Source organism: Aotus nancymaae, unplaced genomic scaffold (assembly GCF_030222135.1).
Source record: "Aotus nancymaae isolate 86718 unplaced genomic scaffold, 86718_ANA_hifiasm-v0.15.2.pri h1tg000011l, whole genome shotgun sequence".
Classification (NCBI taxonomy): domain Eukaryota; kingdom Metazoa; phylum Chordata; class Mammalia; order Primates; family Aotidae; genus Aotus; species Aotus nancymaae.
Window position 1 is genome coordinate 19,171,661 of NW_026988422.1, and position 72,089 is coordinate 19,243,749.

Consider the following 72,089-nt stretch of genomic DNA (forward strand, 5'->3'; position numbering starts at 1 on the left):
TGAGCTATGTCGAACACAAACCGACTCACCAGGGAAGCAGAAGAATAAGCTTATCTAGAGTTTCCTCAGCAATGCAATGCTGACTCTATAATAGAACAGGTGAGGCAACTGTGTATCAGCAACTTGGGAATGAGTCTCTATGATTATTCATCCTGATCATGCATCCAGAGAAAGCAGAAGAACCAGAGCTCTGAAGCTTTAAGGAAGATCTCAAACTTGGATTTAGATATTTAAACCAAACTTTTTCTTTCACTAGACCCTCTCTTCCCACGCCTGCACCAAAAAATATATCAAATTTCCTTCCTAGAGTCCCTCTTGGGGCTGTCTTATTCTGGAACCATGCTATCGGGTACCTCTGATTCCTTTTTATTAGCTTCACATTATAAGATGAAAAGTTACTTGGCATCCAAGGCTACTTTGTTTGGTTCCTACACAGTCCTTTCTTGTTGATGACTCTAATGCAGTTTGTCTTTCTTTCAAGTGTGTTTAGTTAGTAAAATGCTTCTGTAATCAAAGCCGTATTAGATCTAGCAGATTTTTCCCATTACACTTCATTGATGCCAGCCGGTGTTAAATTGTTTTCCATGGTCTCTGTATTTTGGTTCTGCTTTTTAACATCGTGTTTTATTTGGCTTATATTAACCTGTATCTAAAATACTATTAGGATTACTTTTTATATTTTGGTATATTCCCCAAACAAACCCTTTCCACCTACATTGCTAAGACTACTGGAGCATTACCTAGAAAAACAGGCAGCATATAATAGGATATTAAACATAGATTCCACATGATGATAACACTATAGCTATTTCTGATAGAACAGAGGGTTTGGCAGCATTTTTGCAGAATGAATTTTTAATCAATTGAAGCTGATTCCTAGTTTCCCCTTCTTTGTAAACATACTAGACTACCATCTCTCTTGTCCTAAGACATTTCAATAAGCAGCTATTAATACAAGCTAATCCTTCTCTATATTTTTCTTCTCCAGTCTAAATACTTAGTCCTATACTTACCACTAAGTCTGCAAATAAACATTGAGAATCAGTCTCAAGAGTTCTCCAAACCTGCTGCTTCCAATTCAGACTACTGAGGGCAAAAAACAGCCTCAACCTTAGCGACCAGAACTATTCTCCAATTATTTGCAAATATTCTATGTATTTCCAGTCTTCTTACCTCATAGTCATTGCACTCCTTCCCCAAATTCGACTTTCCATATCCTCAATATGAGGCTACTTGTCCACATGCCCATTCAGTCTTTGCCCACTCCTACAACTTATCTGTACCCCCATGTATTCTGCCCCCTCACCTCTATCCAATTTTCTCTTCATCTCTTTCCAACATGGCATTATCCACTCTGTTTGGAATTAGGCCTTTGGCAATTATAGAAGGTATGTTATTAACTCTGCCAGCTGCTTCATCACCTGCACTCACTGAAAGCCAATTTTAAAAATCTTTGTTCTTGGATACTTTGCTTATTCTAATTAGAGAGCTTATCATAGAGCTGCAGCAAAATTCTGCTTTGACAATGATCTTTCCTCCTTACTTCCATAATATAAAGAGAAAAATGTGTTTTAGACACCAATCTCCAGGCTTCACATTATTAATTTTTCTTAGCCTATGTTAATTTGTGGCATCATTTAGTACACCCAAGACCTTTCTTCTGGACCTTCCTAAATATATTTAAAAACTGTTTGAGAGCTCTGGACATTGAAGAAAGTAGAATAACACACAATACTTGCTATTTTTAAATAGGGAAATCAGAGAAACAAGTTTTGCTAGCTACTTCCCCCCCACACACTTTTTTTGTTTTATTGAAGAGATCTATTTTCTCTCATATCTTTTCAACTCACATATACTTGGACAGGAAACTGAAGGAGGTAACAACAGTTGCTGTTGAGGAGGAGCTAATTTACAGTGTGACACAGGAGACAAGCAAGGAGGGGCACTACCGAGAAACAGAATAATCGCTTCCAGGCACTGCCGAACCCAGAAGTTGGTTTATTTATTGGCTTCTTTCTAAAATAAAAAAGATTTGTATGTCTCCTGTCATACTAATACTATTGATTAATATACTAACTATATTTAATATATGGTCAGCCATATATTTAGTTATTTGTGGGTTGCACATTCGTGGACTCAACCAACTGCAGATGGAAAATATTTGGAAATATATATATGTGCATATATATATGAATTAAACATATACAAATTATTTTCTTGTTATTCCCTAAAAATACAGTGTAACAAGTATTTATGTAGCATTTACATTGTATTTCACATTATGAGTAATCTAGAGATAATTTAAATTATAGGTGAGCATATGTATAGGTTATGTACAAATACTATACCATTTTATATCTGGGACTTCAGTATCTTCAGATTTTTATTTCTAGATAAAAGGAAGTTCTGAAATAAATCACCTGCAGATACTGAAGAATGACTACTAATTCTTTCTATTCATTTCTCCATGTATACATACAGTCATTGCTTCATACATTCATTAACTCATTCAACAAATATTGGAGATCCTATGCATGAAGTTGTACTAAATTCTAAAATCATACAAAAAGACCAGGGTGTTACTCACAATAAGCCTTAAGTTATTAGGAGAACCAGATAAGCAAAGACACAATAAAATATGTAATAAGTACCATAAGTACTATAAACAGAGCTGGAAGTAGGTAACTTTTCAGAAGCCTTAAAAGAGGCTGAATTGCTAAATATATGACAAAGCACTCACTTGCATACATTTTTACTGGGGATTCTACATGAAAAGTGACTTACCATTGTACAAATCCATATAGTAACCAAGTTTTTTAAAAGGGGCAAGTGATACTTGGAAGTATTGTCACTGTGAATTATTGCATGACATTATATGCCAGGAATACATGTCAGGCACAGTTACTAAAATAGCCATTTTGAGGCAATCACTGTAATTACCTTTCCATGGGCAGACATATTTATAAGGTTCAAAGAAAAATCAAGTTGGTCTAAGAAGGTTGAAAAACTGAAAAAAATACTGGAAAATAGTTTTTCTTAATTGGGCACTGATAAAGGAGAAAGGGAGTTGAATTACCAATTTGGTCACGAAGATAAGGGCCTTTTTTGTCTTTATTCTGTTTGTATTTTTCCTGGTGGAAAGTCATAGGTTTAGAAAAAACTAAGAAACTGATGAAAGAGACAGCAGATCACCTTTATTTCACCTGAAAGAGACAAGATCAAATATGGAGACATTATTTCAGTCCTTCCTTGAGAATAACTTTTTCCGGAGAGGGATTGCCTATCTAGTGAAACTGAACTGAAAGACATAAAGAAGCCGTGCCATCAGTAATTTTTAATTATGACAGCACGAAAAAGTGCGGTAAGGGCTTTAAAGGCAGGTGTCTTGCCAAAAGCTAAAGTCAGCTGAGAGCTGAGATGCTAGGACTTCCCAGTGCCTGAAAACACTATGTAAAGACAATAGAGAATATCATCTGAATAGACAAAAAGCAAAGCCTAAGAAATAAGTGAAAATTAAACAATTGTTGGCATGTATTTTTATTTATATTGTTTTTTATGTTTTTGTCAATCTTGCTCAATACTGAATCTTGCTTTAAATATATGTACAATTTAATTATTTTGTAATTAATTAATGGAGCTCTGCAGCTTCTACTCCAGGTAAGCAAGCTTAGATGCTAATAATATACCTCTCTGGACGTGCCTGTCTCTCCAGATTTCAGGATGTCAGTTTGCTTTGTGACCTCATTTCTTTGATGGGGCCAAGAAAAGGCATTGATTTTCAATTTGTCTAGGTTTTTTTCTTATTGAAGGACAGGAGTGATGGAGTTCCAAGCTCTTTTCATGTTGAACCAGAAACCTAAATTCTGTCAAAGGTTTTAAACAAAAAATGCTATAATTCTATTTGTCTTTTTAAAAGATTAGTTTGCAGAGGAGATTGAAGGAGAGCCACTGTGGCAGCAAGGAGTTGGGTTAAAAGGCCATTATATTCAATGACTTAAAAAATGCTGACGGTCTCTAATGACAACATAATCTGATGTTGCTGACGGGATGTAAGGGATAAGAACCTAATACAGGTGGAGATCAAAGAACTGAGGTACTCTGGATAGATGGGTTCTCTATCATGATCTTGAAGTTTTTCGGTATGAGAATAGAACTTGGTTTGAAGAGAGACATAGAAGCATAAGAGAAATGCTTCAATAAATAAAGTAGGGCAACAGAAAATTGACGGATGACAAAATGAAGAAAGTAGCATTTTCAAATAGCATGAAACTGACTATAACATAATTACATTTATGTGTTTATTTTTCATATCAAGCTGGATGTATAGTGGTCTTACAGTAAATTGGAGAAAGACAGATACACTTATTCCTGTTGTTACCAATAAGCACATGGGATAAGGGAAAATATGCAACTTCTGCTTGATAAAAATGAAGAAAATGTGGAGAACCCTACGTTTCAGAAGAAAATACAGGAGAACCCTACCTTTCTGTTAACGACCTGCAGGTGCAGGGAAAGTATAGCAAGATTAAGATGATAGTGGAGCTGATTGACCTTAGAATAGGTTCTGAAATTCAGAAGTCTTTTGAGAAAAGTGGAGAATAAAACATTTGATTGGACATAGGAAACAGAATACCAAAAGGATGAATACAATAGGGAATTAGATCTTTTTAGAGTACATGATAAGCAAGAAGAACAGGAATATGGGCAAGGTGATTATAACCCAGCAATGCTTATGGTTTATGTGCCCTCTGACTTCAAATTCCACTGAGTTTTAGCAGATCATGGATGACTTCAAGGGGTCATAGGGCAGGCTGGTGGCAGCTGTGCTAGGCAACTGTAATTAGCATGCATCATGTAATTTGATAGCAAGCTACAATAGGCAGAGACAAGAGGCTACACACATACTCACAAAGGTGTGGGCATTAAGAGTGGGCAGAGGTACTGGAGCATTCTACCACCAGACTTCCTAAGGGGTAGTTCAGGGCCTTAAAGCGTACTAACTTCTCTCAACAATAACAGTTCTCATTTCTATAAAAAAGGACCTGAGTGTATCAATTGCGTTAAAAGAGAGGGTGTAAGGTAGCTTGAGAACATGCCTTAAGACTGCATTTTACTGCAAGCACATTAATTTTAGCAGTGTTATATTTATTATTATGGGAAAGTTGGTAAGGCTTCCTAAATCTCTCTTGGTACCCTGACATTGAAAATTAGTAAGACCATTCACCTTGTGGAACCACCAAAATTATACAAATAGAAGCATTTGCTCTTTTTCTCTTGCTCTTTTTGGCTTGCTATGTCCTTTACCAAATCCTCAGGTATTTGTGGGCTTTTCTCAGACTTCCATCACTTAAGCTGGTCTCCCTACCATCCAACTTCTTAACTGGAGCATCACTCTTTGGGCCTCTCCCTTCGTTCAGCTTTTAAGAATTGTGTCTTTTGCATACATTAAATGCAGAGTTCTCAAAAACAGAATTTTAGGTCTTGCTAATAAGAAATATTTTGCCTTATTTTAACTTTGTTTTCCCGGGCAAAAACAACAACAAAAACCAGCATTATTATCTGCAAAGAGAAGTGCCTGATGGTAGCATAGCACTAATTATAATTCAGTGCATTTATTATATTAGAACAGAAATATTTCCTAGAAAAGAAACAGCTTTTTGTTTGTTTGTTTGTTTTTGAGATGGACTCTTGCTGTGTAGCCCAGGCTTAAGGGCAGTGGTATGATCTTGGCTCACTGCAACCTCTGCTTCCCAGGTTCAAGCAATCCTCCCACCTCAGCCTCCTGAGTAGCTGGAATTAAAGTTGTGTGGCCACCATGCCCAGCTAATTTTTGTAATTTTAGTAGAGACGGGGTTTCACCAGGTTGGCCAGGCTGGTATCCAATTCCTGACCTCAAGTGATCCACCTGCCTCAGCCTCCCAAAGTGCTAGGATTACAGGCATGAGCCACCTCACCCACCCTGTTTTTTAAAATTATTTTCTGTGAGATTTGTTTTCTAGGGGTTCCAGAGCTACTGTTTAACAGTGGGATTGTGGATGAATTATATCTAAATTAAGATTTCTTAGAGAATCCAGATAGTAAATTATTTCCTGACAAGTCTATAAGCAAAAAGTTGCAATCAAATGTTGCAAAAAAATAAATTTTTATTTTTACAGATATTTTCATTAGTTAACCAATATGTAAAACAGTCATTCATTTTCAGTCATTTCATAGGAAAATTCATATGGCTCCCCGGAAACAAAGATATAAGAAGAATATTTTCCTTATAATTTTTTTCTGCTAGAACCCTTCTAAATGACAGTCAAGTAGAAATGTGAATTGAGTAAAAGAGTTATCTAGAGTCCCTTTTAGCATATAATTTAGAAGTCAACTGATTAATTGGTTTCATGTTATATTTATTTTAAGCACAATAATGTCACTACTGCAAAATTGTACAGTTCATCAGAAAGATCCTTTAAAAGCAACTTTATACAAATTTGTATAACAGTGTACAAACCTTTAACAGCAATGCCTGGTGGACTGCCTTGAGGGTATAATGTGAATAACTCTGGACTAAATGGCAATAGTGCAACGTTTGTTTTTTATTTCATTCATTAAGTTCATATATGAAAATTTCAAAGAATACATTTCCAAAGACCTAGTCTAAATGCCCCTGCACAGGAAACCCATCTCATTTGCATGCTCCAGATGGATTAAAGACTTAAACATAAGACCTAACACCATAAAAACCCTAGAAGAAAACCTAGGCAAAACCATTCAGGACATAGGCATAGGTAAAGACTTCATGACTAAAACACCAAAAGCATTGGCAACAAAAGCCAAAATAGACAAATAGGATCTAATTAAACCTAAGAGTTTCTGTACAGCAAAAGAAACAATCAGTAGAGTGAATCGGTAACCAACAGAATGGGAAAAAATGTTTGCCATCTACCCATCTGACAGAGGGCTAATATCCAGAATCTACAAAGAACTAAAACAGATTTACAAGAAAAAACAAACAAACCCATTCAAAAGTGGGCGAAGGATATAAACAGACACTTTTCAAAAGAAGACATATATGAGGCCAACAAACATATGAAAAATGCTCATCATCACTGGTCATTAGAGAAATGCATATCAAAACCACATTGAGATACCATCTCACACCAGTTAGAATGGCAATCATCAAAAAATCTGGAGACAACAGATGCTGGAGAGGATGTGGAGAAATAGGAACACTTTTACACTGTTGGTGAGAATGTAAATTAATTCATCCATTGTGGAATACAATGTGGTGATTCCTCAAGGACCTAGAAGTAGAAATTCCATTTGACCCAGCAACCCCATTACTGGATATATATACCCAAAGGATTATAAATCGTTCTATTATAAGGACACACACACACGTATGTTCATTGCAGCACTGTTTACAATAGCAAAGACCTGGAACCAACCCAAATGCCCATCAATGATAGACTGGACAAGGAAAATGTGGCACATATACACCATAGAATATTATGCAGCCATAAAAAATGTGTCCTTTTTAGGGACATGGATGAATCTGGAAACCATCATTCTCAGCAAACTGACACAAGAACAGAAAACCAAACACGGCATGTTCTCACTCATAAGTGGTTGTTGAACAATGAGAACACATGGACACAGGGAGGGGAGCATCACACAGTGGGGTCTGTTGGGGGGCTAGGGAAGGACAGCAGGGTGTGGGGAGGTTGGGGAGGAATAACATGGGGTAAAACGCCAGATATAGGTGATGGGGGGCTGGAGGCAGCAAACCACTTTGCCATATACATACCGTTGCAACAACCCTGCATGATCTGCACATGTACCCCAGAACTTAAAGTACAATTAAAAATAAAAATAAAAGAAAAGCCCCCAAAGTAAAAATAAATAATTTGTTGATAAAAGAATATATTCTAGGCTGCTGTATTAGTTTTCTATCACTGCTATAATAAGTTACTACAAACTAAACAGCCTAAAACAACATAAATTTATTACCTCATAGTTCTGTAGGTCAGAAGTATGGATTGGCTCAGCCAATTTTTCTCCTCCGGTTACAGAGGCCCAAATCACATTGCTGGCTGGCTGGTTTCTCAACAGTGGACTCAGAAGAATATCTGTAGTTGCTTGCAGCTGAAGTTCTGAGGTCCTCCTTTCCTTGCTGGCTGCTCCTAGCTGGGGTTCCTCCTAGTAAGGCCTCTCTCCAGCCCTTGCTCATGGGCCCCTATTGCCTAGAGCCAGCAACATCACGGGAAATCCTTCTCATGATTGTAATATCTCTCACTTCTCCTTCTGCTAAGTCTCGCTTTTGCTTCTAGCCAGAGAAAGCTCTCAGCTTTTAAGGGTTCATGTGATTATATTGTGCCCACCTGAATCATTCAAGATAATCACCCTATCATTAGATGTGTAACATTAATTACACTTGCAGACTCCCTTTTGTCATTTAGTATAAGATATTCACAGATTCTAGAAATTACAGTGTGGATATCTTTGGGGATCATTATTTAGCTTACCACACCCACTGAAAATAAAAGAAAAATGCAAAATTACAAAATAAAATATCTATGAAAGGGTGCTACACATGGTACTTTTTTTAAATAAAAAGTATTCTATGAAAGAATAGCAAAATAATTTATGAAATGTCAAACTACAGAATATTATGTGACAGTTAAAAAAAGTCTTGTCTTTTTAAAGTGTATTTAACCATATCAGAGATTTACATAATATAATTTAAGCAAAATTAAAATATGTATATTTTAGAAACCATATTTTACCTATATGTATATGCATATATTTGCAGATATATTTGTCTTTATATGCATATTCACATATTTATAATATGAATAATCAGATTTCATATGTATTCACATATATGTAAAAGTATCTATATATGTGCATAATTTATATAGTACATAAAGTTACCAAAAGTTACCAAAATATTAGCATGGCAATATCTAGGTAAAAATACTACACTTCTTTCTTTGTATTTTCTATGAGTATCATCACATTCTCCAAAACATTATAATCAGAAAATAAAACTCAAAGTTTAAAAAAGGGAATAGTATCATGCCTGCTTTCTCATATAAAATTGAATTTTCTGACAAGAGAATTCAATGAGTCTTACAGTCTTCACTGTTCTCAGTTTTTTATGAATGAACTACAAAAGGAGATGTGGTACTCTGAGACAGAAACAGGAAAAGAGGAGGACAATTCATATCTTATTGAGAGACAAATTACAGCAAGTGATTGAGAGTTCACAGAAGCTTCTCTACTTGGCAAAATATTTTCTGACTCCCATTTAAAGTCTTTTCTAACTGTAGTATAATAGGGTAGCAGCCTTTTCTTTAAATCTTGATTTTACACATCTGTATGTAAAGAATTCTGAGACATGTTGCACATCAGGGTCTTTAGAGTTGTTTCATGTCCCACGTAGTGTTCCAAGACCCTTACACCACCAGATTTCCTGATGCAACATCATTGGCTCTCTCTTTTGATGAGGGATAAGGCAAACGAAGCAAAGAAAAAGACAATCCCTCACCCTGGACGTCAAGTAATTCTAGATTATGAGTTCAGAGAAGAAGCTAGAACACTTTTACAATAAAAGAAAAATTGCCCGTGCTTTTCATGCATTCCCAATGTCAAAAACATTTCAAAAGGATTTCTGCTATCACCTTTTTCTTTGAACAGTAAATCATTACCAAGGCAGTTGAGCTCAATTCTAAGCCCTGTGTCATGCCTTCATATTTTATTAATATCAACGAGTCTACTTAAGTGGGAACACTGACATAGGTCATTACAATGGGTTATTACTGTCATTGCTCCATTTTTCTGAAATTCACTAAGAAGGCAGTCAGAACCCTTTGGTCTGAACAGTACTCTTCTTCACAGAAGGAAAAAGTTCACAAAGGTTGAGAACTTTTAGGTATGATAGACAGACCACATGCATTAAGTCTCAAAGATAGCAGGAAAAAGGATTAGAGAATTTGATAATTCTCTGTCTTTCCTAAGCCAAACCCTACCCACAGAATTGTGGTATAACTGTAACTTTATGTGTTTATTTTCGCTTGATTTCAATTTTTAAGAGAGGTGAGCATTTCATAGAAGTTAATCCTTCATTAGAATGCATTGCCACAAATTGAGAATGGCTTCTTAGTCACATGCTACAAGTTGAAGACTTCTTATGAGGGTCAAGGAACTAAAGCCCACCATAAGGATCAAGAGAATACTTTGCTGGCATATGTAGCCTAGATTCATTGGATAATTTTCTAATTTCTTCACTTCACATTATACCTCTCTCTGGCTGTAGCTTGATGGTTCTAAAACAAGTCATAGAAAAAGGAATATTTTTATTATCTCTTCTTGTGGATTGATGGCTCTCATAGTTCAGTATGTATAAGAATGATACGGAAAAGTTATTTAAAAAATGCTTCCAGGGCTCATTCCTTAGATATTCTGAGTTAGTAGGTCTGGGCCAGTCTTCCAAATCTGTATTTTGATGTGTGTTCACAAACTATGTAACAGTATGAGAAAGGAAGAAAATAGAGGTCCTTTAAGTATTTGGATTAAAATAAAAACATTCTCTGGAATATAAATATGAAGGCAACACCTGATGCCCCAGAGTACTGATAGTCAAAATCTTCAAACTTCTCACTCTTTCTTAGTGTCCCCTGTGTCTCTGTTCAGCAAAAGGATACCCTGACCAGCAAGCAGGAGTGTTTGTTCCCCTTGACAATTGTGTGTCTCATTGGCATTCTTGGTTGTAGTCTATCCCTGTGAGGCCACACAATGTGAACCTGTTTCTTAGAGATGGATCTGTTTATGGTGGTTTGATCAGCTGATGTCTGGCCTTGAGAATGCAGAAAATGAGCAGAGCCTAGATCACAATGAATAAATCAAGGTATTGAATATCCACCCTGGGGACTCTGGGTTGGCAGCAGGCCTGACCCATGGAGTTACCCACTATATTGCAACTTTGGGGTCACTTTTCTTGATCTTCCACAATTGCTTTTTTTTTTTTTTTTCAGATTAATGGAATTAATGGTCTATTTGTCATCTGAGAGCTTTTGAGGGCAGAGAATCATGCTTCATTAATTTCTGTGTCCTCAAAGCCTAGCACAGTGTTCAATAAATAAGTGTTGAATAAATGACTGGAAGCAGAGAAAACAAGTACAGAGAGAGATACATGAGGGAGGGAGAGAGTGAAAAAAAATACTAATGGTTAAGGAAGAAATGACTTCATCCTTTACTCCATCGTGATTAACCCCAGACTAAATCCTGAAATATATTACTCTTCACTTGTTTCTAGTGACATAATCCCCTCGAAACCTTTTTTCAAAAATGTGACAGGACATTTGGTTTATGCCATGAAGAAACTCTTTTATATATTTTAGATCTGTTGTTTAAAAATGTCTTTTATTTCCTCTTTAGAAATCCACTGATGAAGTAGTGTTAAAGAGCTCAGAATAGAACTGCTTTTGGAAGTCTAATATATGTTCCATTTGAAAGAACTGCTCTGGTGTCTAAGAATAATTAACAACATACTTTAATTTATGAAAGTCTTCGCCCAAAGGTCCTCATCTGTGGGAGGGATAGAGAGAAAACCAAAGACTGGAAGGCTAATGGAAAACTTTCATGTCCTTGTGCTTAGCTCTGGCGTAGCAACTGGGAGTGGTATCGAAGAGGTCAGAGGAATCACTGCTGAGCTCTCTTTTATATATGTGCATTATAAATTGTAACCTTCATATTTTAGATCTTAGACAACCCTCTCTCCCCTCCAGTGGGTATGATTTAAGAATAACAGTGTGACATGAACATTGAGATGAGAGGATACGTGAATAAAGAAAAAGGATGGTGTTGAATAATTAAAAGGAGGGGGAGAGGAGAGGAGGAGACAGAAGCTGACTCACGGGGGAGCAAAATATATTCATCTTTTCTTTGTCTATTCCATACACTGTACCTCTCAACCAGGAAAGCAGATGTCTTGATTCTTAAAGAAAATAAAGGTGGCAATTAAATACTGACAAGGAAAATAAAAATAAGAAGAAAGAAAAGAACAGAGAAGGAAAAACTGCCTCCTCCCTCAACTATATACAGTGATCCTGACATCTCCTCTCTATTTATCAACATAATAAAAGTTGGAGAATTCTACCTTAAGGGCCTGGGCAGTGGGGATTTTTGAACCACCTGATAGATAGGTTTGGATGTTCACAACCTTCTCACCTGTCCCATCTTCCAGTCCCCATCCATCCCTATGTGTCCGCTGCTGGTCTTCAGTCAACACGCAAGCCCCACTGCACCAGTTCCATTAGGCCACTCCTGCACACCTAACTGCACACCTAACCCTGTCTCATGACCACAGCCTTGCTATCTGCTGCCAGCCGCCTCTGTCAATCTCCCACGGCCCCTGACTGCCTTTGAATACTGTGCCACCCAACCTTCGATCACACCCACTATGTATTATCTCCACTCCTCCCTACATCATGAGTGCTCAGGAAAAGTTCCAAACCAAAAGATCTGGTCTTGAAGAACATTTTCTGTGCTTATTTCAACTTCTACTTCCCAGCAAGACCTTCTTTCTAAGTTACCTACAATTATGCTTCAAACAGCTCTTCTCAACCTCCCTTGACATAAGAAGATGTTCTGGAGCCTTGGTTAACATTAATTCCATTTCTTCCTACTGCGACCAGGCCTTGCTGTGGCCCTAACTGCTAACTTCATTACCTCTGAACAGTCTGCCTTGTATCCTCACTAGGGTATTGAGTTTGTCAGTAAGCCCCAGTCTACAGGCATAGACCTAAAATTGAAGCAATACATTTCATTGCTGCCCCATTTCTGTGTACTTCCAATGCACTATCTTCTTCTGGGAAATCTAGTTTTCTCTTGAGTCACATACATGCAAAGTGCATCCTTACCTCAGGTCTTTGAAGTTGCAAAGCCTTAACTTTACGCCTTTGCTTTTCCCCACACTAGCTTTATGTTGGTAAGTAATTTAGCTCTTTTGAGTCCTGCATTGCTCATTTGTAAAGTGAAGACCACTATGATCTCATAGTCTTGTCGCTATCAAATAGTGAGAGCCTTATATTCCTTCTCTAGCACTTCAGTCCCTAGTACAGAACTAAGTGCATTGCAGGTTCTCAGTAAACTAGGGCAGTGGGTAATAGTGCATGGCTCACCAATGAGAAATGACCTCAACAATAAAAAGAAATAAGATCAAATATAGAAAGAAGGGAGACATAGCTAGAAGTTTGAAGCAGCTTTTTATGGAGATTTTAAAAAATAATAAAAGATCTGAAAAGTAAAAGGCTGTCTAGTAATCCTGTTGTGAAGGCTCCGAGTAAAAAGGTTTACATTAAAGTAGCAGAAAATGAGTCAAAGGAAAGTTTCTGTTTCGTGAGAAATTCACAGAGAAGTTAGGGAGGCCATGCTGCATCTATTGTCTGCCTTTCAATTTTATTCTTCTTACCTTTTAATGGGGAGTAGGACCATTTTCTACAATTTCTCTTTAGTTTCAAATGAGGCAAGAACAACACTATGACAAAGGAGATGCTACCCCTCTGCTTTCCGTTTCCCACAGCTTTTAAGCCTATAATTCTGCCTTTGATCACTGCATAATTATCTTCATTATATTAGATCATCATATTATCCTCATTTCATAATGAGGAAACTGAGGTTCAGAAAGATTAAGTGACTCACCTCGTTAAGAAGTCCTCTTAAGACACTAATGTGATTAAATCCCTGTTCCTACAATAGGCCAATTGCAAATAGCTCCTGCTCAGGCTTGAATGACAGGGATGTGCAATGGAAAATCACTATGAGAAAAATACATCTAGTTGACAGTCCTAGACAGTATCTATTTTTGTACCAGAAACATTAAGTTCTTTCTGTTGGAGTGGCTGAAATCAGTTAAGTTAAGACCAATCTTTGGGTGGTATGTACCATACTCTTACATTTTTTGCATCTAAATTAAATAATTAGCTATGCCTCAGCTATGACAAGTTGAGGGATCTTTAATGTGGCATTTTCAGGGAGAGGAGCTGACTAGAATCTAGAAAGACCAAGGTTGGGAACTAAGCTTTTCAGGTTTGACCTTATAGGGATTAACCAGTTGAGCAGTGCTCAAGGTTCTAGGTGGTGTGAAGCTAATCAGCAGACTGTGATCTGAGTGGTAAGACTTGACAGTAGGTAAACAATATGCAGAAAATGGTAATATTTGGCATCAAAAGTATAGATAATCCAGTTGCCAGGGAGTATCAGTCACTTTCATGCAGAATCCACAGAAGGAAAGGCAGGACCCAGATCTTGGAAAACGGGGGGTTGGAAGGAACCAGAGAGATCAGAGGTTATCAGGACCCCAGGGAGAGATTTGATGCTCAGAAGATTTCAAGTAAAAAAAGGAAATGGCATTGTCAATTACAAAATTGATGCACTTTATTAGTAATAATATGATTTAGTAAAGATGATGTCAGAGGCACTGGTTAGGCATTTTGCATATAAAGTTCAAATAAATTCTTCTATTTGATTGTTATGAAAATAATTTGTAAGAGGTGGTTGAGTGAAGTTTTATAAGCCACAAAGTGAATTTTAGTAAAATAAGGATAAAAAATTACCTATGATGAAGGTCTTCCTAGAATACCTGGCAAATATGAAGCTATGAATGAATACTAATTCCTAGTTGCTAAAAATAAATAATGAAATATTAATAAAAAAAGAAAATGAGATGCAAATTTCTTAAGAAACTTGCCCAAGGTTACACAACTACTCATTGGTTTGAGGCTAGATGTGAACCCCTCTTTGATTCCAAATATTGAGTTCTTAAATCCTGGACTATAGCGCAGAAACCCAGTCATATCCATGAGGCATACGTAGCATCAGGGGTGAGGATAGGAACGGAGGGTAGTAGTGAGCAGTGGTTGCGAGGCTTGGTGGACATAGAGCCAAAACATCATCCAGGCATGCAGTAAATCAGGCTTTGAATATAAGAAAAAGTTTCAATCATGTTTCAAGAGTGGAATTCCTATTACCAGTAAGGTTTTGATTAAGCTAGGCTCTGGATCTGAATTGACCTGCAGGGTGAAGTTTAGCAGTATCGGTAGCTAAAAGGACAAGAACCTTTCATTTAAAAATGTCTGAAAGATATAAAGAAAAAGCGTAATGGTTCCAAATTTTACCTGGTAGATAGTGAGGGTGGGAGACTTGGAAAATATTAGGGAATAATTTTATGTATTTAAAAGCAAACTCTTTAAGCCATATTTTTAAAAATTATTTCCAGGTACAGATTATGAACACACTCCTGGTCTACTGCCCAGTCTTTAGTCTTAGGTTGACTGGTAGGCACAAAAATGGCCAATAACAATGATCACTGTTAGGGTTGCCCACTAATTCCTACTGATTTAATAGTTTAGAACATTTTATGACCAATTTTTTTGCCTCCAAAATTTTGCATCAAATATTGCAAACACTTACTTTGAGCTGTGTTTATGGATATCTTTATTGCAGCATTGTACCTAATCTGCCAGATACTTTTCATTCATTAACTGTGAGAGTTAAGGTGGCATACAGAAAAAGGTACCCCCATCACTGTCTCTTAAATGGCCAGAAATATAAGTGATTATGAAAGCTAGTACATTAAATCAGACATTAAAATAACACAAACAAATATTTAAAATACTCCCAAAGGTAAAAGGATTGCTTTTCATGCTTTACTAAACCACTTTATATGGTGGTAGACACAATATCAACATGTAACAAAAGAAGACAAAACATACAAACAATTCTATGATTACTCTGATACATATTTTTTTTCTTTCTGCAAGTGAAGCTTGCTCAAATTCTCTTGAGATGGAAGTTTAACAAGTGACACATTCATTAAAACACACACACACACACACACACACACACACCCCTTCCACTACCTCCCATGGAACTTACCCTTAGTCTTTGAATAATTAAATAAATATTAAAAGCATGTAAAACTGTATTCTTATATCAAATTAGATAAAAGTTGAATTATTTCTGATAAAGAGTTTCTCTTTTTTTCTTTTTTAAAAAATTCTTGACAGACTACCATTAAATCAGGTGAGCATTGCAGCAAGTAATGACATTTAAAATTAAAGAAACTTTTCCATTTCACTGACGCCAGTTTTAACATTTTACAATAGGTCTTTTTGGCAGTCTAATTATTATTCTAATTCTAATAATTTACGTATAGAATTACCTTCTAATGATTACTAAAACTTTTCATTTGGAATTGTATCAGTTCACTAATCTTGATTACTTATAATTAATCAAAAAAGTATTTTTCTCACATTTACATTTCAGAAATGTTTACCTATATGTATCTAATAAATGCTTGACTAAATATATGTTGAAATTTTTCAGAAAATCTGGAAGCTAAACAGGCTTCCTCAGCTGAGAAATGATTCAGCTTAATGGTTAAACTCTGACTCTGGAGTCAGGCTATTTAGATTCAAGACCAGTTCATTGTAGCTGAGTTTGATGGAGCAAGTTATTTAGCTTCTGTGTACCTATTTATTTTAATCTATAAAACTATAATCATAGTAATAAAACCTAACTCATAGAATAATTTTATAGATTTAATAAAATAATCTGGGTAACACAGAACAGGGTCTGGTACACAGTAAATTTTCAACAAAGTTAGATTTTATATTATTTGTAATATAGAAACAATTAGTAAATTGTGGTGTGTCTTGGCCTCTGAAATCAGACAAGTAAAAGTTTTAATTCCTGCTCTTTGTTCTTCTAGCTGCATGGTATTATGTGTTATTTAATATTATTGGATTCAGTTTTCTTCTAGATATACACATGGATATATAGATGTAGATACAGATATTAAGACTACTCAACTTTGTTAGGAGATTAATCAAAAACACAATTAATATGTTTATCATTGGTTATCTATTGGCTGTAATTTATACAAACTTTTAAAAATTTTACATAAAGCTAAAAAGTATATAAAATGCCATCTGGAATCATTTATAATGTTAAACTTACATATTTTTCTTGTAATATAGAGAAAATTGCCTATAAGATGTCCAGTATTCATTCATTATATTTGAATGGCTACTGTATGCCAGGTACTGTGCTAACAACTCAAGATAAAGTATTATAAAGCAGAGACCCCCATCTTCCAGGGAGCCATAGGAATATTAAGCTAGGGAAAGAAATAATAGGCAATAATGAAACAGCCTACATGCTATGATAGAGGCATTGGTAGAAGGTAATGGAAGACTAGAGGAGGAGCAAAAAAGCTTCTTACACACGTGGAGTCTAAGCTGATTCTTGAAGAAGTAGGTGATATCTAAATAACAGAGAAAGAAGAGTCCAGTTAGAGAGAACAGCTTATGTAAAATAACTTAGAAATCATATTGTCAAGCCTGCAGGTGTGGTGCAAAGCAGAGTCTGAGTAAAAGAATCAACAACAGGTCATTAGAAGCACACAAGAAATGGGGAGCCTGAGAAAAGTTCATCCAGGGACTTGTATGAGTTAATTTGTATTTAGAAAGCATTACTCAAAAAGGAAATGGGAAGTGGCCAGAAAGACTTTTAAAAATGAGACAGAAAACTTGGTCAGAAAGTTGTATGTAGATAAGAAGATAGCAAATTTTTAACTCACATTAGGAATATTTATATATATTTACATTTATAAATTAACTATAACTTAAACTTGGGAAAAATCTAAAATGATTCACATGATGCTTATCATAAGCTTTCTTCACTGTTAGCATATATTCTTTAAAACAATGTTTTTTGTGATGGATTACATTTATAGACTTGCATATGTTGAACCAGCTTTGCATTCCCGGGAGGAAGCCTACTTGATCATGATGGATAAGATTTTTGAGGTACTGTTGCATTTGGTTTGCCAGGATTTTACTGAAAGTTTTTGCATCAATGTTCATCATGGATATCGGCCTGAAATTTTCTTTTGTAGTTGTGTCTCTGCCAGGTTTTTGTATCAGGATGATGTTGGTCTCATAAAATGAGTTAGGGAGGATTCCCTCTTTTTGTATCATTTGGAATAGTTTCAGAAGGAATGCTATCACTCATCTTTGTACATCTGGTAGAATTCGGCTGTGAACCCATCTGGACCTGGACTTTTTTTGGTAAGTAGGCTATTAATTGCTGCCTCAACTTCAGACCTTGCTATTGGTCTATTCAGGGATTCAACTTCTTCCTGCTTTAGTCTTGGGAGGGTGTAAGTTTCCAGGAATTTATCCATTTCTTCTAGATTTACTGGTTTATGTGCATAGAGTTGTTTGTAGTAATCTCTGATGGTAGTTTGTATTTCTGTGGACTTGGTGGTGATATCCATCACATAAACAGAACCAAAGACAAAAACTACATGTTTATCTCAATGGATGCAGAGAAGACCTTCAACAAAATTCAACAGCCCTTTATGCTAAAAACTCTCAATAAACTAGGTATCAATGGAATGTATCTCAAAATAATAAAAGCTACCTACAACAAACCCATAGACAATATCATACTGAATGGGAAAAAATTTTAAGCGTTCCCTTTGAAATCTGGCACTAGACATGGGTGCCCTTTCTCACTGTACCTATTCAACATACTATTGGAAGTTCTAGTCAGAACAATCAGGCAAGAAAAAGAAATAAGGGGGATACATTTAGGAAAAGAGGAAGTCAAATTGTCTCTTTGCAGATGACATGATTGTATATTTAGAATACTCCATTGTCTTAGCCCAAAATCTCCTTAAGATGATAAGCAACTTCAACAGTCTCAAAATACAGTATCACTGTGCAAAAATCACAAGCACTCCTATACACCAATAACAGACAGAGAGCCAAATCATGAGCAAACTCCCATTCACAATTGCTACAAAGAGAACAAAATACCTAGGAATACAACTAACAAAGGATGCGAAGGACCTCTTCAAGGAGAACTACAAACCACTGCTCAAGGAAATAAGAGAGGACACAAAGTAATGGAAAAACATTCCATCTCATGGTTAGGAAGAATCAATAGCGTGACAATGGTCATACTGCCCAAAGCAATTTATAGATTCAGTGCTATCCCCATCAAGCTACCACTGACCTTCTTCACAGAACTGGAAAAAACAACCTTAAACTTCATATGGAACCAAAAAATAGCCCTCATAGCCAAGACAATCCTAAGCAAAAGAACAAAGTGGGAGACATCACACTACCTGACTTCAAACTATACTGTAAGGCTACAGTAATTAAAACAGCATAGTACCAGTACCAAAACAGAGCTATAGACCAATGGAACAGAACAGAGGCCTCGGAAGTAATGCCACACACCTACAACCATCTGATCTTTGACAAACCTGACAAAAACAAGCAATGGGGAAAGGATTCCCTGTTTAATAAATGATGCTGGGAAAACTGGCTAACCATGTGCAGAAAGCTGAAACTGGACACATTCCTTAAACCCTATACAAAAATTAACTCCAGATGGATTAAAGATTTAAACATAAGGCCTAACACCATAAAAACCCTAGAAGAAAACATAGGCAATACCATTCAGGACATAAGCATAGGCAAGGACTTCATGACTAAAACACCAAAAGCAATGGCAACAAAAGCCAAAATAGACAAATGGGATGTAATTAAACTTAAGAGCTTCTGCACAGCAAAAGAAATAATCATCAGAGTGAACTGGCAACCAACATAATGAGAAAAGTAATTTTGCAGGCTACCCATCTGACAAAGGGCTAATATCCAGAATCTACAAAGAACTAAAACAAATTTTCAAGAAGAAAACAAACAATACTGTGAAAAAGAGGATTAAGAATATGAACAGACACTTATCAAAAGAAGACATTTATGCAGCCAACAAACATGAAAAAATGCTCATCATCACTGGTCATTAGAGAAATGCAAATCAAAGCACATTGAGATACCATCTCAGAATGGTGATCATTAAAACTCTGGAGACAACAGATGCTGGAGAGGATGTGGATAAATAGGAATGCTTTTACACCGTTGGTGGGAGTGTAATTAGTGCAACCATTGCAGAAGACAGTGTGGCAATTCCTGAAGGATATAGAAATAGAAATACCATCTGACCCAGAAATCCAATTACTGGGTATTTATCCAAAGGATTATAAATTGTTCTATTATAAAGACATGTGTACACATATGTTAACTGCCACACTGTTTACAATAGCAAAGACTTGGAACCAACCCAAATGCTCATTGATGATAGACAGGACAAGGAAAATGTGGCACATATACACCATGGAATACTATGCAGCCATAAAAAACGATGAGTTCATGTCCTTTGCAGGGACATGGATGAATCTGGAAACCATCATTCTCAGCAAACTGACACAAGAAAAGAAAATCAAACACCACATGTTCTCACTCATAAGTGGGTGTTGAACAATGAGAACACATGGACATAGGGAGGGGAACATCACACACTGGAGTCTGTTGTGGGGTGGGGGGCTAGGGGAGCAGTAGCAGTGGGTGGGAGGTTGGAGAGGGATAACATTAGGAGAAATACCTAATGTAGGTGATGGGAAGATGGAGGCAGCAATCCATTATGGCATGTGTATACCTATGTAACAGTCCTGCAAGATCTGCACATGTACCCCAGAACTTAAAGTATAATAAAAAACAAACAGACAAACAATGTTTTACATTCATTTCATGTGACCAGAATCCAAGGAGTACTGATGTGGATGCTATGACCCATACAGTGTAGGTAGGCAACAGAAGCCCCACTGTGAACAAGCTGCACATGGTCTCCGCCCTCAAGGCATTCACATACTGGAGGGAGGTACAGACCAGTAAATCATGCATCCTATTTCAGTGTTCAAAGTGCTCTAGGGTGGCCAAATGAATTGCCACAGGAGCACATAAGAGGATGGCCCCCCAAAGGTCTGGCTGCAGAGAAGACTACATCGGAATGGATGTTTTACAGACAACTGAAGGGTTAGTAGGATCTAGCCTAAGGAGATCAGGAAGAGAGAAGTATTATAGGAAAACTTACATGTGAAGGTAAAAAGGACAGAGAGGATTTGGCCCCATCTAGGAAAGGAAGAGTGTTGTATGTCTGTGGTATGTCTGGAGCATGGAGGAGGGTGACATACAAAAGTCAAGATGGGAGATGTAAGGAGGAGGCATATCACCAAGGGCCCAGGCATCATGTTAAAGAAATGGAACACAAATTTTTAATTTTAATAATTTCATCTGGGCGACTTTATTAAGAAAGGAAATGTTCAATGTCTGGGGATGCCAGTTACCTAAGCAGAAGTCTAAATGACTATACCAGACTACAATCCCCAAGAACTAGAAATGTGATTTCTGTCATGTTATCAATAACCAGCCCAGTGACAACTAATAGTAGATACTCACAGATTTTTAAATAATTTACTGAATTGCAAAAAACTCAATGCCCAAGGGAAAGTTCATTTAACTAATTGAACTAATTTTCTATTACTGGATAGCTCTTTCTCTTTTCTCATTTATTTTAAATAATACTAAAATGAGCATCCCCGAATTTAAATCTTAAACTACATCTCTATTTATTTACTCGACTGTTTAATAGTACAAATATTTTTAAGGCTCACAATACACTACACAGAAAAAAGAGGACATTCCAATTGTGCTCTACCCAGCAAATACTTAAAAGTGCCTATTTCCTGACATCCTCTGCACAGTTGGACATTTGATAATGATCAGCAATTACTGCATAAAATCCTGGGGAAGGGGCTTGTCTGTTTTTATCTATGTGTATTTCTTTTGTTAAATTCATGAAGTCGTATCTTTTATCCAGTACAACATGGCCTACTGATTTTACTTTTAATTTATAATGAAAATATTTTGGCCACGGATTTACTTGTGAGTCAATTTTGTCTAAATTTTATAATACATTATTCTGCTGTTTAAATTGTCATTTTCTTTTCTAAAAAAATATAGTCTTGTATTTTGTGATTTGAGTTAAATCAGTATATCTTTTCCTCTAAGCAGCATATTTCTACTTAATTATAAGCATACTTTATAAATTAATAATACCATCTCTTTGTCTTATATGTTTCAAATATATTTTCTGTTCATTTGCCTTTCATTTGAATTCATAAAAACTTTTGACATAAATTAATATTTTTGCTTTAAAATGTTATTCCTCCCTGCTTTCTATAATTTATTGTTGTGACTTCATGAAATTAATGCACTACTTATTGTATTTTATTTTTAATAAGAAAAACATTTAAACTATGATGTTCCTAAGAGTCAAGTTTGGATTTTGGTTCAACTTTCTATTTTTTTTTTTTTAATTATCATTATACTCCAAATGTATGTACTGTAGTGATTAAGAGCTAGAGTTAGATAAGCTCAAAAATTCAAATTCTGGTCTCTCAATAACAGTGCGACATTTAGGTAGCTCATTAGCCCTTCTATATTCTAGTGTTCTCATCTAAAAAAAGTATTGATAATAGTATCTACCTTGTATACTTTGCAAATACTTATGAAGGCTCTGCCACATTGAGTCGCTGATCTAAGTGCTTGCAGTATAGTGACAAAGAAGCCAGGCCACATTACCGTCCTCATGAAGGATACATTTTACTGGGCAACTGACAGTAAGCAAATGAACATATAACACATCATATAATATCAGGGAGCAAATTTGTACTTGGGAAAAAAGTAAGTCGTCATAAGACTATGTACGGGACCCTGAGGCTGCTATTGCAAATACATTGTTCAGGGTTTGTAATATATAATATATCTAAAGTACTTTTGCCAGGGTTTGGCATATAATGAATGCTTAACAAATATTAGCAGTTATTTATTAATTACAATTTAACTTTCCTCTTTAACTCTTTCTTATTTTATTTATTTATTTTTTTGAGATGGAGTTTCACTCTTGTTACCCAGGCTAGAGTGCAACGGCGTGATCTCGGTTCACTGCAACCTCCGCCTCCTGGGTTCAGGCAATTCTCCTGCCTCAGCCTCTTGAGTAGCTGGGATTACAGGCACGCACCACCATGCCCAGATAATTTTTTGTATTTTAGTAGAGACGGGGTTTCACCATGTTGACCAGGATGGTCTCGATCTCCTGACCTCGTGATCCACCCGCCTTGGCCTCCCAAAGTGCTGGGATTACAGGCATGAGCCACCGCGCCCGGCCCTCTTTAACTCTTAAGTTATTCATAAGAGTACTTTTTGGTGTGCTTGTCTTAATTCCAAGTGAAAAGATTATATTGACATAATTGAAAATAAAATTTTTAAAAGTTTGCTTTTTTAAGCAGAAAATATGGCTTTTAAGTGTTCTGTGTTTTGAAATTTTCGAGTATTTACTGTGGCCTAACATAGAAATTACTTTAAAAATAGGCTGGAAGCTAAAAAGTTAATATTTTGTGTCTAAAGATTATCAAATTAGATAACTATATGTTTATGTTTTATCTATCAAGTTACTCATTTGATAGACTGAATTCCGTTAATTATATCATTTAGATCATCATCCTTTATTATTATTTGATCAATAAAGAGCTAAAAGAGACATGTTGTTGCCACTTTCTTTTTGTTTATCTAAAAGTTTGATTTATGCATTTTAATATAATGATGTTTAGGGCATAAATCTTTATGATTCATATCTTTACTGTAGATTGTATCATTTATCAGAATAAAATGACATTCTATTCACTTTACTGTCTTTCGTTTGGGTTTAATAGTCAGGGAGAAGTCCTTGACAGAAATTTTACGGTGGAGTATATACAAGGTTGTTAGTAAAGAAATGAACAGTTTACTTCGTCCTTTTTAAATTTTTAGGTTCTCTTTCATTTTTGTGTTTGCCTGATATTATTAATGTATACTTTTTTTTTCAGGGTCATTGTGTTTAAGTGCATCTCTTTTAAGCAGCATAAATTTGATTTTTTTTTTTTTACCATAATTGAGAGCCTTTTAGAAGATTTTTGTATACTGCACTGGTTCTATACTACCGTGTTTATTTTTTTCTTTATTTGTCAGCTGGCATGTTTTCAATCTGTTTTTAAATTTAACACTTTCTTTAAGTAAAAACACACGTGCATGTGTGAACACACATTTTTCTATAATTACTATAGTGAAATAATCCATGTTTATTCTTTACTCTTCAAACTCTTCTTGTTCCTTCTGTTTGCCCCAAAGATAACCTGTCACGTCCCATGTGTGCTAACTGTGGGAAGGTTTTGTAGTTTGATTCCATCATAATGACCTTTTCTCTATGATAAATTTGCTTCCATATCTCAGATGCCTACTAATACCAGAAATTTGCTTATCTTTATACCTTAACTATCATCATGCAGTTTCGTTTATCCTGGAACAGCTAAGGTGTTTATTTTCCCCTCACACGGATAAAATATTCTTAAATCATCCTGAAATTACCTTTTATTTTGCAACATTATTACCTATTTCCTCATCAATATCTTAATATAAGAACATCTTCTAGAACTTACATTCATTGAGTTCTCACTGATCTCAAATTCAAGCTCCTTTTAAAAATGTGCTGTATAAAAGAAGAAAATGCTATCTAATAAACGAGCAAATATTATTTATTTAGAGAGGAAGAAGGAAAAAATCTGGTAATTATATAAAAAAGAAAACAGTAAGTGTTTATATCTGACCTTTATAGTGTTTAGCGTCTCTTGTAAGTAAATGAAAACTGAGTAAACTCACTATATTTGCATATTTAGCTCAGTATAAGAATTTTCATGGCTTATTTCTAATTCTTACATAGACACATTCCCTTGTGTATTTCTGAAGCTTTAAGATGAATGTACCCGTTTATCTTGTCACTTTGACAATTTCAACTGAAAGGTTTTTTAACTGATGTCAGTAAGAAAACTACTGCTATTTGTAAAAAGAATTTGAGCAAGACAGTTTGGAAGCTAGAGACTTGTTTCTCTTGCCCACCTTTCCCCTGAAAGAAAAATAGTAGCCTCCATTTTATGAAAAGGAAGTGTACAATATCCTCAAAGATTCATAATGCAAATTTGAATAATGGGCCCTCAAGTGTGTGGGGGTGAGTGTGTGTGCACATTTAGGGTTGAGATGTAGGCCATGGCATTAGACTGCTAGAGACAGCCTGAAGCATAAGGCTTACCTCCTTAAAAATCCCAAAAGCAGAAGTGATAGTTTTCTTGATGGGCTCCCATGCAGGAGCTCCTCAGGCAGCAGTTACAAGTTAGAAAGGGAAATGCTTGGATAAGGTTTCCTTAACTCCAACTCGCCAATTTACTCCTATCCCTCACACCATGGATTTTGTGCTCATTATGATTGTACTCAGCGTAACCCAGTCCCATGTGTGGCTCCAAAGAGCATCTCAAGAGGGTGAAGCCAGCTGGTTTGCCAGCTGCTGTATCCCCTGAAAAATGGTGGTAGACGTCCTGGCTACCCTGAACCCTACTACTTGTGGGAGTTAGCATACGCATGGGAGAATATCCAAAATGCCACTCTTATCTCTTGCCAAGACTGTCCACAATTCTACACTTCCGGGTTATTTTCTTTTCAGAGGGTACAAGGAATGTCAACACAATTGAAGGTGCAGTGACTCTGGCTTATGAAATCAAAGGTGCCCAGCTTCATGTCAGGTTCACATGGGCAGAAACATGTATTGAATGCAGAGCTTAGAAGCAAAATACAACTGTGCCGTGGGTCCTTTTGATTGGTTATTTTTTAGGTTAACTCACACATGGTTCTACAGTCCTAACCTTAGATCACAGTGCTGAAAGAATTGTTGCGGACTCCAGCTGCCTGACCTGGAGCACATCACTTTACTTTTTAGAACTGCTGTTTCCTTCACTGTAAAATAAAGAGAAAACGGCTGATTAGCTGATGTCTAATGACCCTCCACCACTCTTTTAGTAAAGGAATGTATTTTGCACTGGTAGCAGAAATCCAGCTACAGTGGCTGAACCAGCTGAACAGGCTTATTTTTCTCACATAAAAGTAAGTATGGGAGGTAGAGAGTGAAGGCTGTATAGAGGCTCTCCAATGCCAGCAGGAAGCAATACTCTAGTATTTCTGCTCAGTGAGTAACTTTTGAATTTATGCTTTTCACTTGTGATTTCAAGAAGGCTGTTCTGTCTCTAGCAATTGCATCTAGGTTGGAAGAAGGGCAAGACAGCTTTCAGAAAAGCATACTCCTTTGTTAAAAGCTTACCTAAGAGACCCATCCAAAAACTTATATGTAATCAGCCATAACTGTCGCAGAACCATCTATAGCTATAATAGAGATTGAAAAATACGCATTTTTTCATTAGGTACATTGGCACCCACATAAGCATTGCATTCTCTTAATAAACAAGAGGGGAGAATAGAGTCAACATGAACAGAATATACTTTAATCTACAATGCTATATTTTTTTCATTTTATGTTTTTGTGCAATGCATCTTTTAAATCATTGGGAACAAACATAGATCATGTTTTCAAATTTTTTTTGAAGAATCTCCATAACTTAGAGACTCGTTACCCTGAATTAGGAAGAATGATCTTAGAATGATGACTTCTTCACACTCCTAAAGTTTGTCCCAGGCTGTACCACACTGATACAGTTTGTATCTTTTTAGACCAGTTTTTATTTTACCCTTTCATTCCTTTCTATGCTTATTCACTCAATCTTTCTTTTCTTATCTCATCATAGCAGAGTTATACTTTCTAGATAAACCTCTTCGTGGGAATTGTTTAATAACTTGTAAAACATGTAAGTATTTTAAATAAATTATCTCTAATAACATTTATGCCATCTAATTGGTTCTGTGTCCAGTTCAAGACATGCTCCTCAATCTGTAACCAGCTTTCTAAGACTAGCCTACTTAAATTCCTAACAGGTGTAATTTCACTGTCTAATAATCAATCTTTTTCTCTATTCCATTGTTTCATGTAGATTTCCCTTCTGTGTTCTTTATTGCTGTGCAAGATTAAGCCATTAGATGCCGCTCTGAATGCCCTTTATGATTTAGAACTACTTACACAAGTCATTTGCCAGGTGACTTTGTGGTACCATCTTCTAGCATGGAAAGAGTGTATTTCTCTTCCCCAGTAATATAGAGTTTAGCCATGGTTTATGTTGGTGAAAGTGGAAGTGTTTCAGTTTTACGTTAAGTCCTGAAAAAAGCCTCTTGTGTCTCCTTTTGCTCTCTTTAACTCCAGTCATTCACCAAAAAAATATTCCTAGATGGCCATTCAACCAAAGCAACAAATGGAGATGGTCTGAAATCAACCTAAAATTAAGCCCGAAACCAAACTTAGCTGACATTGTCCCTAAAACAGAGCTACCTTAGCTGACCCACAGAACTTTAAGTAATATAAAGCTGTTTTAGGAAGATATTGGTATTCTGAGATGGTTTGTTACGCTGCATTATTGCAGCATACCTGACTAATTCAATTGGTCTAGGGGAAATCTGCCTACTTCAGATGGCTAAAATTAGTGATAATAAAAGCTGGTGGGTTCCTGTGTGGCAAATGGCCTCTAAACCCTGTGGTAATTTCGAATTGATTCTCAAGATCTCTCTTAATTCGAGTTTATCCAAGAAGTAACCACAATAAGGCAAGTGCCGGGGGGCGGGGGCGGGGAAGGGAGATCTTCACAACCTCAATCAGCCACAGAAAGTGAACCATTGCCCAGATTTTGCTAACCTTACTGGTTTCATTTAAATAACTTCCCAGATCCATGTATCTGGCTGCCTATTAGACGGGACTCCTATGCCTATTCAGCCATCAAAATGTAAGTATACAAATGTGGTATATAGTTCTTTCAGAAACTGTGAGAAGGTTTTCAAAAAAGGTGACATGGGGATTTTAGGCATTGTAATAATGAATAATTCATCACACTACTTAGCTTCCCAAAATGGGCAGTTGAGGACTCAGAAGGAAATTGGAGTTGCTTTTTTCTCCATAATTGACAAGTGCATCTTGGAAAAAATATAAGCATCTTTTTTATCAGTTTGGGTCCTGGATATACTTCTGGGCACACAACAGAAACATGACTTCAGCACTGGCTGTTTGCCATTTATGGCAAGAGCCCCATGGGAGCAGATGCATCTTCTGTTCCAGGGTTGATCAGCAGGGCCCAAACAGTAGGAGTCTGGAGAGAATTGGAGAAGAGAAGTCTCCTCAGGAAGCCCAAATTGGCTGCCTGTTTGGTGGCATGAGGGAATCCTGAGAGATGCGCTCCACTCCTTGTCACCACACTTTCCATCTCTGAAATAAAATAAACTGGACAGCAGCTACATCTGGCCACCCTCAGAGGGGTAGCGACTGCAGCTGGTTTATTTCCCACTTGGCTTTGCAGTTACATGGTGCCTACTCTGCCAGTCAGCTGGCAGCCTTTTCTGAAAACTTCTTAGAATTCTATTTTCTGTGCTCCAAACACTTACTGTTATGTATAATCAGTCACCAGTGGAAGCTATATCCAGGAAGCGTATGTGGTTCAGTAAACCCTCTGCAAGCATGAGCTCCTTTCAAATGAAATGTGTCTTCCCTTGGTAACAGGATGACTTGCTGCAAAGTTAAGGTAGCTGGAGAGCCTATTGAGAAATTGCCTAATATTCTGTTTTTTAACATGGTAGGTAAAAAAACAAACATGGAAGGAATTTTTTCCCCCACTATTGGGAAGTCCAGCTTCTTTTGCTCTTAAGGTCGGATTGTTTTTCCATAAGAGCTAGGGGAGCAGTAATCAGCCTCATGTTTCTAGACAGAAAAGAAGTTGCTAAGTAAATCTGAATCACTCAGATGATAAATAAGCTTTTGTCCATTGATGGTCTATGGATCTATGGTAGGAGTTCACAAACTCAAAGCCTTCCAAGGAAGAGGCAGACATGGAAATGACCAATGCTGACCTGGTAAGGTAAATTCTAGCTGACTCCTGACTTTCTGAGAGATGGTAGGAAACGTTAGAGACTGGTAAGTTAGTGGGTTCATGCCTTGCTCAAGGGGGGCTGATGCCACTCAATCCAGCTGCCTGTTGCTATACTATTTGGGAATGCATTTGTTTTTCTTTTCTGTAACAAAAAGCAACAGCAGTGACAGCACCCATGGACATAGAAAAGCAGAGCTTCCTTTCTCTTCAGTTTGGGGACTAAATTCGCTTCCCAGGATTCTTCTGTGATAGAAGCAATGCATAGAAAATCTCTGCAAGATGATTAATATTGGATGGTCTCACGAGTTTGGGTTATTTGAGGACTGAACCAGAAGCTAATAATTACATCCAATTAATTATAGTGGTTTGCACTAGAATGTTGGAGAATACTATTACTAGTCAATTTTCAACAATAAAAATTGCTGTTCTAAGACATATGAATAGTTTGAGTTTTGAGTTGCTTCTATTGAAGATAATTACATAAATAAGAAATTGGGGAATGGGTAGAAAAAAAGAACATAAAATGGGTGGCAGAAAAATCAAAACATATTTTGCAATGATCCTCTAGAAAAAGTAAGGAAAGACAGGAGAGGGCAAATCTCTGTGTCCTATTTGTGTTCTGGTGGTTGATAAGGTAGTTGGTACATTTGTGTAAAAGGCATTTGTGTAAAAGAATAGGTTCTTAGTGAGAAGAGGAGACAGGGCTTACTAGCTCCAAGTCACATGATCAGGTAGCTTTTTAATATTTGGTTGGAGAATCAGATGAAGGATAAAAAATGTTGTTTAACATATTAAAAATAAATATATGAATTAAATCAATTGAAGAAAGTATTTGATCCAAAAATATATTTATAAGGTAAAGAATCACAAATGGAAATTTCAAGCACATTTGCATAATTTATAGTTTAAGAATTTTAGTGTTTTTAATTTGGGTTTTCTTTAGAGAACTATCTTAATTGATTTTTTTGTGTACTAGCAGCTGTAACCACAGAAACCAAACTATACTAGATTTATTGGAAGATAATTTATTTGAAAGATACTGGTAGCTTACAAAATCATCAGGAATGCTATAGAGCCAAGTTTATAAAAGAAACAAGGAATAAATGAAAGTAAGATGTAGCCAATATCTTACCATAGAAGCCCTACCCCTGAACTTCACTCACTGCTGGGACACTCCCTGCTGGGACACAAGACTCATGGTTCCATAGCAGACTCCACACATAATCTCTGAGCATACCTTAATCTTGATTTTGCTTCCTCAAGAGTCAAAGTGTCTGTAAGCATGTAAGCAGCATCTACTTTGCCAAATTTAGGGTGATTTTCTGTATCACAGCTGCCCTCAACCTTTGTATCCCATAGGGAAAGGTAGACTTCTAACAGGAATACTCCAATATAGGAAGAGGCTTCCAAAACGAGTTCATACACACAATTGACAAATGTCTTTTACATTTGTTAAATTGTGTGTAGATTATATAGTTTCTACTAGGTCTCTTGAGATGAGTTTTCTTATAAAAATTTTTTTTTATCATCTGTAAATCCTTGTATCATTGAGAACTTTCTACTACCTAAGTCAATGACAAGGGAAAGATTACCATATAATTGTATGAACCCAGTTGAAACTATTAAGATGAAGTAAATCTGTTGTGCATCCAGTGACCACTCTTCTCTTCAGCTGCAGACATGGTTAATGAGTCTGCATTACTGGCATCACTGTGGCAAAAGAAAGCAAGATAGGAAAGGAGAAGTTGAAAGACAGAGAGAAAGAAAAACAGATACACAAAAGATCTTATCTCTATCTAAAGGAATAAAAAAGATAAAATTACTTAAGAATACTGATAATATTTATGCCTTAAGGTAAGCAAATAAATCATGAGTTGTTTAGAATATGCATTAGTCAGAGTCATTCTTGGCATTTCAGCAAGGAATAAATCTAGAGGGGATAAATTTTGATCTAACTTGAACCCATTATTATTGATAGTCACTTATTCATTCACTTCATCAACAGATATACATGGACATCTACTTTATACAGAAGATCAAACAATTGAGGAAAAGAACACTGATGAGAAAAGTCAAGATAGGTAAAAACAGGATCATTGGGGCAAAAATATATTATAAAATTATATTTTAAAGTAGTCTTATGCTTCAGAAATATTCAAAAGGCAATGGTAAATGAAAAAACTAATTCTAAAATTCTTACGGAAATGCAAGTGACTATGCAAACAATCTTAAAAGCAAAAAACATGTTAGAAGAATCCCAATTTCAACACTTGCTACAAAGCAACAGTAATCAAGAGAGCACAATACTGGCATGGGAAAGACATACAGACCAATGGAATAAAACGGAAAATCCATCAATAAACCCATACATCTATGATCAATTGACTTTTAGCAGAGATAATCAAACAATTGAATGAGGAGAAGAATAATATTTTCAAATATTATTTCAAGTAAAGAGCTGAGAAAACCAGATATTCACATGCAAAATAAATAATTTGAACTTCTAGCTTATACTCTATATCAACTTTAACTCAAGATAGATCAAAGACCTAAATTAAAGAGCTAAAACTTAGAAGAAAATAGCTATAAGTCTCCATGACCTTGGATTAGACCTGTTCCTTATAATATATGATACCAAAAGCACAAATGATCAATGACAAAATAGATAAATTGAACTACATAAAAATTAAAACTTTTTGTGCATAAAAATAGACTAAAAATAAAGTGAAAAGATAGCCTACAAAATGGGATAAAATATTTGCAAAGCATATATCAAGTAAGTGTCTAGTATCCAGAATATATAAAGTCTTACAACTTAAAGAAGCAAAAACAAATAATATAATAAAAAAACAAGCAAAGGATTTGAATAGACATTTCTCCAAAGATATCCAAATGGCAAATAGGCACATAGATATTCATCAACATTCATCATTAGGAAAATGCAAATCAAAACCACAATGAAATATCACTTCACACTTACAAAAATGTCTAGAATTTTTAAAAAGCAAAAAACAAACAAACAAAAAAAAATAAGCAGAAAATAACAAGTCTGGGGGAGGATGTGCAGAAATTGGAAACTTCATACACTGCTGGTAGGAATGTAAGATTATAAAGTCAGTGTCAAAAATATTTTGGTATTTCATTAGAAAGTTAAGCAAAATTACCATATTACACAGCTGATACGATTTGGCAGTGTCCCCACCCAAATCTCATCTTGAATTCCCATGTGTTCTGAGAGGGACCTGATGAGAGGTATTTGAATCATAAGGCAGGTCTTTCCTGTGCTGTTCTCAGGATAGTGGCTAAGTCTCATGAGATCTGATGGTTATTTTAAGGGGCAGTTTTTCTGCACAAGCTCTTTTTATCTGCCTCTATTCATGTAAGATGTGACTTGCTCCTCCTTGCCTTTCACCATGATTGTGAGGCTTCCTCAGCCATGTGGAACTGAGTTCTCCATTAAGCCTCCTTCTTTTGGTAAATTGCCCAGTCTTGGGCATGTCTTTATCAGCAGTGTGAAAATGGATGAATACAGTAAATTGGTACCAGAAGTGGGATGTTGCTGAAAAGACACCTGAAAATGTGGAAGCAACTTTGGAATTGGGCAATAGGCAGAGGTTGGAACAGTTTAGAGGGCTCAAAAGAAGACAGGAAAATGTGGGAAAGTATGAAACTTCCTAGGAACTAGTTTAATGGCTTTGACAAAAATGCTGATAGTGACATGAACAATGAGGTTCAGGCTGAGGTGGTCTCAGATAGAGATGAGGAACTTGTTGGGAACTGGAGCTCAGGTGACTCTTGTTATGTTTTTCCAAAGAGACTGGTAGCATTTTCCCCTGCCCTAGAGATTTGGGGTACTTTAAACTTGAGGGAGATAATTTAGGGCATCTGGAGGAAGAAATTTTCTAAGCAGCAAGAGGTGACTTGGGTGGTGTTAAAGCCATTCAGTTTTTATGAGGCAAGCAGAGCATAAAAGTTTGGAAAATTTGCACCCTGCCAATGCTGTTAAAAAGAAAATACCATTTTCTTAGGAGAAATTCAAGCTAGCTGCAGAAACTTGCAAAAGAAGTGAGGAATGTTAATCCCCAAGACCATGGGGAAAATGTCTCTAGGGCATGTCAGAGGTCTTCACAGCAGCCCCTCCCATCACAGGGCCAGAGACCTAAGAAGAAAATATAACTTTGTAGGTCAGGTCCAGGGTCTCTGTGCTGTGTGCATCCTAGGGACATGGTGCCCTGCATCTCAGTTGCTCCAGCCATGGCTGAAAAGAATCAATGTAAAGCTCAGGTCATGGCTTCAGAGGGCACAAGCCCCAAGCCTTGGCAGCTTCCACATGGCATTGAGTCTTTGAATACACAGAAGTCAAGAAGTGGGGTTTGGGAACCTCTGCCTAGATTTCAGATTATGTATGAAAATACCTGGATGCCCAGGCAGAATTTTGCTGCAGGGGCAGGGCCCTCACGGAGAACATCTGCTAGGGCGGTGCAGAAGAGAACTGTGGAGTCATAGTCCCCACACAGAGTCACTACTGAGGCACTGTCTAGTGGAACTATGAGAAGAGGGGACCATCCTCCAGTCCCCAGAATGGTAGATCCACTGACAGCTTGCACCATATGCCTGGAAAAGTTGCACACATTCAATGCTAGCCCATGAAAGCAGCCAGGAGGGAGGCTGTACCCTGCAAAGCCACAGGGACATAGCTGCCTGAGACCATGGAAACCCACCTCTTGCATCAGTATGACTTGGATGTGAGACATGGATTCAAAGGAGATTATTTTGGAGCTTTAAGAGTTGACTGCCCTGCTACATTTTGGACTTGCATGGGGCCTGTAGCCCCTTTGCTTTGGCCAATGTCTCCCCTCTGGAATGGCCTTATTTACCCAATACTTTTACCTCCATTGTATATATTAACTTGCTTTTGATTTTACAGGCTCATAGGTGGAAGGTACTAGCTTTTCTCAAATGAGACTTTGGACTGTGGATGTTTGGGTTAATGCTGAAATGAGTTAAGACTTTGGGGGACTACTGGGAAAGCATGATTAGTTTTGAAATGTGAGGACATGAGATTTGAGAGTGACAAAGAATGGAATGATATGATTTGGCAGTGTCCCCCACAAATCTCATCTTGAATTCTCACACGTTGTGGGAGGGAACCAGTGGCAGGTATTTGAATCATGGGGGTGGGTCTTTCCTGTGCTTTTCTTGTGATAGTCTCATGAGATCTGATGGTTTTTGTAAGGGTCGGGGTCAGGTTCCTGCACAAGCTCTTTTTGTCTGCTGCCATCAATATAAGATGAGACTTGCTCCTTCTTGCCTTCCATCATGATTATGAGGCTTTCTGAGACATGTGCAACTGTGAGTTCTCCATTAAACTTCTTTCCTTTACAGATTGTTCAGTCTTGGGCATGTCTTTATCAGCAGTGTGAAAATGAACTAATACACCAGGAATTCACTTTTAAATATAAGCGTATGAAATTGAAAGCACATTTTTACAAAAAAAGTTGTACAAAACAGTTCCTAATAACATTATTCAAAATAGCCTAAAATTAGGAATAATCAATTTTTATCTACTGATGAATGGGTAAACAAAATGTAGTATGTCTGTACAATGAAACATTAGCCACATGAAAAGGAAAGGAATGAAGAATTGATGTATGCTACAATATGGATGAACCTTGAAAATATTATGCTCAGTAGAGGAAATCAGATACTGAAGGCCACATATTATATGATTCCATTTATACAAAATGTCTACATTAAGCAAATTTACCAGAATGCAAAATAGTAGGGAAAGGCAGGTATTAGAACTGACAGCTAATAGGTACAGATATAGTGGTGATGATTGTACAACATAATCAATACACAAAAATCTCCTCTAAATTGTATACTTTTAAATAGTGATTTTTGTATTATGTGGGTTACATTTTAATTTTTTAAAAGAGGTCATTGTAGCCATAAAACAAGAATAGGCTGCTATATAAACAGAATTTAGAAAGTAAGAAAATGTTCCAAGAAATTAAAAACATAATTAACAAAAGAAACTTTTAAATGAAATATGTTGACAAATTAATACATCAAAATCAGCTTAAGACCAATTTACTAACACAAAAGATAAATTAAAAATTGTAACATATATATCAAAAGAAATAAACTGAAAAATATGAAAGATATATAAGAAATGTGAAGAATAGTTTTAAAAAGGCATATTAACCAAATATATTGTCTTTCTAACTTCAGATATAGTCCATTAGTGAGTCATTGCAAGGGACTGAATTGTGTCCCCTAAAAATTCACATTTTGAAAATCTTAACCCCGAATAGGTTTGTATTTGGAAATGGGACCTTTGAGAGCTAATTAGGTCAGGAGGCTGCAGATCTTACAATAGAATTAGTGTTCTTATAAGAAGAGACACAAGAGTGCTCTCTCAATCATGTGAAGATATATCAAGAAGATGGCTATCTGAAAGCCAAGAGGAGAGCCCTTATCAGAAACGGAGTCACTGGTACCCAGATCATGGTACTTTCCAGCCTCTAGAACTATGAGAAATAAACGCATTTTGTTTCAGCCACACAGTCTTTGCTATTTTGTTATAGTATCCCAAGCAAACGAATATGGTCATGATATCGAATTAGTGCCCTGTAACCAGAATTTTTAAAAAGAAAATAAAATGAAATGAAATAAATCAGAAAACAGAACATTTAGTAATATACATATACATGTTTGACAGCATGTAAATGTAATTCTTTAGCTTGTATTCGAATGTTTGATAGTTAATTATGATCTATTGGAATATCAATCAGATAGAGATGGCAACAATACAGGGTGCGGCTCAAATAATGGGATAATTTTCCCCATATTGAAAAAAGGCACTAAATCTGTTAGTCTGAAGAACCAATCACATACTTAACAGAACAAATGAAAACACCCATATCCAGATGAAATTTTATTCTTTGAATGAAAATTATAAATATTCAACAACCTAAGGAGCAGAGAATAATACAGTGCCATCCTCAACCTTCTCTAGGAGAAAAGAGTCAAAATCAAAATTTTATGCCTAAAAAATATCAATCAAATGGCAGAGAAAAATTAGGGCACTTAGTGACAGGCAAGAACTTACAAAGTCTAAAAATCACATACTCTATGAATAAATGAAATTACACAAGAAGATACTCCAAGAAAGTGTAAAAACAATATGTGAGCCAAGAATGAGGATCATCTAAAATGCATATTTAAGTCTCACTCAAAAGAAGAGAAGAAAGCTTAAAAGTATAGAAAAGGGAATTATTTAAAATGAGATGCTAAGAAAATATTCCTATCACAGAGTTTAAATGACTGACACTGAGTAACAATTCCTTCTCTGAGTTGCACACACTTCTTGGTCTCACAGTGAATAATATATATGTAATTATAATACTGTAAATTGTGTGCGGTGAATTTCAGTATGTGATATCAACTGATAAAGTATGAAAGACATGTGTATATAAAGGTGATATGTATTAAGATGAATCTTACTGACAATAAGATAACATAGACAAAAGATGACATAGATAAAAGAGTAATTATGGAAAAGTGATAAATGCCTTAATTTTCTCATTTTATATCAGGAAATAAACAGAAACTGTCTAAAGACAATAGATCTAAAAATTTACGAGGCTGAAGTCATAAGTACAAAAATAAACTGAAGAAAATAGCATGACCACAAAAAGTAGAGAGAGCATGAATATTTTATCAATGAGCTATTTATCAAAGGAGCTATTTACTAAAGGAGATATTTACCAATCGCTCACTTTATAGCCCATTTAAGGGACAATAGGGCTGTGTTTGTAATTGTAGGGCAGTTCTCTGGAGTATGTAGTTGATAAATTATACTGATGGACTCAACTAATGTGACCTGCCTGTATCCAAGCCACGTGCCCTGTAAGTTAGTAGTCTTTTCCTACTCTGACTCTAGGCTTAGATATGTAATTTACTTTTGGTCACTCGTTTCATAGCAGAGTGAATGCAAGCAGAGGCTTAAAAATGCATTTCATATTTCCCTTCCCTTTCTTGTCTCCTCTAATCGCCTTAAGAACAAGCCCTGGCTAGCTTGCTTCTGTGGGATAAAATATATACTACGAATTCCAACCTACTACCTGAGGGTTTTTTCTTGTCTTCTTTTTTTCTATGTTTATAAATCCCTTCTCTGACAGTGAGTGCTTAATCCTCCTGTCAGTAACCAATCTCTGTACCATGCTGGACACCTCAGCAGCCCTTGGCCCTGCAGCCAACCAGCATCACCATCTCCTCAGATCCCAGCAGGGCTGCTTCATGGCCCTTGGCCCTGTACTAGTTCCTTGGGTGTGACTAACACCCCTTCATCCCCCACACCCCACCTGCCATCTCCTCACCTCCTCAGGCCACACTGCTGCCTCCTAGGGCAGGAAAGGAAACAAAAAAGAAGAGAAAGAAAAATTTCAATGAACATTTCTATTTAAAATAATTTATCTGGCAACACTGTAATTCAAAAGAGATGTTCATTTCACTTTTCACTTATTAGAGATAACAAGAGAGAGGAAGGATTTCTTAATCTTATAACAACACTCTACTTTGAATGTCATCATTTTTGGAGATATTCATCTACAGGGATCATATTTAATATCTTCTTTTTAATATGCATAAAACTGAATTCAGTTACTAATATGAAATATTCTGCAGTGATACCATAAAGCATAGCTATTTGTTGAATGTCTACTGTATTTCAAAGATACAAGGCATCTTTAAGCCAATAAAATACCATTCCACAACCAACAGATGAGCAAATTTAAAAAGTTTGACTATGTCAAGTATTGACAAGACTGTAGAGAAAAAGCAACTGACATATCCTGCTGACATAAAATAAATCAGTATGTTTTGAAGAACGTTTTGAAAATGTCTAGTACATTTGAATATGAACTTGTTCTTTGATCCTAAATCTTTACTTTGAGGATTAATTCCTGGAGAAAATTTGCAGATTTTCACAGGGATACATGAAAAACTAGTTTATTACAGCCTTGATACAAATAGGAAAACACTGGGAATGATATAAATGTTCATCATCGAGATAAGAAATAAATGCTGTATATATATCAAATTTCATACTATATATTCATGCAAATGAATGAACTGGAACTACTGATGTCAACCTAGATAAAAATTTAAAACATATTATGGAGGAAAAAAAAGGAAAAATAGTACAGTATGATATCACAATGATAAATTCTTTGCATGAAGTTCATAAATATGCTAAAGTATGCTTCATATTGTTAAGATATATGCATCTATAATAATAAATATATAAACAGGTATGGAGATGATAAATAGCAAATTCAACAAAATGATTATCTCTGAATAGTGTGGGGTCTTCAACCATATCTGAATTATTTTATATTTTAAAACTGCAAAGTGAACATAGTTAAAAATTGATGTTACATAATTAAAACACAATATTTATGACATTTTTCTATAAAATTTTCTGTATGTTTACACACCACAGGTGCATATCTCGAGGAGGTTCAAACTTGTTGGAATGGTAGAATATCTGGCAAAGGATGCCTATAAATAAATGAGACTCTTTTTGCAGTCCACATAGTATTGCACAGAACAAATAAGTCTCCACTCTTACAAGGTTAACAGTACAGTAGAAGAAAATATTAAGCACATAAACTTAAATACATAATAAGCACCTGTAATAATAAGTGCTATGACGTACTGATGTCATTTATCAGAGGTGAGAGGCTGAGGAAGTGGTGTAGTCAACCGTGTCGTCTCTGAAAATACAATATTTAAGCTGAGGGTTAAAAGATGAATACAAATTAGCCAAAATAAAAGAAAGATGAAGATTATTCCAGTTACAGGGAATACAATGTGTAAAATCCATAATGCTGTGAACAGATTGTCGTGTTCAAGGAACTGAAAGGACATTGTATTGCTGAGCAGAGTGAGTAAAAAGTGGAAGTTGTAAGAGGCAGTTAGACACCAGATCATGTAGGGCCTTTCAAGCCATTATCAGAAATTTTGATTTTATCTTGGGAACAACGGAAAGCCATTGAAGGAGCTTAGAAGGAATTTGCTCTGAAACTATTTACATATTTAGAAGATCACTTTGCTGCAAGGTGGAGAATTGATCTAACAGGGTGAAGACCTTCAAAACAATAGTTTCAAACCAGCATACTACTGCAAATATTGGATATAACTGCTCACAAATTATTACAGACTAATGACATCTCTGGAAACAGTACATTGATAAGAGTATGAACTTTTCAAACAAAAAGCATTGAATTCATATTTCAGCTGCATCACATATTAGTTCATTAATCTTGAACACTGATAAGAGATACTGAATTCTTTAAAAACCTAACTTTGATTGCTAAAAATATAAAAACAAAAAGCCAAGAATACAAAAAAATTACATAATTTAACTCCTTTCCACTCCCACATTTTGAATTTTTGATATAATTTACAACTTTTTAGATTGCATATTCCATAGCCAATTGTAGTTATTATTTCAATAGTTTTGTCTTTTAATCTTGATATCAAAGATATAAGGGGTTTATATTCTATTATTACATTATTAGGGTATTATGAATTTGATTATGTACTTAATTTTGCCAGTGAGTTTTATACCTTCAGATGTTTTTATTTTACTCATTATTGTCCTTGTCCTTGTCCTTCTACTTGAAGAACTCTTTTTAGCATTTCTTGTTAGACAGCTCTGGTAGTGATAAACTTCCTCAGCTTTTGTTGCCTGGGAAAGTCTTTGTCTCCCCTTCATTTTGAAGACTACCTTTGCTGGACACAGCATTCTTGCTTGGCTGTTTTTTTCCTTCAGTACTTTTAATATATCATCCCACTTCTTCCTGGCCTTCTCAGCTAAGAAGTCTGCAGTCAAGTATATTGAATCTCATATGTTATTTGCTTTCACTTGCTGCTTTTATAAACCTCTCCTTGTTTTTGACCTTTGAAAGTTTTATTATAATATGTACTGGGATAGTTTTACAAGAATTAAATTTGATTGTTGCTGCTCCCTACTGCATTTTTCATTTTATTCATTCTATTTTTTAGCTCTAAGATTTCTGTATAATTTTTTATTATTTCAATTTCTGTTAAATTTATCTGACAATTTCTGAAGGGTTCCTCTGCATTTTCTTGAAGATCACTGAGCTTTTTTGAAACAATTGTTTTGAATTTTAATTGGGAAAAATCATACATCGCTGTCTCTTTAGAGTCAAGTCATTTGTATCTTATTTTGACTGTTTGGTGATGTCATGTTTCCCTAATTGTTCTTGATTTTTGTGGCTGTTTATCAATGTTTGAACGCTGAATATATATGTATGTATTCCAGTCTTCACAGTCTCACTTTGTGACAATCCTCATACAATACACCTGTCCAGAAATTGCGACTGGCCAGGCTGTCTGTTTTGATCTCTAAGCCCATGACCACTCTATCTATTGCAGCAAAAGAGGGTAGCCTAAGCCCAGTTCTGCAGGGGCTGGCGCCAAGGCTTATGAATTGACTGCTGTGCATTCAACCCTTATTCTTTGTTTCTAACAGACCCCTGATGGACTAGTCCTACTGGCACTTGCAATGCTTCCCACGGGAATGGACTGGAGAGCCTACTGCATAAAAGTTTCAGATTGGTGGGAAAGCTGAATGCCCACCTCTAGTTCACTTTTTTCACTGTATAGACTGCATATACAGGGGACTTCTCTGCTTGTGGTGCTGTATGGGTTCGAGGGCATGGCCATTGTGGTCACAGAGCACATTTCATTTATCTTATCATCTAATTATGTTTTCTTCTCAGTTCTTAGGTCCAAGGAAATGTCACAGTTTTGCTCCCAACTTCTGGGATATTCAGGAGGTAGTCTTGTCACTGGATAATTTCCAGTTGAAATTCTGTGGGAGTGCAGAGGAGAGAAGCTGGAGAATTCCTTCTGTGCCATTTTGCTGATATCACTCCTCATTGATGATGTGCTATTGCCATGGTGATTCTGCTTAGTACAGTGGGAACCACAGAATTTGACATTTGTTGTACGTGCTTGACATCATATCAAGTGTCTGGTTGTATAAATAAACTTGTTTAAAATAAAGAAAATAAAAGTTAATAACACTGAGTCAAGTTTCTCTAGCTGTAAAATGTGTTGACTGGACTGAAGATGACAAAAGTGGGATTTTGGTCATTGGACAGTTCTAAATCTTCATGGAAGCCTGAGAACTGCTCATGTCTCCTGAGAGCACTTGTATTAATTTTTTTTTAATATAGTAGATACTATGCTAAAAAGTTTTATATTTATTATCTTATTGAATTATCAGAACAACCCTATGGAGTTAGGTATTATATATTGTCCATTACAGTACACATTAAGAAAATTGAAACTTACAAGGTTTGTTAACTTATCCATGCCACATCAGTAAGTAAGCAGTGAAGTCAGGTTTTGAACTCATGCAGTCTTGAAACCTCATGATCTACTGTGCTACCTTATTTCATGTATCAACTAGCTATAAAGAGAACAGTTCATTTAATTGACAATATTAAATAAAATAATTTAGCAATGTTGCAAGTCCAGTATTAGTATGAGATTGCTATTTTTACATTTATTTTTAAAGAATAATATAAACTTACTTTTTTAAAGGAATGTTTTAAAATTTTCAAAGTGCTTTAGGTGCTCATGAATTACATAATTTGGAAAGTTTAGAAAAGTTGAGAACAATTAATGTGATGCACCAATGAATCATTCCCACTTGCCTAAAGTTATAACTTTTCATTGACATCACTGCTAAGAAATCAGTCATCAACAATCATATCTGGAAAACACAAAGTACAAGTGAAGAACTGGTGACTGTTTTGGCAGTTTTTAACTGGAGAGCCAAAATGGTAGAGCTAGAAGGAACTGGACCCACTGGGAAGCTGACAAAATGAGGACATAGAAAGGTAAACATAGGACAAATGAATAGATATTTTCTTACTTTAATCCTCTGATTGTTTTATAGTATATTCAAAAATATACACAAATATCCCCAATTGATTTTCTTATGAAACAGAGGTAGTAGAGTCAGTCACCAAAATGTGGCAGAACAAATGGTGGTAACAATCCCCACAGTCCTTCTACTTGATCTCTCTATAGCAAGGACAGGAACAAAGTTGTACCACTTCTAAAAAAATGCTACATACCCGCCTATACACATACCACTTTATGAATTATGGAGTACCGCAGAAAACATGTTGCAGCTTAATAATGATGGAGCAATAATTATCATTATTTCATGAGCACTAAGATCATAATAAATTATGAGTATATATTGGTGCACTATATTCTTTCAACACAACAGAAATTAAAAGTTAAGCATTATATCAATCAGTCTGATACTGAGTATAATTGCAACTAGACCATTAATTCCTAAGTGCACATCTTGGGTTTTCAAAACAGTCAAAAAATTTAAATAAACTTGTTTTCTATTCTGCATTTTCGCAATTGCCTCAGTTCTCCATTTTACTTCCTATGTGAAAAGACAAGAAGTATATGAGAAGAACAATTGTCTCTAATTACTAAAACACTTGGAACTGTAGATTGAAAACGAATGTGTGGAGATAAGTTCAGGCTTAGGTGGGAAGGTAATACATATCCCAACCCCACCCATGCCTCTTTCCAGATAGGTGTGAGAAATCAAACCAAGAGAGAGACAGAGAGAAAGAAAGAAACAGACAAACAGACAGGTGGAGCTTGCTCCTTTGTTTACCTCAATAACAACAAAAAGCAATAGAAAGAGACAGTGGAATGGAGAGGTGAGGAGGAAACATAGATTTCTGCATCGAATACAATTTCCATCACATCTCATTTTATTCAATCTGGTGACCTTAGCTAAGTCATTCCTTGAGCCTCAGTTATTACCATGTTTAAAAAATAAAATGAAAATTGATACCTCATGAGGTTTTTCTGAGGATGAAATGAGATAATGTATATATAGGATCTACAGCAGTCCCTGGCACAGAGTAGACTCAATAAATGGTACTTATTATTTTTATAATATTACCATTACTATTATCAATATATGTTGTTGAAGTCTCTGAAGGCATACAACACTACTTTTTAGTCTCTTTGTACTTCCAAACTGCACAGTTCATAGAGTATAATGCACTAAAAAATATTCAATGCTTAATAAACTGTTGAACAATTCAACATTTTTTCAGTAGTTTCAGTAGCTCAACATGTAGTGACAAAGGAGATACAGCACTGCCTTTGTGCATGGTTATATAAAATAATGTAGCCTTCCCCGGCTCCCAAAGAGAAGGTAGGTACCCTGGACATGCTTACTGGGAACACTTCTGACATCTATCGTACAAAAAATTAGGAAAGATTTTATCTACAAAGACACCATCCTGGGATATGGAATTTTTCTCTTTTTATTTGTCCGTGGTAACCTCTTTCATAACATTCAATGTGATGTGCACAGTGATAATTTTTATATTGTACAACATTCTTACTCGGAGTATAAACTCTGTAATCAGAATTCTGTAAGTTCTTTGAGGACAAAAGTAATTCCTATTTGCCTCTGTATTTCTAGAATATAAATAAAGCCAATACATAGTAAATACTCACATGGCTGGGTGCATTTCTCTAAGCTAATAATTACTTAAAATTTACCATTTATCAGACTAAATGCTTTATACGGATTATCTCATTTAATCCTCATGAGATCCCTGTAAGGTAAGTACTGTCACCATTCTCGTTTTACAGATGAGAAAACTGAAGTAAGATGCTCAAGGTTTTACAGATTCTAAGTTTTCCAGCCAAGGTCAGGATATCAGGTTCTAAAGTCCAGGCTGCTGACCATGACTGTAATCATATCTCTTCACTTTGGGGCTTGTGTATTGTCCCTTTGAGGATGGTCTTCCCAGCCCTAAAGTTAGTGCCTCCTCTGTTACTCCGATAATTACGTCCTCTGCATTTCCTTCAGCGCATTTATCCTAACTTGTAATTATATATTCATTCACATACCTATTTTGTTTGTTTCCCCAATAAACTGCAATCCCCTAAATGGTAGGGTTAACCTGTTTTATTTGCTAACCTGTGCCCAGCACCTCATAGGCTGTTTGGTGCATAGCAAGTGCTTGAGAAACATGTTAAAAAGAGATTAAGAATCAATGCAGAAATAAGTACATGAAAGTCAAAGAAACTATTTGTTCCTTAACAACAAGAACTAGTTTTTCTGACATCTGGAATCTGGTACAGTAGGAACTTAATAAATGTTTGTTGAGTGAATGAACGTCTACCGATAAGTAGGTTATATGGAACTAGATTCTTATTCCTATATGTAAACCATTAAATTCTTTTTCTCGTTAATCCCAAAATTAACAAGCAAAACATAAATTGTGACCACAGAGTTCCCTTTTACTAGGGAACAAAGATGTGAAACAAAAATGGAAAGGATTTTGAGCATTTCTAGTTTCTCCTATATTTCCTGCACTTACCTTCTAAATTTGTTTTTAAATCCACTTTCGTCCATTCTAGTTAAGCTCATTTCTAAACTCTGCTAAAGACACAACGTCTCTCTTTTTCTCCCTGATCTCCTTCATGGAGACCTGTGGACTCAAAGTAAGATCCTATTCCCTTCCAAGACCTACAGAGTTAGGAAAGTGGGAGCAACGATGTCTTTTCACAGGCCCTCTCCTGGAATCCTAGTTCTGCAACTTAGCGTCTATCTGAGAGGTTGTAAGACAGATTCCTGAGCTCCACCCTCAGAGTTTTTGGTTTAGTTGGCCTGGGAGGGTTAGGGAGCTGAGAATTTGCATTTCGAACAAGTTTCCAGGTGATGTTAATATTAATGCTGCTGACCAGGGGTTGTATGTTGAAAACCAACAATATAGTATGTAGATATAAGTCTAGAGTTCTCAAGCCTAACCATATTTTTGAATCGCTTGAGAATTCCATGTCCAGGCTGCATTCCAGAACAATTAAATCAAAATATCTGGGTATAGATCTATTTTTTAAAGTTTTTCAGGTGTTCTAATGCATAGCCCAAGGTCGAGAATCAACGCAGTTCAGCGTTTCTCAGACTCAATGTTCATGCTGTTGACTAAGGACTGTGGTGGGCCCCTTGCTCATAAAATATGGTCAGCAGAGCAGCAGCTTGGAGCTCTCCTGGGACTTATTAGAAATGTAATGCTCTGACCCCACATCATAATTCCACTTTTGAATTTAAACTTTAACAATACACTGTGATGATTCTTAAGCATATTAAAATTTAAGAAGAATCAGAGACCATGAAAGATATAAAATCTATTAGACAAGAATAAACAGAATCCCAGATTCACCACTTAAGGTCAGGTAGAGAGTATTTCTTCAGGGTCTCTGGACTCTGATTTGGTAGCTCTCATCCAGTCATTGCACGGCCTTTTCATAAAGTGTCTGTGCAGGCATATGCATCCATATGTGACATGTGAGAGCAGACACACATTACATGCAAGGGCTCGCTTTCCCCAAGTCCTCCATCCTTGTTTACTGCTGTCTACATTTTACCCTGGATTGCACATCATATTATTCTCCTTTCTGTTCACTCAAGGTCTTCAAACTTTCTAAACAATAGAAAATTTGCAGTCCCTTTGTGGCTACATCACAGAGTACTATAATTTCCATAATTTCAGAGGAGCAGGCATCCCAGGGAATGTGGTAGTGGGTGGATGCATACATAGGGGAGGCAGATGTGCTAGATGGGATGGGTATTCCTTCCTAATTCTACTAATAAGTGAAGCACAAGAACCACCAGTCTCTTTATGCTTTTGGAACAGATGGAGAAAATGTTTAAACTGCCTCTGGTGAGTCAGAAATCCAAGTTCTATTCTGAGTTCTGTGGCTTTGGAAAGCTTATTTATCTCAGCTCCAACTAGTCAAGTTGTGGAATAACTTTGTCTTTAAAAAAAGGAGAAGTCATAGAAAGCAGCAATGCCAACAGCCAAGTTCATATTTCCTCTGTTACTCTGAGTGATAAAAATGGCTGCGCTGGCATCAGCCTTCAGCTTTAGAGAAGATGATGAAGAATAGAAACTCTAAGTATCTGTCTCTGGATCAAAAAGGTATGAAAAGGAAAAAAAAGAGAGAACAGAGTCTGTTCAGCACACAAAAGCACCCATAGCTACGTCACTGAAAAGACAGGCGATGAATAAAATAATCGAAGATTAATGGAGAAAGTTATCCTTGCGTAGCTGAAGCACCAATCAAAGAATAATAATAATAACAACTAACATTTATGTAAAATTTTGCTCTTTGTTTTATTTGGTCTTGCAATTTTATGAAAAACCTACTATGTGGTTATTCCCATTTCATAGGTAGAAAAACCAAAGGCATCAAAGGTCAGTGTCCTACTGTAAGTGTTGGAACTAGAGGATAACCATTTTTTTGTAGATTTAAATCCTGTAAGGTTTCTTGGAAACATTCTCTGCTTAAAAGATGGTAAATACTCTCCACTGGCATTAGGCCTTTGATGATGTTCACTTACAATCTTTCACTGGGGTGGCATTAATGATTTCCCCTAATCTAAGATAAATTCTATGAAGGCTCACAGTGGGAGACAAACTAAGGTTACGACTCAGTGTTTTCCAAACGTCACTCAAAATAAAAATCGCATGTATATCTGTTAAATATTTTGTTTCACTAGAAATCTCTCCTGAAGATACTGATTTAAAGCATCTTAGATAGGCCTGGGAACCATATTTTTAAGCATTGTCTTAGCTAGCTCAGGCTGCTATAATAAATTATCATAGACTGGGTGGCTTAAACAACAAACATTTATTTTTTGCAGTTCTAAAGGCTAGAAAATCCAAGATCAAGGTGCTGGCAGATCTAGTGGTCAGGTGAGGGCCCTATTCTTTGTTTGCAGATGTCCATCTTCTTCTTATGTCTTCACAGGGCAAAGAGCAAAGAAAAATGAAGCAAGCTTTCTCATGTCTCTTCTTATAAGAGCACTAATCCCATCATGAAGTCTCCATCCTCCTGATACCATCCCACTGGGGGTTAGAGTTTCAACATACGAATTTTGGAAATACACAAACATGTATTCCATAACGAGTATGTACACCCATGTTTTTCTTTTCATTAGAGAAGATTAGAAAGAATTGATCTTCTTAATGCATAAATCTACAATTGTGATTAGAATAACAATTAACTGAAAGTATGTGTCCTTTTAATATTTTTAGTGACTGCCTCTTTAATCCAGACATCCCTTCCACAGCTCTTTATCAATCCTGTTTGTTATTTTGTTTTAATAAAATGATCTGGTAATTAATGAGATGTTTTGATATAATATGATCTGTGAGTAAGGATCCTTGCTCCCTGTATGTCTGAGCTTTCTGCCCTGTCCTCATATGCTACTTGCATACAAATATGTGAGCCTAAAGTTCTGATATTTTAGTTTAAATAATCTGGCAACACTCTCTACCATTTAATGACCCTTGCTTGCTTTTAGGAAAAGAATTTCATATACATTCTAAATCTTTAAAATGGTAATTTAGCTCATTTTGAGAGTATTCCTAGCTTTCTGTTATTGATGTTTACTGCCTCAGTCCTTTTTTTAATATATGGGGTATAAATTCTAGTAGATAAATAACCAACAAGCTAGGTTGGAAAGACTGTATGGTAAACCAGATGGCAAGGTAGGGGAATCTCTGCTGTTGATCACTATGTTCACTGAGGAGGATTTATGGAGCTTGGATGGAATTGATTCAATGTATAGGCATTGAGTGAGAACATATGCAAGTTAAATGACAGCATATGTGGATCATAGGAGTTGTCAGAGGAGGGAGTGGTGATATAATAACAATTTAGAAATAATATAAAGAAGCTAGAGGCTAAATAAATCATGGTAATATAATTTAGGTTCAGTTCAGCAAGAAGAAATAACAGGAATAAAGTACAAAGCAGTAATGACAACAAAATACTAATAGCTAATATTATTCAGCATTTAACTATGTGCCACAAATTATTCTAAACACTTCATATAAAATACCTTAATTAATCTTGAAACAGGTACCCTGTTTTACAAATAAGTATTCAGCAGTAAAACCATCATATCCTGGGCCCTTCTATCTTCCAGATAAGGAAACTGAGGTAGAGAGAGTTAAATAAATTTGACAAAGGCTGAACAGCTTATAAGTACCTGAGGTAACTGGGTTCATAGGCAAATAATATGTTGAAATTCTACCTCAAGGTAGGTAACTGAACTGCATACTTCATGCCGTATCTCAGGCCCCCCAGCCTAGACCCCTACCATTGCCTTAGCAGGTCTTCTCTTATTGAAATCTGTAACTACCACCATGATTGTTAACTCCTAGCTCCCCAGTGAGACCTCTTCTGATGTCTTCAGCCTACCACCCCACAAGGGAATTCAGCCCACTGAAGAATAGAATGGGGTGATGGGAATTGTAAATCATACAAACAAACCCAGAATGAGGTAGGGTGATGCCAAATTTCTACCAAATTAATGAAATATACATAACCAGTCTTTACTCTTCAGAACCAAACAACTCCATGTCCTTCATAAATTAGAGTGATTAAATTTAATCAAAGGTAAATGACTACATGATCCCAGGCATAGCTCATCTACAGTTTTTGAATGTGTGAAGTCTTGTTGAAGAAGGCTGTTGAGCCCTTTAGGGATTACTGTCCATGTCCTAGATGCTGTTTGAAAATTAAAACAGGCCTGTTTCAAGTTGGTACATCCATGGAGAATGTGCAGATCTTGTCTAACACAGAAACTAAGCAGCTACAATTCACTTCCCACATCTAATTTGAAAAAAAACTCTAAGAATTTCGGTTATACAAAGTACCCTCCTTACTTCTACAAAATCTCCCTTGCAACCAAAAAGAAGTTCCCCATGGAAATAGTTGTAATGAAGTTTGAGCTATGATAAGATATGCACATTTATGTGGAGAAGTAAAGATTGATTGACTCTTTTACTCTATGAAGAGAACAGGGTTATTTATCGATTAGATGTTTTATAGCATCTTTCCCCTGAAAGGTTCAACTTATGCACAGTTGGGGAAAAGTTTGTCCAAGGCATATAATTTATGAGAGGAGAGGAAAGCAGGTGAGGGAAATAGCAAAAAATCATTAGGAAATATACAACTCCCTGAAAGACTAGGTGTGGGAAAATGTGCATGGCAGGGAATATGTTATCAATGAACGGACTTGGAGAAAAAAATCTGAACCCTAGTTTATCATGAACAAATAAGGGTCAAGATGCATGTACATACATGCACACACACACAAATGGGATTTTAGATATCATTAACTGAAAATATTTTTAGTTACAGTAATAAACGCCCATGGAGTCTATGACCACCAAGCAATGCTGCCAAGGAGCAGGGCCCAGATTTCCAGAGCTCAGTAACTCCAGATTCCTATTTTCCCTTCCTCCCAGCATAGGGAGATCTATAAATGAGAGGACCCCAAGCAGGGGTTTGATTCATCCCTATATACTTCTCTCAGACACTGTATTCTACTCCAAAGTTTTCTCCCATTCTGAGCCTTCAGGTTTGAGAATAAAAGTTCAGGCAGTCTTTCCAGTCTATGTCTAGTGTCCTCTCTGCCACAGTTATCCATAACTGATGAATGGATAGAGCATCAGTTATCTGTTTGAATGGGGAAGGGAGTGATAGGGAAAATAAAGAGATCAAGAAATAAAAACTAATAGGCCAAAATATTATCAATTTACACATGTGCACTAGCACAATGTAAGGGACAGTGAAAGAGAAAATCGTTGGATATATGTAACAAGCAAAGAGCTAAAGAGCTGATGAAGAAACAACTAGCTTTAGTTGAGGGATTTTTTTCCTTTCTATTCAACAATGTGCTAAAAGACAAATACCTTAAAATAGCCAAAATCTCTCAAGGGTTTATTAATCCTTATATGCAAAGAGGGAATAAATCATCTGTGACAAACATGTCACTAAACGGCTAGCAATATATTTAAAGCAGTATAATGTCTTTCCTCAATTAATTACTTGACTACAACAATGCAAAATGATTCACCGTTTTTGGCTTAGCTATCAATGTTAGGGAGAAGGCAGACTTAATTTGTCCCTTTAGTAATTATAGCCTCCATCTTTCTCATAGATAAAATAGACAAAATAAAACCCAATTATCAAGGCTACCAATAGGCTTAAATAAGAAAACACATATGAATTTACTTTGTAAACTTTAACCACTACAAAATATGGTAGTTTATGCTATGTGATCCTTTACAACATCTCCTTAACATGCACTCATTTGCTACCAGTTAAAATTCTCACCCCCATCCTCTGCCACTGCAGACTTTTCTTACCCATCCGAAATTCATGTCTGTCCTGTCTACTGTCATCAAGTGAGTGTTTTTTCCTTGATGCACCTATCATTGCCATCGGTTCCCTATGCCCATATGATAGCTCCATCTCTTTGCTGCTGATTGGCTGCTGTTACAGGTGATGGAGGCCGATGCAGATGGATTCCAGCAGTTCTCATGAGCATTTTATGTGCTTCTGCTGATTTACAACCAGTTCAGCATTCCTTTAAATGGCCATAAATTGGATTGATGTCATAAATCATATCTAGAGAAAGTGCCTGAGTACAAGCCCAGGCAGCTATGCTAATGTCTGTGAAAATAACAAAGAAACATCCTCATTCAGGCCTGACTCTACCGCATTAAAAGGCCAGATTGTAAGGAGCTGTCAGTTACTGAGAGGGGGAAAATGTAAAAGGGGGAGAAAGGTCCTGGTAGGGATTATTAATAACACAGCCAGGAAGAAAGTATAGATGTGCGTCAGTGAGAATAAACAGGGGGGAGAAGAGGGGCCATGGGAAGAGTGATAAAAGAGAGTGCTGTGTATGGAAAAGATAAATGCAAATGAAATATACTGTATGGCAATGGATTATATCAGCGGTTGATATATGGGATCGAGTATCAAACTGTTGAGCTGGCAGCCATTAATGTGATATAGTGGACTTGATATGCTGGGTGACGGCAGCCCTGGTGCAGGGAAAATAAAGAGCACACTGCAGTCTTTCAAAACAATGGTTCAAAGAAAAGACAGAAAATTATAGCATTGCAAGTTTATGAAACTAAAATTGTGTGAGATAATTATGGTTTCTGATAGGGTTCATTATTCTTTATCGGCTCTCCAATCTCATAAGGAAGAGAAGGGATCTTAAGAGGAGACTATCTGTTCTACAGGGAGGATCAGGGTGGGAGCTTTTTCATTCCACCAAGGATAGCAAAAGTGACGTGGAAGTTTTCTCTGGTGAATGAGCTCCCCCTGGACATCTTAGCCGGGGAGGTTGGCATCCCCAGAATTCCTCAATAGAACTGTTTTGAACCAGCACTCATTTTTAGAATTCCTAGGAATTTAATTTACTTTCAGAAATTGCTACTCTGGTTCATTTACTAATTCCTTCCTTGGACCTTTATTGATAGCCTACTATGTGCCAAACACAGTACTGGGATTTCAGAAATTAATGCTTGGAAGTCTTTGAAACAGTTACCTATTTCTCAGTATCTATCCCTTGGCCTCTGCATTTGGATAGTTTGTCACACAACATACAGTAGCCGGCCCAATTAAAGAAACTCCTAGGACACAATACGTAGTCAGAGGCCTTCAAACCACTCCCAGTGATTTCAAGTCCATTGCTGGCTGTCCTTCTGCTAGTTCCTAAGTCCTGACTCTGTACTCTAGCATGCAGCACCTGCTATTGGCACTGAGATTTTCACAATTGGTTGGACTTCATTTTTTGGCTTATTGAACCTTAATTTCCCACTCTGATTTGGCTTTCTTCATGTATCTTCTATAGCTGAAGGCTAGTGTGAGAGAAATCTTCAATGAACATTCCCACATCCCCATTCTCCTCATCACTACCACCATGCACAAACTGAATGCCAGCATCTCATCAGCTACCCAGCACCCAATCCATCAGGAACTGAGTATTCAGACAATTTGTTCAACTTTTTCCTTTTAATTGACCCTGAACCTATACTGCCTCTGTTTTCTTTTGTGCACATCTTCATCCTTGGCTTCCTCCTCATTTTGAGCATTCCACATGAGCAATCTCATCCATCCCTCCAAAGATCAAATTGCTTCCCAAATGGTCAATCTCCCCAAGTTCTCCATTTCTTCTTTCTTGTTCTTGAACTCTAGTCTCAAGCATCAGGCTGAACCACCTAATGAACAGGCTAACCTCCATGTCCCAAAGGCATGTCAAACTGAGCAGAGAAAAGCCTACTCTTCCTAATGTGACTTCAGTCTCTGTTTAGACTATACCCATCTTTCTAGTCACTCCAATTAAAGATTCAGAGTCATCCCCAATTCCTCCTTTTCTATAAACAGTCTCATAAAGTCAGTTAAAGAAGTTCTTCCAGTCCTACCTGAGGCATGAGTTTGAAATCTGCTCCAGATTCTCTATTTTGACAGCCATTGCCTGAGATCAAGCTTTTTGCACCATGGTACTTATCTCCCTACTTCCAATATTTTTCCCATTCCAATCCATCTGGCTCACTGCTAACCAGGCATCATTCTAAAACATGTATCTCATGGTGTCACTCCTTTGCTTAAAAACTCCATATTTATTGCATTATTTTAAAAATGTAGTAGATGCACATATAGATGTTTACCTGCTTGAAACAAAGATCATGTTACATGCAGTCATTCTATATGGCACCAACATACTTTCTAATCTCATCTCAAAACACGCATCCTCACTACAATTTACACTGCTCTCAACAGTCTGAAATACTTGCCAATCCCTAAAAACACCTTAGGGTACTAATCAGGTCAATGAAGGCAGCCCACAAAAGACACAGACTTTCCAGAGTGATTCCACAACAAATCTATTTTCCATTTCTGCAACCCCAGGAAGAGCCTTCCACAAGATTCTGAAATTGACCTAGTCTCTGCAGAAGGAGACACATGACATGCTTTTACCATGACCATTGGCATTCTTTGACCTAGAGCAACCTTAGAGCTATCAATAGGGATACTCTGTGAATCCCAGTTCAGACAGTAATCAAATTGGAAAGTTACCCATTTTAATAGTTCCCCCAAACAATATTGTATAAGAATCACTGCAGAAATTCTGAAAATACAGATTCCTATGCCACATTCCTACAAAGTACAATTCAGAGCTCTGGAATGGGACCCTTCAAATAACGTTTCTCAGATAGCTCTGAGGTTCAGCCAAGTGTAGAAATCAGTGGTTTGAATTAGCTGAATAACAAGACCAGCTTAATTAACTGGCGTTCACATTGGAGCAGAGGAATTCAAAACAATAACAAAAGTTGGCTGGGGGTGGGAGTGGTGGTGATAAGGGGATGAGGAAGAAAACTAAAGCCTCCAAAATTCTTTTTAAATCCCAGAGATGATAGCATTTTATTTTGAGGCTGATAAATAAAAGATAGCACTCCCATTTGGCTTTATGATATGGAAACATTGTTAATGAGACATTTGTAAAAGTGCCACAGATTCATCAAAGGAGCATGACTATGGTTCTTAAATTTTAAAATGTGAGTACCAAACTTCTATGTGTTCTGTCTCAGACAAATACTGCAGTCAGTGATGTGGGCACCTAGCAAACTGTTGTTTAAAACCATCGCAAATCTCACTTTATGGTTCATAGTTTTCCTGTTTTTAAATAGTATCAGTTCAAACCATTTATCCAACCCCAGTGTTTATTCTAACTTGGCAGTTGGTTAACCTGGCAGCAGGGCCACCATCATGGTGACTCAATGGCAGCAGAAGCACTGCTGAGTGTCCACGTTGTCAGGATTGGTTGCAGGAGCAGCTCTTCCGAGGCCCCCCAGTGACCACCATGGACATGTCACATTCTTTCACCTGGTTAATTTGGTAAGCACCCAGTCTTGAGTGGCATTACTTTACATGCCACTGAGAGTTCCCCAGATACAGTCATTTTTAGCATACATAAGTAGACTTTTCTGTAATTGACTTAACATTTTTTATTCTGCATTTGTTAATGGCTTGCTTTCTTTCATCAAGACATTTCTGGACTTATGTTTCTTTATTGGTAAATTAATAATAATAACCCCTTTACTTCTGCCTCTTGCTAGGGATGGCCAGAGAAACACATGTGTATCTGTGAATGAGTGAGCTAGTGAGTTACTGAATCCTGCTGAGAGGTGGCTGATGTTGCCCTGGGGTGAGGAGAAGGTGAGTTCTGTAAGACATATGACAGCAGTTCCAGCGAATAGAGGGAAGGGTAAAGCAAGAGGAAGCTTGCGGGTGCATGGCACATGGCCACACAGAAGCTGGTAAAAGGACAAAACCTTCAACATCAATGGCAGGAAGAAGAATGAGAGCAGGAGCAGAGTATATTAAACCCAGATTTTTTCTTAAGTTCAGAATCACCATCAGTGTCAGTAAGTGGGGACTGAAAAAAAGGATAGAGAAGTTGTGATGAGGAAAAGATAAAGAGGAAAAAATTAGAAAGGTGCAGTGAGAAAGAAAAAATAAAAGTATGACCACTTCTGTTGTAATTGTGTTGGCCATTGGGCAAAGGGAAGATAGGAGAAGAATTCTTTGGCTTTTGGAAATTTAGAAATATCCCTTCAAAAACTTTCTAAACCTAAATATCTTATCCTTACCAGCCTGAGGCTATAAAATTAATATGCAATTACGATGCTTGAACTCCCAGTCTGTTTAACTTTGTGAAGTCTTTGCTTTTATTAGGTTTCCCTTCCAAAACATTGTGAGGAATATGAAAATGAATGGCAAATCTGGCCTCTGATTACCCACCCACTCTCCTCCTCAGATGGCTTTCCTAAGGTGACCGCAGCTTGGCTCAAACCCCTTCACTCTTGGTATCCCTGCTCCTAGCATCTTCTCCACTTTCTCATGGTGGAAGCAGAGAAATCTGCAATTTTAAAGAGAGTTTTACAGATGGTTTGGAGATACTGAAATCCAACCTGAAGAATAAATAACTCATATCTATCATTAGGTGTATCCATGCTTTGAGTGCACATACCCATGTCTTCCTTCAATGTGCGTTAATAGTTCAAATAGCCCTGACTTACTCCTTATCTGCCTACTTAAAGCAGAAGCAAGCATTCCTCCATACCTTGACCAAAATAGCTCCAGGCATCTCTGTGCCTCAGAACCAAACTGTCCAAAGTCCCCAGGAAAAGGGAAACAGTTTGCCACCAGTGTCAACTTCAGTTGACACTCAACCTCCTCAACGCCTCAACACTTGACCTCCTCCTGAATGGTCACTTACTGCCCCAGAATTGATCTTTTAATGGGAATATTATTTTCATGTGCAACTGTACCAGCCATTGTGGTACTATCTTACCTATTTTTCCTCAAATATTATGAATATACCATATTTCACACACCTTTAATAATTCCAAGGGTAGGTAATAACTGCAAAGTAGACCAGGCGTACATATACATATACACATCCTCTCAAGAACAAGCACATCAATGTGGGATCATGTCTTTCTCAGTCTTTGACCATTTCCTAGAGCCTTTTTCTCTCTCTCTCCTCTACTGGACATCTGTCTGAGGCTGAGATCCTGACAATGATTGGGCTTCGGGTATACTCACAATGTTATCTAATTTTCCAGAATTATTTTAAATGCATTCTCTTTTATTTTCAATATTTTCCAAATTTCATAATAAATTTTATTGTTACTACAGGTTGATGAGGATTAACTGTGATGATTAAATGAGGCATATTAACAAAGGCCCTTACCATCACTTCCTATACTATTGTATAAATCTTTTACCTGAAATATTGGTTTCCCTTATTAGCTACCATTCATTTATTTAACAAATATTATTAAGCACTTACTATACACTTGGATTTTTCTCAATGCTGTGTATGTAATAATAAAACAATCAGGATTAGTACTTTCAGGCCCAGCATGGTGGCTCGGTCATAGAATCCCAACACTTTGGGAGGCTGAGAAGGGAGGATCACTGGACCCCAGGAGTTGGAGGCTGCAGTGAGCTGTGATTGTACCACAGCACTCAGTCTGGGTATCAGAGAGACACCCCATCTCTACATTTAAAAAAAAAAAGTTTACTATTTTCACAAAGCCTACATTCTAGGGGACCAAAATAAAATATTTTACAACAAAAATGTGATCATAGCACTTCCCTTCCCAAAATCTTTTAGGCCCAAACTGGTAGCTCATTTCTGTAATTCTGGCACTTTGGGAGGCCAAGCACGAATAGCCCTTGGGGCAAGAAGTTTGAGACCAGCCTGGGCCACACAGTAAGAACCCGTCTCATACCTTGTGGTGGAGTCATGTAGTATCTAAAGATACTACAAATATGCTAGGCCATCATCGTATGCCAACATGAATCTGCTTCTCCCCTCTATGGATAGGTGAGAAATGAAAAATGTCAAGGGAACAATGCAAGGTTACTCATACAGTCCTTTCCAAGTAAAGTAAAACTTTTTATTCAGTAAAACCGAATGCAAGATATAGCATGGAGGTCTATTTTCTAATTTTCCAACCCAGATGATGAATTGTACACAGAATTTTACCTCTTTTCCTATAAAAATCCCATCAAATAGGAATGAAGAAATGTATACAAAAAAGAAGAAAATCCAAACATTGTTGGAAAATTCAAATGAGTATAATTGTTGAATTTGAAAGTTCAAAGACTTTCTGAAAGATAAGAGACAACATGATTTTAATTTCGGTGCTAGCAAAAACAGACCCAGGAGAGAACAGCAGCTGGGGAGGGATCTATCATTCTTCCTAGGACCTCCAAGGAACTCCAAAGAAGAATCATTTGCAAGCTTTTGCTTCACCGATCTTGGCTTGGCTACAGCATTAGACTTTCAGCTCTAAACGAAATATGTATTTTAACCATGGAAGTAGAGGGTAGAATCCAGCAAGGAGAGCAAAGCAAAGCCCCACATAACTTGGAACTTGTACTTAAGTATATATATATATAAAAGAGAGTAATAAAGACACAAAAAGAAAAAAACAAACAAACAATATTGCCCTGTATGTCTTCAAATTTTATAGGAATAAATTCATATTGTATCCAGCCATGATTGACCTTTTTCACTCAATTTTTTGTTTCAAATGCCCATTTTGATACACTATATTTCAGAATAATCATCTCAAATCTTCGTCAAGATGTCTGCCTCTGGTCTATCATAATTTTGTTTTTGTAAACTGACATGCATATTAAATGTTTATAACCATGCCTAGTACATAGTTAATACTCAATAAAAGTTATGTGTTATTACTATTTTTCACTATTTGTTATAACTTACTTGTATGAATATACCACCATTTATATATTCATTTTCCTTTTGGTAAACTTTTAAATGTTATTCAATATTTTACTTGTTAGAAAAAATTACAATGAACACACTTGTACATTTTTTGTGTGTATATGTGTGTGAGTATCTTATACCTGGAAGTGAATTATTTTATTGAAGACTGTGATACACTGCTACAGTAATGACTCTAAACAAATCACACCTCTCTGTGACCAAATGTATTATTTCTGCCCATATTGACCCGTCTTGTCCATGTGACTTTCACGATATTGATTTTTCCTAACCATGAACATGGAATGTTTTTCCATCAGTTTGTGTCCTCTCTTATTTCCTTCAGCAGTGGTTTGTAGTTCTCATTGAAGAGGTCCTTTATGTCCTTTGTTAGTTGTATTCCTAGGTATTTTATTCTCTTTGCAGCAATTGTGAATGAGAGTTTGCTCATAATTTGGCTCTTATTGGTGTATAGTAGTGCTTGTGATTTTTGCACATTGATACTGTATTTTGAGACTTTGCTGAAGTTGCTTATCATCTTAAGGAGATTTTGGACTAAGACGATGGAGTATTCTAAATATACAATCATGTCGTCTGCAAAGAGACAATTTGACTTCCTCTTTTCCTAAATGTATCCCCCTTATTTCTTTTTCTTGCCTGATTGTTCTGACTAGAACTTCCAATACTATGTTGAATAGGAATGGTGAGAGAGGGCACCCTTGTCTAGTGCCATATTTCAAAGGGAATGCTTCCAGCTTTTGCCCATTCAGATTGATATTGGCTATGGGTTTGTTGTAGGTAGCTTTTATCATTTTGAGATACATTCCATTGATACCTAGTTTATTGAGAGTTTTTAGCATAAAGGGCTGTTGAATTTTGTTGAAGGTCTTCTCTGCGTCCATTGAGATAAACATGCGGTTTTTGTCTTTGGTTCTGTTTATGTGATAGATATCACCACCAAGTCCACAGAAATACAAACTACCATCAGAGATTACTACAGACAACTCTATGCACATAAACCAGTAAATCTAGAAGAAATGGATAAATTCCTGAAAATTTACACCCTCCTGAGACTAAACCAGGAAGAAGTTGATTCCCTGAGTAGATCAATAACAAGGTCTGAAGTTGAAGCAGCAATTAATAGCCTACCAAGCAAAAGAAGTCCAGGTCCAGATGGGTTCACAGCTGAATTCTACCAGATGTACAAAGAGGAGTTGATAGCGTTCCTTCTGAAACTATTCAAAATAATACAAAAAGAGGGAATCCTCCCTAACTCATTTTATGAGATCAACTTCATCCTGATATCAAAACCTGGCAGAGACACAACTAAAAAAGAAAATTTCAGGCCAATATCCATGATGAACATTGACACAAAAATCTTCAATAAAATACTGGCAAACCAAATGCAACAGCACCTCAAAAAACTTATCCATCACGATCAAGTAGGCTTCATCATGGGAATGCATGGCTGGTTCAACACATGCAAATCTATAAACATAATCTATCACAAAAAACATTGTTTTAAAGAATATATGCTAACAGCGAAGAAAGCTTATGATAAGCATCATGTGAAACATTTTAGATTTTTTTCCCAAGTTTAAGTTATAGTTAATATATAAATATAATTATACATAAATATTTCTAATGTGAGTTAAAAATTTGCTACCTTCTTATCTATATACAACTTCCTGACCAAGTTTTCTGTCTCATTTTTAAAAATCATTCTCAAGTAATGTTTTTTAACTTCCCATTTCCCATTAATGTTTTTCAACTTCCCACTTCCCATTTCCTTCTTGACTAATTTTTTTTTAAACACAAATCAACTCATACAAGTCCTTGGATGAACTTTTCTCAGGCTCCCCATTTCTTGTGTGCTTATAATGACCTGTTGTTGATTCTTTTACTCAGACTCTGCTTTGCACCACACCTGCAGGCTTGACAAAATGATTTCTAAGTTCCTTTACATAAGCTGTTCTCTCTAAGTGGACTCTTCTTTCTCTGTTATTTAGATATCACCTACTTCTTCAAGAATCAGCTTAGACTCCACGTGTGTAAGAAGCTTTTTTGCTCCTCCTCTAGTCTTCCATTACCTTCTACCAATGCCTCTATCATAGCATGTAGGCTGTTTCATTATTGCCTATTATTTTTTTCCCTAGCTTAGTATTCCTACGGCTCCCTGGAAGATGGGGGTCTCCACTTTGTAATACTTTATCTTGAGATGTTAGTATAGTACCTGGCATACAGTAGCCATTCAAATATAATGAATGAATACTGGACATCTTATAGGCATTTTTCTCTATATTACAAGAAAAATATGTAAGTTTAACATTATAAATGATTCCAGATGGCATTTTATATACTTTTTAGCTTTATGTAAAATTTTTAAAAGTTTGTATAAATTACAGCCAATATGTAACCAATGACAAACATATTAATTGTGTTTTTGTTTAATCTCCTAACAAAGTTGAGCAGTCTTTATATCTACATCTATATATTCATGTGTATATCTAGAAGAAAACTGAATCCAAGATAAATAAAAGATTCAGATTTCCACAAGCTCAGAGTTTGTCAGCTGTCAATGAAACCCACTGCACATGGTATACAGGAATGCTATTTATTTTTGCCTATTGACTAATTTCCAGCAACATTGTTGAATTCTTTGCTTAATCATAATAGATTGAAAAAGATCTTCTAGCATTGTCTATGTACTTAGTGATATTATCTTTAGAAAATAAGGATTCAATTATTCTGTTCAAAATCTTATCATTTGTATGTGTTATTTCTTGCCTCTTTACAAAGACTAGGACCTGTAATATTGTGTTGAATAAGAGGAATAACATCAAGTATCTTTAAGATCTTTCTCACTTTACAAATATGCTCCTCTATTTCATGTGGCGCATACTCCTTGTAGGTTGTTGATAGAGAACTTTATGAAAGTAAGGAAGGTTTCTTCTAATTAGTTGGCCTAAATGTTGTATTACGAATGAGTGTTAAACTAAGTTGGATGATTTTCCATGAATCTATTGATAAAATAATATTTTTTGGTTTTAGTCAGTGCTGTTCATGTGAAATTGTCCTTGCATTTCTGAGAAAAATACTATTTGGCAGCTTCTTCATTCAGTTTTGCTTAATTCCCAAAATGCATTGTAAAATATTCTCCATTTAAATTTTCTTTGTAAAAGTGAACATAAGATAGGTGATACTGTCACTAAAAGTTTGGCAAACACTAGCCAGTGGAACTGTATTAGTCTGGGGTCATATTGTTAATATATTTTGACAAATGAATAATGATTAGAAGTTTATTCTAGCTTTTAATTGCTTTATAAATTAATAACTGGTGCTTCTAAAATTATCTATATTTTCTATGTTTTAAAATTTGTGGCTAAAGAGTACATATTATTTTCTTATTATTTTAACTTCTATATACATTTTGCCATATGCTTTTTAAAATTCCTAATATTATTAGTATTTTCTCTCTTTTTTTCATTTTAGATATTGTCAGTTGACTATTTCACTTATTTTATAAAATAACCACACTTAGATCTTGATGACTACATTTAAAATAAATAGTGATATTTCAACAATCTTGACTCTTATTTCTATTTTTTTCTTTTGTAATGCTTGTTTCAGATTTAATTTGCTATTATACCTTATAGACACTCAGATGTGCTTGACACAAAATAAAGTGAACATATCTTAAGTTTACAATTTGATGCATTTTCACATATGTATGTAACCGTGAACGATTATCGTAATCAAGATATTGAACATTTCTGTCATCCTAAGAGGCTCCTCATACCCTTTTGTAATTCAACTGTCACTTTTTCCCAATATTGCCTGATCTCCCAGATAACCACAACTATGCATCCCATCAATATGGATTATTTTTCATCTCTAAAATTTTATCTAAGTAAAAACAGAGTTTTTTATTTTTTGGCCTGGCTTCTTTCACTGAGCATATTTCTTTTGAAATTCATCTATGCTGAGACATGTGTCTATAGCTTGTTCTTCTTACTGCTGAGTATTATTTTGATTTATTTTGATTTAACAGATTATACAACACTTTGTTAATCCATTCAAATTTGAAAAACTTTGAGTTGCCTCCAGTTTTTCTCTATTACAAATAAAACTGTCATAAAGAATAGTGTGTATAGGTATGTGTTTTGCCTAAATATCTAGAAACATAATGGCTATTTCACATGATATAGCCACGCTTAATTTTTTACAAAAATGCCAAACTGTTTTCCAAAATAGTTGTATTATTTTATATTTCCACAAGCAGTTTATTAGAATTCCAGTTGTTGCAATTTCTTGTCAGCACTTGGTAGGAAGAGCCTTTTAAATTTTATCTGTTTTAGAAGGTGGTATAGTTATCTCATAATGGTTTTAATTTGCACTGATCTAATTACTAATTAAGCCTCTTCTCATCTATTTATTGTTTTAATCCGTATTTTTTTGGTGGAGTGTCTATTCAAATACTTTTCCAGTTTGTTGTTTGTCATATTGGATTGCAATCATTCTTTAAATATCATAGACACAAATCCTTTCTTAAAGTTTTACAGATATGTTTTCACAATATATAGTTATTATTTATAAATTCTTAACTATCTTTTGAAAAGCATTTTCTATTTTGGTGAAAGACAATGTATTATGTTTTTACAGTTTATTTTTTCTTATCTCATACTCAAAAATTTTTGCCTAACTCACAGTCATTAAGGTTGCTCCTATATTTTCTTTTAGAAATTACAGAATTTTAGATCTTATATTTAGATCCATCATCCATATTAAGTATTGTAGTACAAGAGTCAAAAACTTTTTTTTTCATTTGGATATCCAACACCATGTCTTGAAAGATTGTCCTTTACTCATTAAATTGACATAGCACCATTCTCAAAATCAAATGACATTATGTGTGAGAATCTCTTTTCAAGGGTTTTTGTTCTCCTATGACCTAAGTATGTCTTTATGCCCATGCTGTGATGTGGAGATAGATATAACATTATATTAAGTTTTGAATAAAATACTCTTCCAAATTTCTTCATAATTTTAAATATTGTTTTTAATATTATAGGTCTTTGGCTTTTTCATAGAACTTTTAGAATTTGTCAATTTCTACAAAATAAAACAATTTCTAGGACTTTAATCAGTTTTGAATTGAATATATAGTTAGAGTTTGAGAGAACTGACATCTTGACAATATTAAGCATTCCATACCATGATCATGGTAGCTCTCTCAATTTGTGCCATTTTATTTTTCTCAGCAATACAAGCACTCTTTGACTTACAATGGGGTCATTTGTTAATACATTTTGATAAATGAATAATTATAAGTTTATTCTAGCTTTTAATTGATTTATAAATTAGTAACTGGCACTTCTGAAAATTATCTGTATTTCCTATGTTTTAAAAATTATTACTAAAGAGTAAATTTAAAAATTGTTTTAACTTCTATATACAATGAGGTCAGGTATGAATAAATTCATCATAAATTGAGAATTGTAATAAATGTGTATTCCTTTTGTACACTGTAAGGGTGAAAAATCCTAAGTTAAATGATCATAAGTCAGAAACTATATTTTATAGTTCTTAAATGGAGAATTTTGTATTCTGTTAAAGTAATCCATATTTCATATTTTAATATTTAAATATAATTATTTTTCAATTTTGACTTCCGTTTATTGCTAGTCTATATGCAATCATTGCTTGTATTATAATCTTTATCCTGCAACATTAATTCTACAAGTTTTTTAATCTGCTTCTTAGAATTTTGTACACAAAGAATTATGTTGTCTGCAACTAAAGAGAATTTCACCTAAGTCTAGATTTATCTTATTTTGTTTTCTTTTTATTTTTGCTGTCTTTTTGAACTAGCTTCAACTTCCAGTTCAATGTTTAATAGAAGTGGAAAGAAACGTTCTGTTTTCTCTGATCTTAGAAAGAACACATTTAGCTTTCACCGTTAAGTATGATGCTAGCTGCAAGTTTTAAAACATGCTTTTTAACAGGTTGAGAAAGTTCACTTCTGTCGTATATTTGCAGTGAATTTTTAGTAAAAGAATTGATGTTTAATTTTATTAAATGATTTATCTATACCTATTACAATGCTCATATGGTTTTTCCTTTTTTATCATTTAATGTAGTGAATATTGGTTTATTTCAGAATGCCAAACTAACCTTACATTCCAGGTGTAAACCAAGGTGTATTACCTTCATATATTTTGTTAATGAAATTTGCTAAAAGTTTGTTAAGAATATTTTTGTGGCCAGGTGCGGTGGACTCATTTATTCTGTTGTTATTGTTGCATTTGCTTGTGGGGTCTTAGTCATAAATTCTTTGCCCAGGCCAATGTCCAAAAAAAATTTTCCTAGGTTTGCTTCTGGAAATTTTATGGCTTCAGACCTAACACTTAAGTTTTTAATCCACCTTGAGTTAATTTTTGTGTATGCTGAAAGATAGAAATCCAGTTCCATTCTTCTGCATGTGGCTATCAAATTTTCCCAGCACTATTCATTAAATAGGGTGTCTTTTTCTCAGGACATGTTTTTGTCAACTTTGTGAAAGATCAGATGGTTGTAGATGTGTGGCTTTATTTCTGCATGCTCTGTTCTGTTCTATCATTCTATGCATGTACTTTTATACAAGTAGTATGCTGTTTTGGTTAGTATAGCCTTGTAATGTGATTTGAAATTGGGTAATGTGATGCCTCCAGATTTGTTCTTTTTGCTTAGGATTGCATTGGACATTCAGGCTTGTTTTTGGTTCCATATTTGTTTTCAGATTGTTTTTTCTAGTTACATGAAAAATGGCATTGGTATTTTGATAGGAAGTCCATTGAATCTGTAGATTGCTTTGGGCAGCATGGTTATTTTCACAATATTGATTTTTTCTAATTCATAAGCATTGGATTTTTTTTTCATTTATTTGTGTCATCTATGATTTCTTCTAATAGTATTTTATAGTGCTCCTGTACAGATGTTTCACCTTCTTAGTTGAGTCTATTCCTGGGGTTTTGTTTTGCTTTGTAACTATTGTATATAGAATCAAGTTTTCGATTTCACTTTCAAGTTGGTACTTATTGCTATATAACAGTGTTACTGTTTTGTGTACAATGACTGCATGAGACTTCACTGAGTTCATTTACCAAATCTAGGGGTCTTTTCAAGGATCCTTAGGGTTTGTGGCATTACATAATCAATAGATGAAATAGTTTGACTTCCTCTTTTCCACTCTGATGCTCTTTATTCCTCTTGCTTGATTGCTTTGGCTAGGACTTCTAGTACTCTGCTAAATAGAAGCAGTGAAAGTGAGCATTCTTGTCTTGTTCTGGTTCTGAACAGGAAGGCTTTCAACTTTTCCCCACTCAGTGTAATCCTGGCTGTCGTTTTGTCATATATGGCTTTTATTTATTTTTAGATACGGTCTTTCTATGCCTAGTTGGTTGAGGATTTTTATCATGATAGAATGCTGAATTTTATCAAATATTTTCTGTGTTTATTGAGATGATCATATGTTTTTTCTTGTTAATCCTGTTTATGTGGTGAATCATATTTATTGACTTGCATGTGTTGAACCATCCTTGCATCACTGGAATGAAACCCAGTGGATCATGGTGAATTATCTTTTTCATGTGCCTGTTAGATTCAGTTTGCCAGTATTTTATTGAAGACTCTTGCATTTATATTTGCCATGGATATTGGCCTGTATTTTCCTTTTTTCGGTGAGTTCTTTCCTGGCTTTGGTATCAAGGTGATACTGGATTCACAGAATGAGTTAGTGAGGATTTTCTTCTTGATCTTTTGGAAGAGTTTCAGTAGAATTAGTACCAGTTCTTCTTTCAGCATCTGGTAGAATTTGGCTGTGAATCCATTTGGTTCTGGCCTTTTATTACTATTATTTTCTTCTGTATAACAGGGCTTTTCCCTACCTTTGGCTTCTTTGAATATTTTCTGTATCACTGGTTTAATACAACTTTATTTTGACATGCGTTGGTATAGATTTCTTCTAATTGTAGTTCACTGGGTTTCTTGGTTTTGTGGTTTTAGAATATTATCAAATAAGGAAAATTGTGGTAATATCTTAAAATATCTTTAACTTTTTCTCTCCTGTGTTTTTGAAACTCCAATGACACATATATTGTTTGATATTTTCTCACAATTTATTGCCATATTGTTTCTTTTTGCCATGTTTTCAAGATCACTAATATTTTATTCCAGAGTGTTTAATCTGCTCAGTGTATTTTTCATTTTATATAGTCTATTTTTTGCTAGCAGCTTGATTTGATTCCTTTTTATATCTTCCATATCTCTCTTTAACAAGCTCATGTTTTTCTCATCACTGTGAGCATAGTATAGTATATATTTATAATCTGTTTGTAATGTTCTTTTCTGCGAATTCTCCAATGTCTGTTATTTCTTGTTCTAGTTCTAATGATTGATTTTTCTCCTCATTATGGTTTGGATTTCTATGCTTCTTTTCATACCGGGTTATTTTTTATTTGATGTCAGTCTTTCTCAATTTTATATTTTGAATACTAAATTTCTTAATTTCTTTAAATAATTTTGGGCTTTGTTCTATTATGCAGGTAGATTACTTTGAAACATTTTGCTTCTTTTAAGTCTTGTTTTTAAGATTTTTTAGGTGAGTTTAGACAGCCTTTATACTAGGCACTGACTAACAAGAACTCTGACTAATAAGAACATCGAATCATCCTGGTCCTGTGTAAGGATTGTTCCACAGGCTTCTTTCTAATTGGAATTTGCCCAGCTGTGTTAATTTCCCCACCTATGTGCACTCATCAGTACTCATTTGAAGACTCTGGGGGAATCCTATGCAGATCTCTAGAGTTCTGTTTTTCTGTGCAGTTTTCTTTTTCCTAGTACTCTTTTCTGTGAATTTTCATCATCTTGGCTCCAAATGCCTGAATTCAATCCTGTTAATCACTTGGAATGAATTTATTTTCTTCTTCCTGCTCTGCATCCTGGAAACGCGCTTCAAGCATTGAGTTGGGGTAATGATACAGCTAACATTATTTGTTTCTTTTTCCTCATATCTCACTGTCTTGTCTGCCTATATTCTAATGTTTGAAAATTATTGCTTTATATATTTTGTTCAGTTTTATAGTTATTTTGCATAACAGGTTAAATACAGTTCTTATTTCCATGTTCTGAAGCAAAAGTCTCAAACTTTATTATTCTTTTTATCATTGTCTTCTGATAAATGGATTTAAGGCTATCTATGTCATCTAAAATAAAGTTTTATCCTGCAAATCTGTTCTTTATGTCTAAATATTTTGTTATTTTGATTAGAATTTTTGATTTAATTCATAAGTTATTAAAAGTATACCTTTGGATTCTAACCTTATTGAATTTTACCGACCAACTTTAATTACTATTTCTAATTATAATGCTTTCTTTTTAGATAATTTGGTGAGCAAAATTTTAGTTTTTGCCATTCATTACGTTTTCTTATGACCTAATATGTGGTCAGTTTTATATGTGCTTTAAAATAATACTTATTCTTTGTTTTATGCAGGTTCTTTATAAAAATCAATTGCACTAGGCTTATTAATTTTTGCACAATTTTTCTGTATCTTGACTAATTTTCTCTTTTATTATTCCTCTTATTCTGAATTAGGTGGTAAACGTTTACACTATAGGAAATCTGTCACTCCTTGAAATTCTTTGCTTTTTTGCTTCATATATTTTAAGCCTATTTTTAGAGATATGAAATTCATGATCATTATGTACTGTAATTATTCTATTTATAATTAAGCATAATTATTTTATTTGCATATATGACTTCCTGACATTAACAAATTTCTATACTTTCTAAAATACAGCATTTTGCAAATAAACTAGGGTTAAAAAATAAATAGCGCTCATACTCCATTTATATTTAACTTTATCATGTGATCAGAAAGAATGAAATTTGTAAATAGGAATGCAATAAAAATGCACATGAGAATAAAATAAAATTTTAACTATTAAAATTCTTTCATAAGAATAAAAATATTCTACTGATATAGTCATGTGCTCTATAATGACATTTTGATCAAGAATGGTCGGCATATACAACAGTGGTCTTATAAGATTGTAATACTGTATTTTTACTATGATGTTGATACAAGGAGAAAATCTCCTAACAATGCATTTCTCAAAACATATACCCATCATTAAGTGACATACACGTGTACTAGATATCATTGGTTCTAAATTGTTATTCTTGATTAGTCCACAAAAGGCCAAGTCCACCCTTAGATGGTAATTTCATCGGTCAAAATGGGAACAAGGGACGTAACTGATCTGCCAAAATAATTTTTAAAATCCACTTCAAAAACTAAAAAATCCTAAAGGAACTGCATAGATTCATGGATTAAGCCATTAAAAGTTAAAGAGTGTAGACTAACTAGAGACTCTAATTTTGCTAATGTGTATCTCTTTGAATTTCATAAAGAACAATTTAACTAGGTGGTTTTGTCATTATTAATGACTAATAATTCTAATTATTAATAATAACCTGTACATACATTTTGGCTAATTTTATTAGTTTATTCATCTATTTTGTTACTAATTGTTACAGTATATTACATAATGATGCTATTAAACATTGCAAACACTTTATGATTTTAAGTTTCTGATGTTAATATGATAATAACTTTATAGTATATATCAATTTTAATTTTTATAGAAAATATCAACGTGGCTCCATGATTTTTCTTTTATACATACTATATTTTCCCTGAAATGCGAGGATTTATTTTCCTTTAGACATTTTATGGTTGTCCCTCCTTTTCAGTTTTAACTATTTAACCATTTAGAATTAATCTTTTCCCCAAATACATCTAACTTTCAGTATTGACTTCATATAAATTGTTTCACATTCTATATATCAATGTGATCAGATCTATTTTTCTGCTTTCTTTGTGATACTATTTGTCAGTTTTTATGCACATTAATTTTAATGACTCTGGCATTCTAATACCATCTCAATATTAACCAATACAAACCACCTCTCACTAGTCTTTTCTTTTCAGAATTTACAGAATCCTATAATCAATAATTTTCAAGATGATCTTTAACACATTTTTAACTGTTCAAAAATATGCATTGATATTTTGAATGGAATTATATAATTTTATAAATTGTATTATATGGAGAGTTAATATTCTTAGTATTTAATCTTGGTATTTGCCTCCCTATATTCATTATTTTGGTAGTTTTTTTGCACTTATCTTACATCTCTCATTAGGCCTATTTATATTTATTATTGCTTATTATTAATGTGGACATATAAATTGCTATTCAAACCATCAAAATTTAATAGTGAAAGGAAACACTATTAATAATTAGAATAATTACTCTTAAATATCAGGCATAAATTTGAATCTTATAACTATTATTAACATGTTTATTTTTCTACCTTATGTTCTAACAGGTTAATGTAACTAAGAAAGGAAATTATGTACATATATTTTTTACATAAGCAAACCTCTCTATTTCTATTGTGCAATAATTCATAGTGAATGCTCTTAGTTTTTCAAATTGTCAAACATGTTACTTATATATAATGACATTTTTGAAATCATCTCTTAAAAATTACATCATTAATTTATTTTTCTTTACATATTGCATAGTACAGAACTTCCATAAAATTATTAAATACTGGTAGTGAAAAAGGGTATTTTTTGTTGTTGTTCCCTGGGTTATTGGAACCATCACTAGCACAATATCATTTTGACAATAATCGTAGTTGTTTCATGTTAAGGATGTATCCTTCCAATATTTTTGTAAATAATTCTTTAATCAAAATAATAGAAATAAAGAATATGGAAAATTATATATGTAGTTCAATGGAATTTCACATTCATGTAATCAGCACCAGAACACGATAGAGGATATATCCAACACTCTAAAAGTACTATGGTACCTTCATAAAGTTACTATACTCTCCTACAAAAGAAACAAATACAGTTGTCCCTAGGTATCCATGAGGGATTGCTTCCAGAACATCCCCACGACCCCTACTCCTGCATTTACCGAAATCAGCTGATGCTCAAGTCACTTATGTAAAATGGTGTCCTATTTTCATTTAAGTGACACACCCCCCCCATATGCCTTGAATCATCTCTGGATTATCAAGGCAATGCCTAATACAATGTAAGCCCTATATAAATAGGTATTATATTGCATTGTTTAGGGAATAATGACAGGAAAGAGTCTGTACATGTTCAGTACAGATGCAACCATCCTCCTTTTAATATGAATTGATTTTGATTATGGGTTTGTGAACATGTGAGAATGAAAACAAAGTATAAATTTTTTGCATATACAAAATGAATATGTTAATCCCAATAGAGAGAATTCTCCAGGAGGGGCAGCAGATATATTAAACAAACAGAAAAAATGATTGGACTAGTGGACCTTAGCCACCCTCTCTTGTAGGCTACAATGAATGCTCGCACAGTGGACACATGAACATCATAGCCATGCAACTTATGCATGAAGGCCATAAATGGGCCCAATAGCTGTACTCCCACTACCATCAAAGGTGATCTAGCTACTGCCATGGCTCAGAATTCAACCTGCCTGCAAGATAAGTCAATATGGAATCACTAATATGACCAATCTATATAGAAAATACAACCAGCTACTCAGTGGCAAGTTGAGTTAATAGGACCCCTTCTATCTTGGAAGACAAGTGATTTTGTTCAGTAAGAATAGATGCTGTTGTGAGTTTGTCTTTTATGACCACTGAGTCTCAGTCAGCACCACTTTTGAAGGGTTGTCTTTGAATCCAACTTAATAGTATGCCAGCCAAGAGAGTCACTACACACAGAAAGGTGCCGGAGTGGGCACATGCTCATGGGATCCTCTGACAGTTTCATATGCCATAAGATTCATAGAGCAATGGAGCAATCCTGCACACATAGCTGAAGCACCTGTTTTCAAGACATTACTTGGTAAGGATAAGGTGCCATACTACAGGATACAGTGTGAAGTTTAAATTAATGACTTTTGTATTGGGCTTTGTCCCTAACAGATGGAATACATGGGCCTTGAAACTAATAGATGGAAGCTAGACTGATCCTGCTTTTCATGACTTCTAAGTATCTACTTAGAGAATTTGTGCTGACCATTTCCACTGCTTTGGGATCTGTAAACTTGAAGGTCCTGATTCCCAAAGGAAGGACACTTCCACCAGGGAGAAATAGCAAGAGTCATTTAAACTATAAACTGAAGCTACTTCCTGGATGCTTTGTGTTCAGCAATTTGGAGACTCATCAATAAAGGCCTTGCCCTTTTACCAAATCTGATGAGTAATCTAAGTTTCAGTACTCTATTGATACTGTATCATTGTTTAAGTTCTCTGTCTACCCAGTTCTGCTTCCTTCCCTTCCCATCAATATAGAATAAGACATGTGTGCTAATTTCTACCACAGAGTCTGCTTTTCAGGAAATTCAACCTGCAAATCATATAAATTTTAAAATCAGGTTGTCAGTTTTCCTCACTAATTTACTTTGTTGTTTCTATTAGTATTGCACTGAGTCTACAATTTGGGGAGAACTGACATAAAAGATGGGCTCTTTTAAGTCTTGAATATGATATATCCACTTATTTTATAGGACTTCATTTTTTTCTCCTAATAAAATTTCGTAAATCTTTTTGTCGAATCCTATCCATTTCACAAGATTTATTTCTAATACTCGATTTCTTTTAAAATTTATTTCTAATACTTGATTTCTTTTAAAATTGTCAAGGGTACTTCAGAAAATTAATTTTTGTTTGTAGAAATAAAAATGTTTCTATATTGATTGTGAAACACTGATGTTGCTTTCACTAATTAAATCTAATAGTTTACAGATAGTATTGGAATTTCTATGTGTATTTCTTCCATTACATTCCTTTTAAATTTATATAGGATACACTGATATATTTATTAATATTTATTTTAAATTAGTAGGTTTCACTAATTTAGTTTTTCTAGATATTTGCTAACTTCATCTATAGTATCAAATGTATCAGCTTAAGTTGTTCTAAAGCTATGCTTATTTTTAATATCTGTAACATCTGTGGTGATGTCCTCTTTTTCATATCGGAATCTGAAATGTGTCATCTCTTTTTATTTTTATTCTTACTACAGTTTACCAATTTTGTTATTCTTTCTAAAGAAATAAATTTTAACTTTCATTCTATGTACTTTACATTATCATAAAATCATCTAATACTTATTTGATTTTCTGATTATCATTTACTTTTTCCTATAATTTTGGTGATTTCTTTATAGTCTTTTTAATCTACTTGAAATAAGTCGTTTTTAATTTCTTTAGAGTTTGTTTTCTAATAGATATTTAAGACTCAAACTTCCCTCTAAGTAAAGCTTTGGCTGTATCTCAAAAATTTTATGTCTTCTTTCTACTATCATTTAAGGATCAACATATTTTCAAATTTCCAATATGGTTTATTCTTTGAGCTGTATGTATTTTAAAAATACACATTTTAGCATCTTTACCATCTTTGCATTATTTATTTCTAGTTTAGTTGGATTAAGTTCAAAGAACCTATTAGGAAATAAGTTTCAATTTTGAAATTTTTAAAATAATCTTTTGTAGCTTAACAGTTACAATCAGATTTTTAAAAATGTTCCATATTGATTGAAACACACACACACAAGAACACACACACATATATTCCTTCATATATGTAATTTGCAATTCCACCCATTAAATTATGTTTTTCAGCTCTATATGCTTAATTTGTATTTGCTTTGCTATCAGTTATGGAAATAGTACTGTTGCATTCTTAATTGAACATTTATTTTTTATTTCTGTCACATTTATTAATATATTTTAAAATTGTGTAATTAATGCATACAATTTATCATTTTTATTTTTCTGCTAATCGACCTCATTATTTTGAAGTCAATTCTTATTACCAGCCATATTTAGTGACTTCTTATCTAACATTAATAT